Raw genomic sequence first — 72,089 nt, 5'->3', positions numbered from 1 at the left:
AATGAAGAGCATTCACATTGTTTCTTCTTGTGCAGAAAGGCAGACTCTATTTTATCTTAAACTTTGACCTACATTTATTTCTGTTCCTTGTTCAGTTGTTCTACTAAGTGATCAAAATAAACAGTGTGCTCTCTTTATTGCTGCATTGCACTCTCTGCCAGCTATAGCTTCTTCATTTAGCATAATTGGTTCTACAAGAGGATCTTGACTCAGTGGTCCAAACATTTGGCTGCTTTGTGAACTTTCCTTAGCTATCTCAGTAGCAATAGTTTTTTCCTGTATAATCTTATCTTTTAACATTTACAAGTAGTTTGGAACGACTGAACACTCAATGCTCTCTCCCACAGTCTTTGTAGCAGTCATAGCCTCCATGTTATGGTAATTTGGCATGCCATGGCTTGAACAGCTGCAAAAGTGCCAAGTAGAAAACTTCTCTACTCTCCAGAGTTTGGCAACTACAAGATTTCCTTTGGTGTGTCTCACCAAACAACTGTACATCCAATTACTGTCTATTTCCCTTTGTCTATGTTTGCTGTTATATTACTTCTATATCTGTAGTATTGAAGTCCTTAATAGAGGCAGATATTTTCTAGATGTGGACTCCTTTGTGGGAAGTATTTGTCTAACATATTGGATTTCACTATGTCCCCTCTTTCTGGATTAAATTCTGCTAGATACTGAATTCCCAGGAAAGACTTTAACCCTCTATTTTGAGTGCTTGCAAAGCCTAGACTAACCCATACAATTCCCCTTGATTTTGAGGACAAACTAGCAAAGCTCAACAGGTCAGACCACTCATAGGACGCTATGTCTCTGTGGGAAAGCATTTTCAAGCTGAAAATGTACAATTTCTTGGTACGACTATTTTCTGCAGAAATCTCCTTCACATATCTTTCATCTCTGTTTTCTCTAATTTTGTTATATATGAAGTTACATAGCGAGCCGCAGCAATAGAGTTGTCTGCAACAAACTGTAAATCCATGTTCGCATTCCACATTTTTAGAATGACAGGATTATAATCATTAATAAACTTTGAGGCCTCTGTTCCTCTTAAGTAATATGTGTTTTGGGGTAATTTTCATGTCAGTGTATTTCTGACTGCAGATAAATGATGGGTTTAGGAAATGATGGGTTTAGGAAACCCAAAATTAAATGTTGGGTACATTTTCATTTGCATCTGTATTTTCAACTACAGTACTTGCCACATCTCTGAGTAAAAAACCGCAGAACTTGTTGTCGCAGGCCTTTCTCATCACTGTCCTTTGGGATCGCACATGATATATGCTGTTTTATGAAAGACAGGACAGACTAACCACAGTCTGTTCCAAATTCAGGTACATCTTTTATCCAAAACAGTATGTGAAATGAGCAGCACCTCTTGCTTGGTATTCTTTATGCCAAAATAAATAATTTACTTGACCAAGATGAGGATTAGTTTTGTTGCAGAAGAAATAGATCATGGCTTGAAACTTGTGGTTAAAATATCTGCAAACATATCGAGAATCCAAGGAGCAAAGTTTTCCAGCTGTCTTCAGTTTGATGTCCTTAATGTTTGAGTTTGCTCCTTGCAAAAATTCATACAGGTCACCCCACGCATACTTAGCACAACTGACTGTTAGAAACCATGTAGATGCACCTGGGTTTTTCAACATGAATTTCTGCTCACCTTGACGATGATACTAATGCTTATTCGTGCCATAGATCCTCTTACTCGCCCAGTCACACAGCGACAGAGACACTCATACATGTACTCACATAGTCAGAAACTAGTTATGTACCCAGCAGTATCAGAGGCAGTTGTAGACACACCTATATACCCTTATGCATATGTGTAAACACCCAGACACACACTCATGTACACACTAACAAATCCAGTTACGCACTGACCCACACAATAAGGCACCCAAGAAGATACGGACACATACACTGACACTCTGATTCATGCACTCATGTATACACTAACACACCCAACCACACACTTATGCAAACACATTGTCACAGCCAGACACAGTGATCTATATGCTGATACACCCTATTTATTTTGATTCTAAACAGAATGAGAACACTGGATAAAATAGTGTAGTCTATGAGGAAAAGAAGCCAAAAAAATAGAAGTAACTTTTGGAAATTTTTCAGCGGTAAATGGAAAAATACCTCTAGTACTGAGCCTTTCTTTAATGAAGACAGGTACTTCCAAGAGAGCCCATTAGTGCATGCAGTTGGGAAATCTGGACAATGTTATGAGGTGAAGGACGATGGTCTTATTCCAAAAGAGATGATACCTAGAAATGCAGAGGAAGTGAAAGCTGATGAGGTGCAGGGAAGGTATAGGCAGGCCCCATATACAAATGGAACTGTAGCAGTATTTGTAGTTTTTTGACAGGAATCTGTTGATATATTGAAAGATTTCCTATGGATGTTTCCCTACTGAAATCTGAAAGAACAGAAAATAGGTATGGTGCAAGTATATGCAAAGTAAGAACGTATACTAATTTACAGGGACATGCACTAGCATGTCTATAGAAGAAAGTGTACCAAAGCACCTTTCATCACTTTAGAATGTTATCTGTACACAACACGAAAATGCAAACTTTAATTAGGAATACATTCTATGTCAAAACTCCTACCCTAAGTTTATGAGATATGAGTAGACCTCTTTTGTATGGTGCAGTAGCAGAGGTAGAAAGAGTTTATGAAGATGTTTAATTTAATTTATTTGGTCCTGAACAGGAGTACAGGGAAAATGAGGACTTGGACTTTACAGGTGTAGAGGAACAGGACACAGGTATTAGTGTAGATAACTTTCGAGAAGAGATTGTACATTTTAACACAGTTTCTTTGGAGAAATCAAACTGTGTTTGTATATGTTGTTGATGCACACACTACAAAAGTCAAACTCGTAATGTTGTTATGTATTCAAAAACTGAAAAAAAGGGACAGAGATAAGTGCAAGAATTTTCTGCTTATTTATTTGTAGAGGGACGGTTTGATTGTTCCACAGGGCAAATAATAAGAAGTACTCTCATGATAAGTTGGAGGATAATAAAATGGCAGCTAGAGCAGTACATAACAAGTTAGAACTACTTTCAATTCCACGAGACTTGCAAGATTTAAATGTTTATGAATCAATTCTTATACAATGTATAAATCCTTTTTAAGCTATAATTCTGATGGAACCAAAAACAGGGAAATTACCTCCATCAGATCTACTGAAAGGTCTTAAATACAGCGCTGTATACTTGTCTTTAGATTTCAAGCAGGATTTTGAAACTATAGGGATGCAGAGAGATTTTAAAGAACTACTTATTATTCTAGTCATTGGTGTCCCTACCAAGAACATAAAAGTCATGGCAAGGGTTAGTCGATGTTAGTTAAGCAAAAAAGCAACATTATATCTGGTACAAAATTAAGTTATAGCACATATGGATGATGACACAATACCATCAAGAGGTCAGAATGAAAAGGTGGATCGATCCAGATCAGAAGAAAATTGTGAACACTATAGTTTCCATCTGTCATTCTAAAGAGATTATTGGTGATGCTATTGATTGCTTTCAAATGAAAGAAGCAAAAGGAGCACCGTTGAGTCTATGAGGGAAAAGCTTAGAAGCTTGCTATTTTCCACATCTGTTTTCTAATGGACTATATGGTAGGTATTGTGACTGGCCTCTACTAATACTAGCAGTGGAGTAGAGGTCAACTAGACTATATTCAGAGGACGCTAGACTTTGCCACTTTATTATTTGAGAGTGACTTGTCAGGGCTATCTAATGCAGTAAACCATATTCTAAACACAGGAGTGAATTTGCAAAGTCTCTCTGTGAAGGAAATTTGTTGATAAAGTTCAAGGAAAGCACGAAAAGCTGGAATACAACTTGATTGATCTGATGCCATGAAAATATGTATGTGAGTTGCATTTTTGGTTCTATCCTCTATGTAGTACTCAGCATAGGGGTTTGCAAGTAAATGAGTAACTCAGTGAAATTCAAAAGAACATCTTACCTTTTAAGGACAAATCATTGTGCTTTATGGCATACCTACAGTGTACATCAGAGGTGAGTTATGTGTACTAAAAGGTGAATTGAAGCCTTGCAAAGGGCTTTTTCATACCAAGTGTGGTTGGCAGTTTAACTTCACACACAGCGTCTGCAGTAGTAGGCCTCACCCATGTTTAAAGAACTATTAGTCTAGATAGGTGAATATTTGGTGTCAGTACTTGGTTACATATCTCAATGACTGTCTGATTCCCTCTATAGGAGTGCTGTCAGATGTTTGGGTCTCTAAATGTGCACGTAAGTGTCTGAAAAAATAGCTTAGTGCCTGTGTTGGTAATTACAGGGGTAAGTAAGTGTGTCTGCAAATGCCTCTGATGCTGCTGGATTCATAACTAGTTTCAGAGTGAGTAAGTGAATGTATAAATGCCTCTGTCACTGTCTGACTGGGTGGGTGAGAGGCTGTATGCTTTTGAAAGTATATATGTGACTTGCATTATCGGTACATTCTCTGTTGTTCTGGGCATAGGGGTCTGTAAGTGCATGTGAAGTTAGAAAAACCGAAAAGAACATGCCTTACCTTCTAAGGGCAAAGCATTGTCCTTTATGACATAACTGCAGCCCATTTCAGAGGGGAGTGATGTGTACTAAATGATTACTTTAAACCTTGGCAAAGGGCTTTATTGTACAAGTCGAGCTGGCAATTAGACTGTACAAACAGCACCTGTAGCAGTAGGCCTCACCCATGTTTAAAGGACGACCAGTCTGGATGGGTGAATAAGTTGCGTCAGTACTTAGCTACATATCTGAGTGAGTGAATGAGTCCCTCTATAGGAGTGCTGTCACATGTTTAAGAAATTATGGCAGTATGTGACTGTCTTTTTTAGTAACTCTATGGGCCTCTAAATGTGTATCTAAATGTAAGTGTCTGAATAAATAGCTTATTGCCTGTGTTAGTGAATACAGGTGTATGTAAGTGTGTTGGTAACTGCCTGTGAAACTGATGGATACATAACTAGTTTCAGAGTATGCAAGTGAATGTATAAGTGCCTCTGTCATTCTCTGAGTGAGTCAGTGAGAGGTTCTATGCTTTTCAAAATATGTATGTGAGTTGCATTGTTGGTGATATACTCTAGGTACTACTAGGTATAGGGATCATCAAGAACACATGTAACTCAATAAACTCAAAAGGACATATCTTGCCGATTGTACAAAACACCATCCTTTATGGCATACCTACAGTCTTCCTCAAAGGTGAGTTATGTGCACTGGAAGGTAACTTTAACCCTTGGCAAAGGGCTTTTTCCTGCCAAGTTGAGCTGGTATTTACGCTGCACAGACAAGCTCTGCATTAGTAGGCCTGATTTATTTAAAAAGGACTACTTCTCTGGCTGGATGCCTAGGTTATGTCAATACCTGGCTACATATCTGAGTGCTGCAAATATAAGTGCTGTATAATCATGTCACTGACTATCTACATGGCTTTGTTTCACAGGCTGGGTGAATAACAATGCTTTTCTCCTTATGTATATACCTTGTAGTATGGGTGAAGAACTGTATATTTAACCATGGGTAGGGCTCTCGAAGTACACATGTGACCCAGTATGACTTAAAATGGCATGTCTTACTATAGAGGAACATACAAGCCTGTCCTATGTCTTATATACACTCTACCTAATGTATATATATTATATAGTTGCAAACTTTCACAGTTTAATGCATGATATACTGTTCCAGTCCAGTATTTTTACTATCAATTGTGGGAATTGTAATGTTCTTTTATAATGAAATAAAGAAGACTACAAGTCTTAGCATTCAAACAAAATCCTTGGTTTGGCTCAGTTAATTACGCATGGACATGTTAAAGTTTTCTGAGCTGCTAGTAAATATTTAAATTGAAGTTTACATGTTAGGAACCATTTTTTTAGTAAGTACAACATGCAGTAAAGCAACACATGTAAAGTATAACGTTCAATGACAACACATTGTAAAGCAATTTGTAACACAATTATTCTCATCTTTACATACACAGTCAAATACAAACACACCCAGAAAGAGTCTCAGTCGCCCATTATTAACTATATAACAACATTCACACAACCACTTCGAGATCCCATCATAAAGTTACAAAACATTTGCACATATCAATGTGATTATCGACCTGACATATATATATACTTTATATCACCACAGAGCCTCTCCCTTAGGAAACACCACCACAGCACCTACACAGTGGGCCCATACCTCTGTCCCCAGGACACGTCAATAAGCAGTGTGTCCACCACTACAGGGACCCCAGGACACCCCACAAACACAGGACGATCAGGGACCTGGGGTCAGTGGAAGTGGGCTCATGGTTCAGGAGACAGAGGCACAGGACAACAGGGAAACTGGGAGGACTGCTGTGCGACGGGGGAGGACAGGCCCAGGGAACCAACTCTCCAGGAGGCACTCACCAACATCCTGAGAGCATACCACCATTCCCAGGAGACCATGGGCCAGATACTGGCCAAGTTTCAGGAGACCCAGCGGCTGCAGGAGGGACAGTACCTGGGGATCAGGGAGGACCCGAGGGACATCCACATAACCCTGGTCACCATTGCAGGGGTGCTGGCAGACATGGCCAATGCCATGAGGGAGGCAGTGGCACACCACCAGGTCCCTGACACTAGCCACACTGATGAACCGCTGACACTAGTGGACAGGAGGCCCTGCCACAGGAACAACTGGCCACCAGCACCCCTCCCCATGCAGAAGGAGAACCACCCCGCAAATGGCCCCTGCAATCCAGGCAGAAGCCAGAGAACATTGCAAAGACCTCCACCAGGAAATAGGACTCTCCTGATTGTCACCCTTGTGTCCCACTCTGTCACCCTGTCCACTTTGAACTGCCATTGCCCCCCTTCCTATGCCCCATAGGACAATGCACCTGTGATACAATTAGAATTGGCTCTATCCTGGAATTTCCTCCACCATCACCCAAGCCCATTGCACATCCCAATTTACTTCTCAGCAATTAAACACCCTCTGAAAAAATACAATTATGTAGCATATCAAATGATTTAAGTATATATTTGTTTAGCAATCTGTAGACATTGCAATTAGACTGTACAGTAATGTATACATAGGTATGACCTGTATTGTTCTGCAGCCAATACACCAGTAGCCAGAGTAGGGAAGAGATATCTGTGAATAGACATATCAAAGGGTACAGTAAGTGGCCTTAGTAGTGGGAACAACAGCCTGACAGTGGAAATGTACAACACAAAACTGCAATGGGAGGTGAAGTTACAGCTACACGCCCATCTGCAGCCTCATCTTCCTCCAGAAAAGGCACCTGGCACAATAAGGCAAGGTTGTGCAACATGCAACATACCACGATGATCTGAACACCTTCTTGGTTGAGTAGCACAGGGAACCACCTGTTTGATGGAGGCACCAAAATCTGGCCTTCAGGAGGCCAAAGGTTCGCTCTATAATTCTACTTGTTTGTCCATGTGCCCCATTGTAACGTTCCTCTGCCCTTGTCCTGGGATTCCTCACTGGGGTCAGCAGCCATGAGATGTTGGGGTAACCAGAGTCACCTGCAAATATCGAGGGATACCTGTTAGCCAGACACTAACCCTTAGGGCCAACCCCACACCCACATACCAACATACACTGGGTGGGGACCATAGGGTCACCTATTAGCCACACCCGGTGCCTCTGGAGTTGAGCCATCACATATGGGATGCTGCTACTCCTCGGGATAAAGGCATCATGCACAGACCAAGCATTCACATGGGAGATGTACTGGTCTGCCAGGCACACCATCTGCACATTCATAGAGTGAAAGCTCTTTAAATTACTTTAACACCTGTTCATTTCTCCAGAGGGGGGCAAAGGCAATATGAGTACCATCAATAGCCCCAACAATGTTGGGGATATGTCCCATTGCAAAGAAGTCAGCTTTCACTGTGGCCAAATCCTCCACCTGGGGGAATACAATGTAGCTGCACATGTGTTTCATCAGGGCAGATAACACTCTGGTCAGCACGTTTGAGAACATTGGTTGTGACATTCCTGCTGCCAAGGCCACTGTCACTTGGTAAGAGCCAGTTGCCAAGAAATGGAGCACAGATGGGGCTTGCACAAGAGGGGGGATGCCAGTGGGCTGACGGATAGCTGAGATCAGGTCTGTCTCCAATTGGGCACACAGCTCTTGGATTGTGGCCCTTTTAAGCCTGTGGGTGAGGATAATGTGCCTGTCCTCCATTGTTGCCAAGTCCTGTGTGCATGGACAGGTGGAAATGAGGTAATGTACGCCATTCTGGGAGGCAGTCGAGTACCGCCATGCAACTCCTCATTGGTTATCATTGGGCCCTATGGGTTACAGTAGCCAATGGTGATGTACGCCGGCGGTGCCCGCCATTTTCTATCTGTTCACTCTCTTACTACCTGACCTTCAACAGTAGAGGACCTACACTGCAAGTGCTGCTGTTACCTGTGTCTGGAAACGACCATGGCTCGAGTCACTGGGGAAAGGGCCCCTGCCTTCACCGCTGCAGAGTTGGAGATACTGGTGGATGGGGTCCTATCCCAGTACCGAATGTACAATGTAAGCATGATGCATGGGTCATGGATGCATGGAGTGATGTGTGTGAAGGTCTCGTGTAAGAGGGGGTGGTTGAGGGGTCCTGCACAGCGTACTGCATGTATGGTGGGCAATGTATGTGCGTAAGGAGATGGGAGGGATATGGTGGGCCATGAGTGTAACAGGCCATACGGTATGACAGATACCATTTTCTATTTTTATTTTTCTGCAGGTCAGCGTCCCTCAGAAAAAGGGTATGTGTCGTGCCATTGCCAAGGATGTGCAGACCCTGGGGGTCTACGGCAGGCGGAGCACCCAGTGTCGCAAACGTTGGGAGACCTGAGATGCTGGGCAAGGAAGAAGGCGGAGGCCCGGCAGGGGATGGCCTCCCAACGAGGAAGGGGTGCCCGTCGAACCCTGACCCCCTGATGTTCCGAATACTGGCAGTGGCCTATCCGGAGCTGGATGGGTGCTTGAGGGCATCACAGCGCCACAAGGGGGTGAGTACAGTTCCCAATATACTACTTGTGCGTGGAAGGGTAGTCTCTGGGTGGGGGATGTGTGCCTGTTGGTGCCCCTAGGCCAGGCCGGATATTGCAGGGTAGGTTTCATGGTGGGCAGGGGCTGATGAACTCCACCCCCAAACAAGCTAGTGGGCATCCACTACTGGACAGGGCTCTGTGGGTCTCAGGTATGCTGCAACTGCCGTTAGGTATTACTGTCCATGGCCTGGTGACTGGCATTGTGACTGGTAGTGCATTGCCTAGTGCGTAGGGCTGTCCGCCGTGTGTTCCACACGCTAACAGTGGTGTTGTTGCTGGCACTGACCAAGTGTATCCTCTGTCTCTCCCCCCCTTTTTGTTTTGTCACCCTAACCTTCTGTGCATTAGCATCATCTGGCAGAGGAGCAGAGGCACCAGCGACAGAGGGAGCTGCATTCCACAGGGCCCAGGAGGCCGAATCCACCGACGGTGAGGGTACCAGTGGGATGGAGGGCGAGGGGAGCACCACAGTGGAGACAGGAGGGGCAGTTCTGAAAGTGATACCTCCTCCGATGGAAGATCCCTGGTAGTGGCAGACACCTCTGTGGCCACCCCAACTACAGGTACAGCCGCCACCCCACCTTACCAGCACCATGCTCCCAGCAGCCCCTCAGTGTGTTTCCCATGCCCGCTCAACCGGGGAGGGGCATCTCCTTCACCCCAGGCACCTCAGGCCCTGCCCCAGTTAGCCCTGCTGCCCTGAGTGAGGAGGCTATTGACCTCCTGCGATCCATCTCTGTTGGGCAGTCAAACATTGTGAATGCCATTCAGGGCCTGGCAGGGGATTTGCAACATGCATATGGATTCCTGGAGGGCATTCACTCTGGAGTGGCTGCCCAACAGAGAGCATTCCAGGCTCTGGCTTTCTCCTTGATGGCAGTCATTGTCCTGTCGCTAGCCTCCCCCCTCCAACTTCCTCTACCCAGTCCCATTCCTCTGAACCCCAGCCTATCCCAAGCACACATTCAGACCAGCATGTACCCAAGACAACACACAAGAGTGACGCAGGCAAACGCAAGCTCCACACATCATTCCACAGGCACTCATACAAACATCATCCAGATGCTGACATAACAACATCCACTGCCTCCACTGTGTTCCCCTCGTCGTCCACCTCCCCCCCAGTAGCGTCTACACTCACACCCGCATGTACTACATCCACACCTACTGCCTCCATCACCATCACGCATATCAGTACATGGCCCTCATCGGCAGTCACCACCCCCACATCCATGCACACGTCCCCTGTGTCCTCTCCCACTGTGTCTGTGCCCCCTCCTCCCAAAGTCCACTAACGCAAGCACTCAGACATCCAACAGCCATCCACCTCCGCAACAGCATCCAGCCCATGCATCTGCACCCAAACACAGAAGACAGACACCTCCTACAACCACTCCCTCTTCCTCCAGTGCCAAACCTTCACCCTCTTCCTGCCCCAGTGTCCCTAAGAAGCTTTTCCTCTCCACTGTTGAACTCTTCCCTACCCCTCCCCCTGTCCTTCACTTTGAGCCAGGGTGGGCAGAACCCAGGCCAGCACCTCAGCCACCCGGTCCACGGCCACTGTAGTTTCGGCAGCTACTGCAGGTGTGAGAGGCTCCAAGGAGAGACCCATTAGCACTGGCAGTGTGTGTGCACCAGCTGCCAAGGGGAAGGGCAAGTATGTACCACCAGGCAAGGGGACACCACCACACGGCAAGGGCAAGGGTAGGGCGGCACTACCACACGACAAGGTCAAGGGCAAGGAGGCACCACCAGCTGCCAAGGGCAAGGACAAAGGGCCTGCCCCTGCAGGAAGGAGGGACAGGAGGCCTGGTGCTGTGACAGGATCTGAGCCCCCACCACCAACCATGGCACTTCAGCCATCCGAGGCTGTAGGGGAAGGGCTGGAGCCTCCCCCAACCACTGGCAGCACCGCCACGTGCACCGCCATCAGCACCGCTACATGCACTGCCACCAGCACCACTGGCCGCAGCCCAATTGGGCAGCTGTCCGAGGCTGCAGGGGAAGGGCTGGAGCCTCCCCCCACCACTGTGAGCACCGCCATCGGCACCGCCACCAGCACCACTGGCAGCAGCCCCAGTAAGCAGCCGTCTGAGGCTGCAAAGGAAGGGCTGGAGCCTCCCCCCCCACCACCAGCCCCGCCACCGCCATCAGCACCACCACCAACACCACTGTGCAGCAGCCCCAGTGGGCAACCATCCATGGCTGCAGGGGAAGGGCTGGAGCCTCCCCCAACCACTGGCAGCACTGCCACCTGCACCGCCATCAGCACCACCACCAGCACCACTGGCAGCAGCCCCAGTGGGCAGCCGTCGAGGGTGCAGGGAAGGGCTGGAGCCTCCCCCACCACTGGCAGCACTGCCACCTGCACCACCATCAGCACCACCATCAGCACCACCACCAGCACCACCATAAGCACCACTGACAGCAGCAGCAGCCCCATTGGGTAGCAGTCCGAGGCTGCAGGGGAAGGGCTGAAGCCTCCCCCCACCACTGGCAGCACCAACACCAGCACTGGCACTGCCACCACTGTGCAGCCGTCGCTGCCGGCGGATGGTCTCTAGTCCTGCCTCCATGGAGTGTTATTCATCCTGCCCACTGCAAATCTTGTGGGTATGACACACAGGTGAGAGACTGTGACCTTGAACTCCCTAAGTGCTGCATCACAGGACACAAAGCCCCCTCCAGAACCAGTGGAAGAAGGCATTCACTCACCCCCTCCTTGCCAGGATGAAGCACACTGGGCACAAGGCCAGCTCCAGAACCAGTGGAAGAAGGCATCCACTCCCCCCCCTCCTTGCCAGGATGAAGCACACTGGGCACAAGGCCCCCTCCAGAACCAGTGGAAGAAGGCATCCACTCCCCCCCCTCCTTGCCAGGATGAAGCACACTGGGCACAAGGTCCCCTCCAGAACCAGTAGAAGAAGTCATCTACTTGAGAGACTGTGGCTTTGCACTCCCCAGGACCACACAGTGGGCAAACCACCCACTAGAGAGACTGTGGCCTTGCACTCCCCAGGACCAAGCAATGGGCAAACCACCCACTAGAGAGACTGTGGCCTTGCACTCCCCAGGACCAAGCAGTGGGCAAACCACCACTAGAAAGACTGTGGCTTTGCACTCCCCAGGACCATGCAGTGGGCAAACCACCCACTAGAGAGACTGTGGCTTTGCACTCCCCAGGACCAAGCAGTTGGAAAACCACCCACTAGAGAGACTGTGGCCGTGCACTCCCCAGGACCAAGCAGTGGGCAAACCACCCACTAGATAGACTGTGGCCTTGCACTCACCAGGACCAAGCAGTGGGCAAACTACCCACTAGAGAGAGACTGTGGCCTTGCACGCCCCAGGACATCGCACAGGGCATGTAGCCCCCTCCAGGACCAGTGGTGTTGTACCATCTTCCGGCTGAGGTGCCCCCCATTCCCCTTCCCCCTGAGGTGCCTGTGTATTTTCCACCTGTTGCCCCAGCAGTGTTCTTTCTCTGTTGATGCAGGAGTCAAGTGGGGCCTTGGCCTATGAGATGTGGCCCTGTGCAGAATTATGAACTGGGCAGTGTCCCTCCATTTGTATATCTGTAAATACTGTTTTGAATTTTGAGGACGTATTTCTAGTTTATTATCTTATTACATTCACTTCAGTCACTTCCTTTTGTCCTTGCAATATTCCTGAGGGGTATGGGGTGGATGTGTAATGTTGTTGCATCTGTTTGTGTGTATGGTGTTGGGGGTGGGGGTGTTGCGTGTTGCATGTGTGTGTCACTCTCTTTTTCCTCCCACCTCCCCCCTCAGCTGCTAGGTGGCAGTACTCACTGTGGTCGTTGTCACCGGCGTTGGTATTCCCGGTGTAGGAGGAGGCAGATCAGCATGGGGAAGATCTGCAGTTCGGGCTCCATAGCGTTGTGGTTCTTCCTTAAGGCTCCAGATGTGAGTCCTTTGCTTTCTGTGTACTGTTCCTGCAGTGCTTTTGTTGTCGTTGGTACCGCCCCAGAAAAGGTGGCGGATAGGCTGGTCATAATAGAGTGGGCGGTACATTGTCTTCCGCCTGGCTGTTGGCGGTTACCGGCCCCCGGTGCTTGTTGCTACCTCCGTGGCGGTCGGTGTGTTAAAGTGGCTGTCTGTGTAGGCGGTTGGTCATAATTCTATTTTGTTTGTCGCCGGCTTGTTGGCGGTATTACCGCCGCTTTATCTCTGACCGTCAGGGTTGTATTGAAGGCCTATGTGTTGAAATATCTCCAAGGTTAGCATTTCTCTAGAAAGTGATGCTGATGTGTGGGCCTACATTTCCCTTTAAATGTTCACCATACTCCTGTATGTGCTAAGTATTTATGATGATTCATTTAAATCCAAATGTGCCAAATTGTATTCCATGAATAGTCTGCATGTGGCACCACCTGCTCCATCACTTGCATTCATGGCCATCCTTTATTTGGATATAAAAGAGATTGCCTATTCTTTACCTAATTATCCTCTGGACATCATTGTTGTGGAGCCATTTTAGTGATGCCTTTGGGCACATTATTTTAGCAACTAGACCTGCTGCCTGTGCCCTGTAGCCTAGACACAATTCATTTTTTTGCCACATTTGTGGTGATGCTTTATCAGGCTATCCTTTTGCCTAGGAAAGCATTTACATTTCCTAGCATGACATTCTTTCACTCTGTGCTTTCTTCAAGGCTGCAATGAGATAGTATTGCCGGCACAAATTGTACACTGCATCTCTAGCATTTCGCAGAAAAATATGTATTTTTACATGGGGAACACTTTTCTTAAAACACCAGCTGTTTTATTATAAAAACATTTGTCTCGCCCCTGCATGTTAGAGGGAGGTTCCAGCCAGATGACTGCTCCTTCATGCTGTCTGACTGTTACAGCTGCATGATGAGACTACTGATTCCTTGGCCTATATGGGGATGATGTCTTCCCGTTGAAGGGTGGATTAGGGCTTATCCTGCTGTACATAGAACATTAGTAGCTTAGGTAGGAATCACACATCTTGCATGGTGACTGTATGGTGGGACTTTTCTTGTGTTTCACTTTTCTTGTCACCGTTTTGCTTCAAGTAGATTTTGTCATTATAATTATTGCATTTCATGTTATTTTATCTAAGTCTTATTGAACCATTCCCTGATTCTGTTTGTCTTTGCATGTGTTAGACAAATGTAACTGAGAGAAAAGGATGAGATCTGATCCACCATGATTTCCCTAACAAGTCACAATGTCATGGTGTGGGATCAAACTCAGTTCCCCACAATTCAAGTGGTGCTGCTGCCCAAATCCAGCAGCCACATTGGTACAATAAGAGCCAAAGCAAAACATGGTGCTGCCAACGGTTGCTCAGGCACTGATTTTCGGATCCTCCTGAGTATCTCTGTCTCACTACATGCAAAAGGCACCTCACTACTATATACGGAAACATCTGTGGTATTGAGGATTTCCGCCTCAGCTACATAGGTAGCACCTATTCAATGCTGTAGGTTGTTTAAGCTTGAACCTTAAAAGGATCAGTCCCATTTGGTGTCCTTATCTCGGAACAGGTACATTTACCATGGCGAAGCCTCAACGGGTGGTAATTGCAGTAAACATGCAACCTCCCCTAACTGCTCATCTATTAGCTAATGGCCTTGCAGCCCCCCCAGGGGGGTCCTGTTACATTTGTAGTTGAGAATCATCCAGCCTAAAGAACAGAAGTATTTTATTCTTGGGTCAACTTTCCAGGAGCTGATGGGAACACTAATACATTTCATCATTATACAACTGCTAATATACCTGCACAATACAGAGCATACGCATATTTAGAGATACCTCTATGCTTTTAAGACCACAATACCTGGCTTGAAGGCACTCTACCATACACAATACTTCATGTTAGGATATGTCCTCTGAGTAATGATGGTCCTACCTAGCCTCTATTGGCCACACACACCTCGTATCCTGATGCAGGCACCTTGCATGTAGATGAGGTTCACCACTTATACACTGAGCTTAAAGCAGTATATAGACTTTCAGTACAGTTTGTAATGCAAACATTAAATACTAACTCAGTATGTGCTGCTCCAGCGCAACCACATTCACTCACACCAGTCATTAACCCTGCAACTGTACTTTCACTCATGGGTAAGGTACCTGGCAAATGGAAAGATTTGTTTACCTCAAAAAAATAGTTGCGCTGGAGGCATTATTTCCCCATATAGGTCCTCAAGATAAACATAGAATTCACACTATGTGCTTGCCATTTGGGATGGTCCCTGCAGTAGATAACTGCACTACTTGGGCATAGTATTTGCCACACTCTATACTACTGTACACCGTGCACCAACACTTGCCAGTCTTCTGGAAGTGTTAAAACAAATTCAAGATGACTACGGGGCTCCCGGCCCTAGATTGGGGGATGCAATTTTCAGTAATATTAAGTAATCTTAAAGGGGAAGCAGTAGCGCTAGCAGTGTGCATGCGGCTCCAGAATATTTCTGTACAGGCTCAAGAAAACAAGCTGCCAAAGATTATCACTGAGACCTACTCTAGTATTGGTCGAAATAATCTGGGAGTCAGACCTAGTACACCACAATTACAGGGTAAATCCAATAAGGATTCTACCAGGCAAGCACCTGAGGGTTCTAAAAGTTGCTGGGATAAACAGAAAGAAACACCTAAAAAAGAAAGGGGAGAATCTCCATGTTGGGGGATTCCTTAAAACTGCTATAATCGTACAAATAGACACATTATAAAAACTCCTGATAGATATCAATACAATGATGCATGCTAATCACGTTCCTTTCTCACCGGATATATGAAGTGAGAGAGCTGGGCAGTCAGGGCAGTGAATTGAGTACTTGAAACCGAAAAAGGAGTCACAAACCTTATCAGATTTTTCTGCTGAGAAAGAAGAGAAACTTCCCCAATAAAAACCTGATTTCAAAAAGAAGAAGGAAGCAGCGATTTCTAAATGAAATGCCACTCAGGATGAGAGCTTTACTGAAGAACAGGAAGTGGTCACTGGCCCTGCTAGACAGAGCAGCAGAGGTCACAATAGTTGCCTGGAATCTTCAAGAGCATCTTGAGGTGAAAGCAACTAAGGACTTTTTACAAGCCGAGACTGAGGACATTTCGTCTCGACGCCTGATACTGTGTATAAATGGAAAATACAATTAGAAGGAGACATTGAACGCCCAATTAATGCTATCTTTTGGGATTGAGTAACAACCATTTTTGATATTTTATTGGCCAACAGAATTTGTCCGTAATCTCCCACATGGGGAAGAGGTAATTGAACCCTCTTTCTCACCGCTTGTTCCATGAGAGCTCAGGGAGGCTTGCGCTTTTAATTTGGCATTTGTGCAGGCACCCGCGATGTATCGCAACCATGTGGGATGGGATAAAGATTCTCCCTACTATCTAATACCAATTAGGGCCCAACCACAACCTCAACCACAATATCCAATAAGGCATGAAGCTAAAGCACCTGTGAGGGAAATGATCACGCAGTTAGAGTACTAGGGCGTATTTGAACCCTGTGTCTCACCAATGAACAGCCCGTTGTTCCCAGCAGCTAAACCGGACAATTCATATAGAATAGTCTTAGATTGCAGTCATTTAAATAGTCATACAGCACATTTGCCACTCAAAATGAGCACAGCACTGCACTTATTAACAAAATAGCGCACAAGAAATACAACATCCTTGGACATTTCCAACATTATTTCTGCCAAAATATAGGGCCTGAAAGTAGGGATTTAACAGGTTTTACCTCTTTAGGCTCACAAAAAAAGTTTTGCAGTCTCCCACAGGGGTATAAAAACAGTCCAGGATTGTTTTCAGCTCGTGTTACTTCAATTTTACATGACATTGACCCTGAGGCATTGTCCTACGTAGATGATATCTACCTTACGGATGATGATCTTGCTCATCATATAAGATGAGTAGGCCGCATAGATTTTGTCCCATTGTGGGATTTGATGAAATAAGCTACAAATTAATTAAAAAAAAGAAAAAAACTTGCAGTCCTTAGTGTCCTATTTTTGTGATCCGAATTATCAGCAAAGGCAAGAGCCTAGCGCCCCAATTTCTGAAAAAGTGTGCATATTTACAACCACCAAACACCATGAAAAAGCTCCAGCCTTTGTTGGGCTTTTTCAACTTTGGCAGAACTTACATTTCACAGTATGCACAATGCATTAAACCATTATATGACTTAATATGTCCTGACTTTTCAAGCAAATATTGAACAGTCAAACACACATGCATACTCAGAGCATTGCAACAAAACATGTTTGCAGCTGAACACTTACAAGAGACAACAAAACACATTTTGTCATCAGAATAATAGCTTGTGATATTGGTTTCACCTATGTAACATTCAATTAAGGTGATACCATCCCTATAGCATAAAATCACGTCTGTATTCTACAGCTGAAAAACACTTTGCTCCCACTGAAAATATTGTGACTTCTGTTCAGATGGTTGTCATTAAAGAGAGACTGCTAGCTCAGGGGAAGGGCATTATTGTCATATCTCCAATCCCAGCCCTCGAGCTATCACAAAAGCCAGTGTTCCTAACGCCAAGGCACTACATCCATTTTGGGATCAATGGGCAACATCCTCGACAGCAACTGATGTTGATTATGTTTTTGACCCTAAATTACAAACTGAAGAATTTGTCCATACCCAGTTCCAGCAAACACTGCCTATTGAAGAATACCATATATTCATTTACACTAATGGTTCAGCCCAAGTAGCAGTAGGCACTAAACATCAATACTCCGCCGCGTGTGTGGTTACTTACATGCAGATCTAAGGGGACAGCACTGCACAATTAGCAGAGCTCAAGTCTTTGTTGATGGCACTGGGACACACGGATCCAGGATAATTAACACTAATCATCTGTGTTTTGTATTATTGTGTCCAGTCCTTCAATGAATACCTGCAATTCTGGTGCCAGAATTGGTTAGGAGATTCCAAAGGCAACACCATCAAACACAGACTACTGTGGAGGAAAGTAGCAAATCCGAAAGGAACACCACCCAATGTCCATGTAGTTCATACAATGGAACATATACGTGTTTGATTACATGTTACAGGCAATGCATACAGCTTCTGTTGCTGATATAACTTGCTCACGGATGCGGTTGGATGATGATACAATGTCTGCTGCAAAAGCTTCGGCTGAAATCAAGCCCATGCCAAAGACACATCCTGCCAAATATTTAATAGTATTTAATATGAGAAATCATTAATTATCCCTTGTTATTTTGTTTCAGGGTCCTTCAACATGCCATCTTCATTTGGGCATTTCAAAGTTTGTGACATTTGCAGTGATATGTCGCTGTTGGAAAGTACAAAGTAAACAAGTGTTGATCCTGAGACAGACACCCACTTGGTATGGACAGATCATGTACATAGACAATTTGCGCTCTGATAGAATGGAAGCTCAGGAGTTTGTATCAGACCTGCTCTTTAGGTAAAACGCTTCCGACTTGTTGTCTTTCTGTTTGGCATTTAACTACGCCCGTGTCACATCCATCACTTTTATTTATTAGTGGGCTTGCCTTTTAAAATTCCCATGAATTCATTTATGAAAGGCATGCATACGTCATGTCTTTTCTGGTGTTTAGCCCTCCTCGAGAGCACCAGGCAATCGTTGAAAACATACACAGCTCTATGTTTTCCGCATGGGTTCTGTACCACTTTTTCTTTTTATTTCCTACACAGAACGATCTTGCTCTGCAGTAATCGAGTGCTTTGCATGACTACCAGTTTAGTTCTATTGTGTATCCAAGTGCTCCTTGGTGAATTCAATGTTTTACATGGTGCAATCATGCTTTTTTTTTTCCTTTTTCTTTTCGCTTCTTTGCTTCCCGCCCTGTGGCGGTGTGTTGTTTCAGGCATGTCACTGTTTGTTGCTACTGTTTCGTTGCTGTGTCTGCACCCATTCAACAAAGGTATTGGAGCACTTTACATGTGTACCAGTTACATTAGAGCAGGAGACATTTATTTTTTTGTAGGCATAGAGAGATTAGGTGATTTGCCCAGAATCACATGATGTTGAGCCCCCACCGAAACTCAAACCTGGTTCCCCAGCTCCAAAGTTGGCAGCTCTGACCATTACACTACATCGCATCCCCCTAAGCACTGCTGCACAACTAGTTGCAGTGTTTAGGGGAGACTCCTTTAGTCCCTGGAAAGTAGCACATTAAGGGCCATATTTATACTCTGTTGCGCCGGATTTGCGTCGTTTTTTTTAACGCAAAATGAACTCCATATTTATACTCTGGCGTTAGACACGTCTAGCTCCAAAGTTCATGGAGTTTGCGTCATTTTTTAGCGTGGACACCTACTTTGCGTTAATGATATGCAAGGTAGGCGTTCCCGTCTAAAAAATGACTCAGAGGCATGTGCATCGTATTTACACTCCCGGGCAAAAATGACGCCCGGGAGTGGGCGGGTCAAAAAAAAATACGTCCAGCCGCTTTTCGTCGTTTTTTAGCGCCTGGTCAGGGCAGGCGTTAAGGGGCCTGTGGGCTCGGAAGGAGCCCAGAGGTGCCCTCCCATGCCCCCAGGGACACCCCCTGCCACCCTTGCCCACCCCAGGAGGACGCCCAAGGATGGAGGGACCCATCCCAGGGAACTTAAGGTAAGTTCAGGTAAGTATTTTTTTTTTTTTTTGTGGCTTAGGGGGGCCTGATTTGTGCCCCCCTACATGCCACTATGCCCAATGACCATGCCCAGGGGACATAAGTCCCCTGGGCATGGCTATTGGGCAAGGGGGCATGACTCCTGTCTTTGCTAAGACAGGAGTCATTTCAATGGGGGTTGGGAGTCAAAAAAAATTGCGCAAATCGGGTTGAGGCGAAAATTTTGCCTCAGCCTGACTTGCCCCATTTTTTGACGCCCAAGCTCCATATTCCCCTACGCCGGCGCTGCCTGGTGTAAGTCATTTTTTTTTACGCACACCAGGCAGCTCCGCCGGCTAACGCCGGCTAACTTCATTGAATAAATACGGCGCCCGCATGGCGCTTCAGAATGGCGTTAGCCGGCGTTAGATTTTTTGACGCACAACTGCGTTGGCGCAGTTGTGCGTCGAAAAGTATAAATATGGCCCTAAGTTCCAGCTTTAAGCCCCCACGCCGGCTTATGTGTGCTCTTTGGCACAGACCCATAAATGTCACTCAGACTCACTGTGAAAATAGTGAGTGAATGAAGACAGTTGCCTTTTGACACTGTATGAAATAACATGATGCACTAATCGTTCTGCCCAGAAAAGTGGTTGACAGATGTTTCTTGAATTCTTTATTTAAGGCGAACGGGCCTGAAATGAAGTGAAAGCGGAACGTGCCTCACCTAACTTCTATAAAGTAATGCTTTTAAAATGGTTTATAGGATTGCACATGTACCAGAATAGTGGAGGCTTGTCCACTGGCTGAGGAATGGGCGTGAAACTATGGCCGATGCGAAGTGATACACTTTCCTCCAATTCCTTTATTATGCGCTCCTCGTTCTTCTTGTGAACTTACTACTCCAGTTTTTTTTATAGAATTCGATTTGTAGAACTTTTCACTGTAGTTCAGATTTTACGTGGGATATTGAGTTCTAAATGCCTGTGGATTGTATATATTTACATAATTTAACTTTGTTTATGTTTCACGCTGAAATCTTAAGGCTGGCCAGCAGTAGGTTAATCAAGTGGAAGATACTGTGGGCCATATTTATACTTTTTGACACACAACTGCGTCAACGCAGTTGTGTGTCAAAAATGTTAACGCCGGCTAATGCCATTCCAAAGCGCCATGCGGGTGCCTTATTTATGGAATGACGTTAGCCGGCGGAGCTGACTGGTGTGCGTCAAAAAAAATGACCCACACCAGGCAGCGCCGGCGTAGGGGAAAATGGAGCTTGGGCGTCAAAAAATGGGGCAAGTCGGTCTGAGGCAAAAAATCTGCCTCAACCCGATTAGCGCCATTTTTTTTTACTCCCACCCTCCATTGACATGACTCCTGTCTTAGCAAAGACACGAGTCATGCCCCCTTGCCCAATGGCCATGCCCAGGGGACTTATGTCCCCTGGGCATAGTGGCATGTAGGGGGGCACAAATCAGGCCCCCCTATGCCACAATTTTTTTTTTTTTTAATCCTTACCTGAACTTACCTTAAGTTCCCTGGGATGGGTCCCTCCATCCTTGGGTGTCCTCCTGGGGTGGGCAAGGGTGGCAGGGGGTGTCCCTGGGGGCATGGGAGGGCACCTCTGGGCTCCTTCCGAGCCCACAGGTCCCTTAACGCTTGCCCTGACCAGGCGCTAAAAAATGACGCAAAAGCGGCTGGACGTCATTTTTTTTGACCCGCCCACTCCCGTGCGCAATTTTTGCACGGGAGTTTAAATAAGGCGCACATTCCTCTGAGTCATTTTTTAGACGGGAACGCCTACCTTGCATTTCATTAACGCAAGGTAGGTGTCCACGCAAAAAAATTACGCAAACTACAAGATCTTTGGCGCTAGACGGGTCTAACGCCAAAGTATAAATATGGAGTTAGCTTTGCGTCGGATTTGCGTAAAAAAAAACGACGCAATTCCGGTGCAAACAGAGCATAAATATGCCCCTCAGTCTTGATTAGAAGATTGTGCTTACTACAAAAAACAATATAAATCTTTACAACAAAAAATATGTCTAGCTGTCCACTCCTGTAGGGCGTCAAACATGCAACACCTTAGTCTCGGCAACAGGTGCATTAACCACCAGTGCAGTCTCAATATGCTAAGCATACATTGTGACTAGTTTAATGCACTATGTATTACTCATGGAACCTTGGTTAGCAGCAAATGGCGCAGAAGAAAAATACAGGAGTTTCCTCTTTTGCACTGCTCAAACTACTCCATTCCAGATTTATAAGCCACTGGGTCAGCTGTTTGGAGACATATTTTTCACACAGCCCTTAAATCCAGCAGTTTCACGCATTGTTTTTACCCAGGACAGTTTAACCTGCAGACAAAGCCCTGGCTTCCAGATTAGAATATATTTAAGAAAAGATTGCTAAAGGATTCTGCAGTGGCCGTTTTTTCCTTTAATCTAGTGTTGTCTATCAAAGCTCACTGAAGGGCAAAGGCTGCAGATATTGTAGGTAAATTTTGGTGGAGTAAAATCCCATTGAACTAGCTTGCAAGGCCTCCATCTTTCAGTCAGAGGGCTGCTTCTGAAGATTTTTATTTGTGTTCGAAGTAGAAATAACACCAGAGACCAGCTCCCGCCATCCTTCCAGAGTGCTTTTGCCATGCTTACTCATGCTTTTGGCCATAGATCTTTAGGTTTGCGACGCTCCCTTACATTGGGTTTGGCTGAAGAAACTGTTACTCTAGCATTTATCGTATAAAGCCAAAATAGCTTTTCTTTTAAGAGTTTTATTTGATAATGGGTCATTTGCACGGATGCATAGCGGAATATTAGGCGCTCCACTGCATGCTCTGTCCAGGAAAACGTGGCTCTTTTCACCTCCAACATTTTCTTCGCTCTCCATGAGTATTTTCTTCTTGGCCTATACTGGCCGGACAACCTTCCAGTTTTGTTTCCAGGCAACAAGCTTTCGTTTCAATATTTGTATCGGTGGGCTAGGGATGTCAGCTAAATGATTTCATGTATGAGTGATGCATGTGGAAGGATTGTGCTTTCTATTATAATAATCTAATAACCGTACTGACCAAAGTCATACCGTGGTTTGGGTAATTATAGTCCAGCATTGGACAACGGTGGGTCATTACAAATGTTCTGATTCTAATGTGCAATTGCCATTGAGTGTGGAGTAGTCCTTGGCTTGGTAATGAGTGGCATATTACTCCTGGTGTACCTGCATGGGCATTAGCACCTTCTGAATTTCTTTATATTTACTTAATCTGTTATTATTGTCAATTTGTTAATCCTGCCCTAATTGCTGTTTATTTCAGTTTCTTTTATTGTCTCCAGCATCAAGATGGTACAAGGGGTGAATGTTTGCGCCCACTGAATGTTACTTTACTTTGCATGTGTGATTTACGCAGTGATTCTGTCCAGATGTGAAAAATATATATTTATTCAAAACCATAGATCAGTGCAAAGTATGTACGGTGACGTTCATCTCAATAAATAGGCTAATATTTTGTTGCAAAAACATTGAAAGTTCAGTCTGTGGCACACTGGCACAGGAGGTTCTCATCTTTCCCTGTAATTTGGTTCATAGCACTCTTTCAGCTTTGTACTGTAGTGATAAATGCATGAATTTGTTTAATAGTGCCCATGAAAGACAGAATATGTTTTCCTGAGCCACATTTTCACCACCTTCATATATGCCTATTTTAAGATGTAAAGTGTAATATGTTATTAGTATTGTGTGGCTAGTGGCTATTACTCATGAGAGACAATTGCGAATCATGAAAGCACACCGGGCTGTAATAACCTTAGGTTCACAGTATTGACCAATTGATCTTGCAAGAAAAGACCACTTATGCATTTCCAAAGCCAATATCTCAAACTCAATCAAATGCAAGATCTATTGCATTACAAATGCCTGTTGTGTGATGGTGCCATCAAGGCAATGCATGCCACTTATCTTGTTCAAACCACATATGTCAGGCCATGGCATACTGTTCGTCCTTCACATTGGCTAAATCTTCTAATGGTGGTTGTGTCATTGCACCAGATGCTGCCACAGTGTACTGTAATGGTCATGTGGCCTCAAATTCTGTTAATGCCATGATGTAGACTATTGGTGTTATTGATGTAGGATTCCTATTGTGAGAGCAGGATGTATGGCTCCAACAGATGTCATGCATCAATGATAGTTTGCCTATTTAATATAATCCCAAGTAATATCCCTTTCTTCCATGGTGTCAAGGTTGTGGAGTGTCCACCCCTGAATGGCACAGACTATTGGAAGACTATTGGAGGAAATTAGGATCTGCTTCTCTTTAAGGTGGTGGTGGTGGTCTTGCCATCCTCTCCTGACAGTCCAGATGACCATCCCCGGCGGGGACGAGGGCACAGGTACAGGGACTGGGGTTGGAAGAGCAGCCTCCTCATGTGGCAGGAGTGTGGCTGGCAGTGTTATGCAGTGGTATACTTGTGCCAGATGTAGAGGGAACACAGATAGGGGCAGATGGACTGGGAAAAACCCTCCTCACATGGTGGTAGATGCCATAAAGAACACCAGTCAGTGAGCTCATATTATCATTATGGTTGCGTATTTCCAACATGAGCTCTTCTGCATCTCCTTGATTTCCCAGAGCTCAGTTATAACTTGGCCCTTCACATATAGGGACTCTTGTACTGCTCCTAAGACTCGGTTGGTGGTGGTCTAGCTGACAAAGAACCCAGTGGCCTCATTTGGCTTTCCCACAGATTCTTCTCATGACCCCTAACTCCACTATCCTGTGCCTTTGAAGCAGTGTGCCTCATCTCACTGGGCCCTGGCATAACTGGAGGCGATGTTGGATCAACAGCAGCCACAACTGGTGGCCACAGAATTGGTGTGTATCTCCTCGAGATACAGGAAGTGGAGGTGTCCTCCTGCTGAGATAGTGTTGCAGCTGGAGTGGGAGGTGTAGGTGTGGGCTGAGTTTCACTCACTGGAGCTGTCTGGCCAGACAGACCAGATGGACCATCTGGCTCCCGATCATCTGGACTTGCAGCAGTGGAGTCCTCACTGAAAGCTTGCTTCTGGTCTGGAGTGAAGGTGTCTTGGGTGGCAAACAGATGTCCACTATCGCAGGGAGTTGGACCTGAGAAGAATGTAGAGAATATGTAATTCATATATAGTTTTTGCATTTTATGTGTCTGTATCTAGAAATGGGGCAACCTAAAAAAAGTAGAAATAGAGTAATAGACTGAGTAGGCTTTTGTGTGATTTTCATTGTTTTACATGACGACAACTCCAGTGCTGATGTTGTAGAGAAGTGTTATTTCTGAATTGCACATTACATTTAGCAGACATTCAACCTAAGACAGTGGTGAGTAGATTAGAGTACTGGGAAATTCCATGGCCTAACAGGCTACAAGGCATTAGAATCAGTGGGGTTCAACTTAAAATTTAAACTGTAATGGTCATCATATGGGCAGTGCAAAGTAAATTGTGTGCACCTTCAGCTTGCCACATCACATTGTTGGAAACCTTGGATTCAAAAGACTATGAATTATGTGAGCATTTACATCAATTCACTGTAGCTATGAGAAGGTGTCAATGTGCTTGAGCTACACAAGTGACATTTTAATCCACAGCATGACATGGTGACTGTCAAATGCATACATTTCTTAAATGTATGCACCTATGGAAGTAAATGAAGGTGGAGCAACATTACATTGCACTATTCTTTTGCAGATCTAAAAACAGGGCACCATGATAGTTGTAGTCTTCTGTTGACACCATAGACAATATTTGTCTGAAAATGAGTTGCACATATGTTTCAATGACTATAGATGAGATGAACACACATGTTCAACATGTACACGCATATGGGAATGATGTGAATAGGTGTAAATACCACTTACAAACACTATACCTTCCTGTGCAAATGGATGGAGTTTTGAACCTGTTTTGGGAGAACAACAACATACATTGATAGAGATCAAGGGACTGAGCAAATGTAAGGCATGATCCATGGGGGACAACACACAATCTCACTTCATATATTGCACATTGTGAAAGAGAGAGATACAATTATGATGCTAATAACTGGTATGAAACAAGATATTTTGTGTAGTTAAGTTTATTTATGTCTGTTTTGCTAGGGCTGTTGAACCATTCTAAACATCTAACTTAAAACTTGGACTCCATTTGTAATTGCTGGGACATTGCAAAGTGCAATTTACCAGACTCAACTCCACAAGGGATTCCAGTCAAGCCTTCAGGATGTAGGATCTGCAAGACTTCCTCCCAGGGAAAGAGTTGTAATGGGGCGGGGAGGCTGGAAGAAGCACCACCAGGTAACACTTGGAGGCCAGTGTATGGATTCTCCCTTCCAGGTCATTCTACCTCTTCCTAATCTTCTCCTGTGTGTGCAGATTGTTAGATACAGCATTCACTCTGTCAATTACTCTGGACCACATTTGCCTTTTCTGAGATATGGATGTATTTTGTACTTGTGCTCCAAACAATTATGGCTCTACTCTAATGATTTTGATCCACCATGACAGACAACTCTCCCTCTGTAAAACGTAGATTTCTCCTCCCTGCCATAGTGAATAACTATGAAAAAACTGGTGCCCAAAAAGATGAAGGATAAACCACAAACATAATATTTACAAAAAACAAAGTGAGAAACACAGAGAAAAAAAACATGGCTCCTGTGTGGCATTTCTTGCATCCAAATTGTTTGCTGCAGTGTGATGGAAAAGGAACATGGTCTGAAATGGAATGTGTTTTATAGTGTGTTTTGCAGGTGTTCACAACTGTCTAATATATAAAAGGTGTGGGATACTAGCATCTAACCAATGGCCACAGTTATGATACTATGTTAAATGGGTCCTGCAACAAACTCCCACCATCATGGGCCTGCTGCTGAGACACTGCCAGCACGACTGCGTGATCTAAATAGGCTCTGTGGGATTCAGCCATCAAGAAGGCGATGGAGGGTCTACTTGTCAGCATTGGAGTCCACCGCATCAGCTGAAAAGTGGACTCCGTCTAGGTGGTCTTCGGCTCAGCCACAATACATCTAAATGCGATGGGTGGAAGAGCAAAGACTTGACTGTCTTTTCGTGGTTCGCGGCTGACCTGGCTTGGTGGTACGACCACCAAGATCTAAATCAGGCCCTAAATCAGAACAACGAATCCTTACTCACAACTGCGTCCAGTAGCTCCATGATGGTGTTAGCACCCCGGGCACCATCAGCTGTCTTGTCCTGCTGCCCACCAAGAACTAAACCAGGCCCTAAGTCACAACACAGAAACCTTACTTGCAACTTCGTCCAGTGGCTGCATGATGACGAAAGCTCCTTGGGCACCATCAACTGCCTTGCTCTGCTGAACCTTAGCTTCTCAGACATTTTTCTTTGAAATTTCTTTAAAGTCCAAAGGCAAGACGTGACGGGGCCAAGTCCACTTCTTGTATCCGAACAGCTCTCCATCGTGGCTGTATATTGTGACTTTCTCCCTATTTAGCATGTCTACATGATTGCAATTGATGCTTTGTGCTTTTATGTGCTATTTTCTCAAAAAACCTAACATTGAATATCTCCAGTTCTCCTGACTATGGTTCTACTGTTCTGGTATCATTTTATTTAAATTGCCCCCATGTTTCTAAATTTAGTTGGGATTTTTCTGGTGTTGTGTTTTCACTTTATTACTGTTTGTGGGCTATATAGAGGCTAATTAAGTGACTTTTTTGGTTCACTATAACAAGGATCATGGTTATTAGTTGAGAAGGGGTTTCACCACTCCAAATCAAAAACTCAAATTCTGACGTGTTTTTTTAATAACTTTGGCGTTGTTTAACAAATCTTCACAAAACTTTGGGGGGTCAGTGCATATTGGTATACCTAATATGCAAGGGGCATGCAGCCCTCCTTTCTTAGCCATTTAATGGTCCCAGGGACCCTATTCCCCAGCCCAGGACATCGTACATTAATTCAGGGGGGGCAAGGGGCTCCCTCTGGAATCCATGTTATGGCCATGGGACCCCATCCTACAGGGCCCAGTTGCATGACAGTGTCCTAGGGACCCCATCCAATAGGACAGTTTGTTGTTCCCTGCTCGAGAGAGTGCAGGAAGGAAACTCTTCATTATTCCAGCTGCAGCTTGGAGTAGAAAGGCTCCGAACAGCTAAATGCTTCCTTCCTGCCCACGCTCTAACGAGCAGGGGCCACAAGATTCATCCTGCCATAAGCCCTCCTCTCTTCACTTCCAATGTTTTAAAAAGTTGTGGGTGCCCTGGTTGGGGCAGGGGCACCCAATAAAAAATAAAATAAATGTGTGGCTGGTCCCTCAGAGCCTTAGTAAATTGCAGGAGCTGGTGGGGCTGCAGAGGCCGTGGGGCTCTCTTATTGTTCTAAAACAAAACCAATGCAGCTGTGGATGACCCAGGTAGAACTGGGCACCCAAAAAAATTGCAAAAGTCATAGTATATCAGTGGCCAGAGCTGCTCATTTATTATTCACTGCTATTGGCCAGGCGCATCCTTTAATACCTTCCAAGGGTTAATTTGCATATTTTACCCTGCTTTGTGGTGCCCCCAATTGGGGCAGAGGCATTACCAACATGTTTCCAAAGTGTTTTGGTGACTGCAGGGAACAGCCGCATAACCCTTTGAAATCAATTATTAACAATAACCTTATGTTTTCTGGGGCCTATAGAACATGACACCAGAAAGCTTATCACTGTTTTTAAACTTTGCTTGGGTTGGAGGTTTTGCTCATCAGCTGAAGGTTTCAGGGATCCCTTTTTGATCGATCGTATGGCTCCATTAAGTGCCCTGAGAAGGACTGACAAACATTGAAATACTTATCATTAACAATGAATGGCTATAGTTATGGTTTTGGATTCTAATTGTTTTAACGTTTATTCATAACATGAGTGCTGTTTAAGGTAGCGAGCTATTGACAAAGCCAATAGGCTTGCCTTCCTATATTGAGGTGGTGAGTCCTCAATGACAAAATCAATAAGCTTGCCTTGTATATTGATGTTACAACTCTTTGACAAGCCAATAGGCTTGTCTTCATTTAATGGAGTGGTAGCTCCTTCACATAGCCAATAGGTCTGCCTTTTATACATTGATTTGGTTACCCCTTGACAGAGCCAATACACCTGCCTTATTTAAAATGACACCCTTTTATGTTGTGATGAGCACTCTTATTGACTGGGCATAGACAGGCGCGTTGCCTGCCTCTGGTGAATTGGGGTGCAGTGTGTGTCTGCCACAGGCCAGTGTGGTTACAGTTAGGTGTAGTATTATGGTCATACTGTGCTTTAAAAAACTCTAGAAACTCACTGAAAAAAACAAGTTAAAATGCGGTTATAGTTAGATAAAACTGTCATTTAAAGCATAACATTTAAACTAAAAAAACATTGCAATTCACCTGTGATTGTGAACTGAGCTAACTATAACTTGCACCCCACCATGCACTGCTTATAATCTGACATATTACTTCACTTATGACTTTTTCAATGATATCACTGATCACATCACTGATCACATCTCAAAGGGCATCATTGATGATATCATTGACAACATCATCTGCCATACTGTTGTTCAATTTACTCAAAATGTTACAGTGTTTAAAACAAGTCCTAAATGGCCCAGAATCATGTAAAGCAAAAATATATCAACATATGTATTTATATAAAATTATTATAGTGTAGTTCACTCCCAGACGCAAAAGACCCATCAAGTGACAAAACTCCTGTAATGTTCATCTTTCACCACCTACTACAAACAGCCTTCACCATATGAGAAACTCTTCGTGAAGATCCCACTCTTTTAAAACACATGAGATCCATTTAGTAGTCAAACACCTTGTATGTAAAAGCTTTAATCCTATGCATAGCTCTTCATGGAGAGCCCATTCCTTCCACACACCTAGGCCCAATTAGGTGGGCAAGCCCCTACTTTTGCCCTGAGCCCAGCTCTTGACAGAAAGCTTACTGCCTCCAGGCATCCAAGCCCTATTAGGTGGGCAAGCCTCTAATACGTTCAGCCTCCATCATGGGCACAACTCTCCATACAAGGGGTACTCATTCCAGACACCAAAGCCACATTACGTTGCGAAAGACCCAATTATGCACAGTGTCACCCAGTGCACAAATTATGACTGAGAGCTCATTGCGTTCATACTCTCAAACCAGTTGGATGGTTGAGCTCTTTGTACACATAGGCCCTCATTTCAACCCTGGCAGTCGGTGTTAAAGCGGCGGTATGACCGCCAACAGGCTGGCGGTAAAAAAAATGGAATTATGACCGTGGCGGAAACCGCCAACATAGACAGCCACTTTAACACTCCGACCGCCACGGCGGTAGAAACAAACAGCATGGCGGTCACCGCCAATAGACAGACAGAAGACAATGTACTGCCCACACCATTATGAGAGGCCAATCCGCCATCTTTTCCGGGGTGGATTCAACGCAAACAAAAACACAGCGGAAACAGAACTTGGAAGGGAAAACGCTCACCTCTACACACCCCACGAGGAACCTGGACGCCATGGAGCCGGAACTCCAAATTATACCTGCCATTCTCTTCCTGCTCCTCTACCAGGAGCACGACCGATGGCGGCGACCACCACGGTGAGTACTGCACCTACAACACAGGGGGGGGGGGGGGGAAAGAGAGAGACACACACACACAACACCAAACACCTCCACCCCCACCCTCACACACAACAACATACACACAAATACATGTTGAAACATTACATTTACAACCCCCAACCCCCCCTGGAAGAAGGCAAGGACAAAAGGAAATGATTTGAATGATTTTAATGAGTAAAAATCCATTAGTCAAAAATATATATATATACACTATCAACAAATATGTACACCAAGATTTCAAGTCCATGTACTGCACCTTCATAGTCCGTGGACCACTGGGCCCAAAATGCATGGGCGATCCAAACGGAGAGAACACTGCTGGGGCATCACATCGAAATAAAACAGGCACCTCAGGGGGAAGGGAAGGGGAGCACCTCAGCCGGATGAGTGCACGACGCCAGCTCTACGAGGGGGCTTCATGCCCATTGAGGTATCATGGGGAGTGCAAAGCCACAGTCTCACAAGTCTCTCCAGTGGGTGGATTGCCCACTGCTGCATCCTGGGGAGTGCAAAGCCACAGTCTCACAAGTCTCTCCAGGGGGTGGGTTGCCCACTGCTTTATCCTGGGGAGTGCAAAGCCACAGTCTCTCAAGTCTCTCCAGTAGGTGGTTTGCCCACTGCTTTATCATGGCGAGTGCAAAGCCACAGTCTCTCAAGTCTCTCCAGTGGGTGGCTTGCCCACTGCTTTATCCTGGGGAGTGCAAAGCCACAGTGTCTCAAGTCTCTCCAGTGGATGGTTTGCCCACTGCTTTATCCTGGGGAGTGCAAAGCCACAGTCTCTCAAGTTCCTCCAGTGGGTGGCTTGCCCACTGCTTTATCCTGGGGAGTGCAAAGCCACAGTGTCTCAAGTCTCTCCAGTGGGTGGTTTGCCCACTGCTTTATCCTGGGGAGTGCAAAGCCACAGTCTCTCAAGTCCCTCCAGTGGGTGGCTTGCTCACTGCTTTATCCTGGGGAGTGCAAAGTCACAGTCCCTCAAGTGTCTCAAGTGGGTGGTTTGCCCACTGCTTCATCCTGGGGAGTGCAAAGCCACAGTCTCTCAAGTGTATGTCATTCTCCACTGGTTCTGGAGGGGGCTTTGTGCCCAGAGTGCTTCATCCTGCCAGGGACAGAGGTAGTGGATGTCTTTCTCCATTGGTTCTGGAGGGGCTTTGTGCCCAGAGTGCTTCATCCTGCCAAGGACAGAGGTAGTGGATGTCATTCTCCACTGGTTCTGGAGGGGGCTTTGTGCCCAGAGTGCTTCATCCTGCCAAGGACAGAGGTAATGGATGTCATTCTCCACTGGTTCTGGAGGTGGCTTTGTGCCCAGAGTGCTTCATCCTACCAGGGACTGAGGTAGTGGAGTTCATTCTCCATTGGTTCTGGAGGGGGCTTTGTGCCCAGAGTGCTTCATCCTGCCAAGGATAGAGGTAGTGGATGCAGTACTCCACTGGTTCTGGAGGGGGCTTTGTGCCCAGAGTGCTTCATTCTGCCAAGGACAGAGGTAGTGGATGCCTTTCTACACTGGTTCTGGAGGGGGCTTTGTGCCCAGAGTGCTTCATCCTGCCAAGGATAGAGGTAGTGGATGCAGTACTCCACTGGTTCTGGAGGGGGCTTTGTGCCCAGAGTGCTTCATCCTGCCAAGGACAGAGGTAGTGGATGCCTTTCTACACTGGTTCTGGAGGGGGCTTTGTGCCCAGAGTGCTTCATCCTGCCAAGGACTGAGGTAGTGGATGTCATTCTCCACTGGTTCTGGAGTGGGCTTTGTGCCCAGAGTGCTTCATCCTGCCAAGGAGTGAGGTAGTGGATGTAATTCTCCACTGACGGTGTGCCAACATGGAAGCTGTCCAGGCCCCTGGAACTGACCACTAGCCACGTACGACTGACCACTGGGGATGGCAGCCATGTCTGCGGTGGTGCCACTGGCACAGGATGTGGCGTGGCCGCTGGCGGTGCTGGCGGTGCTGGCGGTGCTGGCGGCGGCCTCAGTGGCAGCGGTGTTTGCGGCGCTCATTGGGCAGCGGTGCTGGTGGGTGGCTCAGTGACCGTGCTGCTGGTGGCGGTGTCCTGGGCGGCAGTGCTGGTGGCTGGCTCTGTGAGCGTGCTGCTGGCGGCGGTGTCCTGGGTGGCGGTGCTGGTGGCTGGCTCTGTTAGTGTGCTGCTGGCGGCGGTGTCCTGAGCGGTGGTGCCCGTGGTGGCTGTACATGTGGCGGTGCCGGTGGTGGTCTTGTCCGCCGTGCAGGTTGGCGGCTACTTCCCTTTCTTCCTCTGGCCCTTCTCCACCTTGGATGGTGGCGCAGCTGTCTTTCAACTCACAACTGTAGTCCTGGGAGAGCCCTTGGTGGCAGGTGTTTTGGCCTTCTCCCTCCGGGCTGTGGCCAACTTTTTTACTTTTTGAGGTGGGGGAATGTCCTTGTGCTGGCTTCTTGGCACACTGGCTGCCCTGCTGCTTGGTGTACCCCAGAAGCTGGTTACTGCTGGCACCACTGATCCCGGTGATGTGGTGGCTGAGGTGCTGGGTTGGGACCTGGACAGGCGGGCCCTAGGGGACGGAAGGGGTGGAGAAGGTGTAGGGAAGAGGTCAAGGTTTGACAGGAAAAGATTTTCAGACACACTGGGATGGGTAGATGGAGGGGGTTTGGGAGTGGAGGAAGAGGTAGTGGTTGTAGAAGGTGTACGTTTGCTGACTTTGGGTGAAGGTGCATGGGCTGGAGGCTGTCGTGAGGTGGATGGCTGTTGGGTGAGTGCGTGACTGCATTTGTGTAGTCTGGGAGGAGGGCTCACAGACACACTGGGAGAGGACACAGGGGATGTGTGAATGGTAGTGGGGTGGTGAGTGTACGTGAGCGGTGTGTGGTGATGGATGTGCTGGTGATGGACGTAGTAGCTGAAGATGTAGGGCATGCAGGTGTGAGTAGAGACGTAACAGGGAGGGAGGAGGGAGACATGGAGGAGGGGACACAGTGGAGGCAGTGGATGTGGCATGTCTGCATGAGTATGATGCTTGTGTGAGTGCCTGTGGGATGTGTGGTGCTTATGTTTGGCAGAGCTACCCTTGTGTGTTGAGGTGTGTGCATGCTGGTCTGATGGTGTGCTTGGGATAGGCTGAGGTACTGGGGATTGGGTCTTGGTGGAGGAAGTTGGAGGGGGGAGGCTGGACACAGGGACAATGGCTGCCATCAGTGCTGAGGCCAGAGTCTGAAAAGCTCGCTGTTGGGCTGCCTGACCAGAATGAATGCCCTCCAGGTATGCATTGGTCTGTTGCAACTGCCTTTCTACACCCTGGATGGCATTCAGAATGGTAGACTACCCAACAGTGAGGGATCTGAGGAGGTCAATGGCCTCCTCACTGGGGGCAGCAGGGCTTACTGGGGCAGGGGCTGAGGTGCCTGGGGCGAAGGAGATGCCCACCCTTCTGGGTGAGTGGCCACAGGATACATGCTGAGGGGCTGCTGGGAGGGCGGTTCTGATGGAGGAGTGGCAGCTGTACCTGTAGATGCGGTGGGCACAGAGGGGCCCGCCACCGCAAGGGAGCTCCCATCAGAGGAGAGTCGGTGTCACTGGTCTCAGCTCCTGTCCCCGCCGTGGAGCTCCCCTCGCCCTCCGTCCCACTGGTGAATTCGGAGTCCGTAGTCTCGCCCTCCAGGGCCATGTGGGATGCAGCTCCCACATGGCGACGGTGTGTTGGCGGTCTTCTGCACGGAGGTAAACGGCATTTACCGCCAATGTTGTAATGAGGGCCATAGCCTTTTTCCCGAGGACTTGTATTCATGGACAGCACACACCCTTCACACATGCAAGTCCTATTAGGATGCCAGCCATGTTGCATCCAAATAGACATAGAGAAAATGTGGATATGTTGCTGATCAGGTTTATTACTGTAGCGTGGCATAGTTATAGGTACCAATAGAATTGACTGCGATGCAGTTCTTTTTGCATCTCTTGAAACGATTTCCATACTGTGCCCTGCATCACATCACCTAGGGTGGAGATCCCAATGGTGACCCATGCCCAAAATACCTCTAGCTGGGCCACCGAATGCAGCACGCTGCCCTGCAATAGTGGCGTCTGCTCCTTCAGTCTCCACCACCATTCAAACTGCCTCAAGGATCATTTCTATATCTCAGAACCGCATGTGTCGCTGGTGGAAGAGATCCTTCCCTCTCCCATCATGTAGATAGTCAAATAAAGGGGTGTTACCTACCGCCCACTTTTCAACCATTTAAGCAGGGTCGCCCAACGAACCGTAATGCCAGTTGTTAATGATTAGGACGTGGGATGCCGAGTAGTAGGAAGAAATGTCGACTACGGCGATACCCCTACAATACGTAGACTGAAAACAGGCTCTGAGGGCAATGAGAATAGCCCTCCTAGAGGAACCCTCTGAGAACAGTGTTAATCTGCAGAAACCATGACTGGGGAATGGCATATGAGTAGTTCTATAACTGATAGAACAAGCAGGCAGGGAGACCAAATTGAAAATTGCTGATCTGTTCGTCAAAGACAGTGTCAGCAGTGACCAGACCTTCACCTCTTCTTTTACCCGGGTTAATGCTGACACCAGATTCTGGGCCCATGGCAAAGCTGTGTCTAGGGACACAGATACTCCTAAATATTTAAAGGCCCCTTCAGCTAGTGTCAGGCCTAGCACCTATCTTATGGCCCCATTCTAGCCAATTACAGGAAGAAACCTTGGATTTTGCAGCATTCACATAGAGGCCAGAGGCTTCTCCAAAAGTATGCATTATCCGTATGATTTGTGACCCTGAATTTTCTGGTTCATGGAGAAAAAAAAATAAAGGGCGCATAAAGGGCGATTCTGTTGGATAATCCCACGCTCCACTCAAAACGCCTCACCTTGGCATCCATCCTGACCCATACGGCCAAAGGTTCCATGGTTAGTGCAAATATCAATGGGGATAGAGGAGACCCCTGTCTCATCTCCCTATGATTTGGAAGGGTATCTGATGAGGCACCCGCTACCCTAACTGTCACTGATAGGTCAGTATACAATAACTGACCGTAGAAGAAGAATTCTGCTTACAAAGAAGAACAAATAAGTAAACCCAGATGACAAAATCGAATGACCTATCTATATCTGCTAGGAGCATGACTGCTGGCATCTCCAGGTGCTCAAAAGAGCTAAGGCATTGTAGACACGTCTAATGTTATGATGCATGGTGCGAGTAGGCATAAAGCCCGACTGGTCCTGATGGACCAGATCTGGATTGTACTTCACCAGCCTACTGGGCAGTGTTTTGGCAGGATTTCACCTCCATATTCAGGAGGAAAATCGGGCTATAGGTCAGGCGTTTTTCTGGTGGATGGCATGGCTTGGGGAAGACCACGAAGTCTGCATGCCACCAGTCTGGTGGAAGCAGCTTACCATTGAGTGCCGAAGGGATCACCCCCAGGATCAGGAGAGGAATGTTTTAAAAAATTTGCATGGGAATCCAACGGGGCCCGGAGCCCACCCCCTGTGCATTGTTGATAAGGGTGAATCGAGCTCTTCCCCTGTAATGAACTCATCTGGTGAGGCCCAAGCAATGTCTGAGAGGGTCTGGAGGGGCAAGGGTTTTACAATTTCTACTATCTGTTCCAGAGCCAATGCCTCCCTACAAACATGTGCCTCCCTGTTATACATGCCAAAGCTTTGGGCCACATCTCGAGAATTCACCAACACTTGGCCCTGTTAATCATGAACTGTATGGATTGTATTAGGGTAGCAAGCAGTTTGGCATATCTTGTGTAGCAACTTTCTCGATTTATCCCCCTGTTGATAAAGTCAGCTCTGTGCTGCCCACCAGGCCTGCTTGGTCTCCTCCAGGAGCAGCTGGTGATGTTGCTGTTGTGCCCATCCCAACTGCTGCAGCACCGCTTGTTCATCGGTCATTCAACCATTCTCCTCTAGTGACCGTATCTGCTGTTCAAGGTCAACAAGGTCCTGGTCTTTATGCCGGCGTTCCCTAGCACATTTCTCTACACTGCGTAAGGTTATTTAAAGGCCTCTCACAGTATTGCTGCAGAAGCCACAGTACCTACGTCGAGGGTAAAGTATTCTTCTATGGATCACATGATTTGCAATCGGTATGATTGATCCTGGAGGTGCCATGGCGAGAGACACCAACCGAATGCTGGCTTCTCTGGTGCTACAAGGAGCCTGAGAACAATTGGAGACTGATCAGACAATCCCCTTGCCAGTATGTCTACTTTCGATAATCTATGCACGTCTGTGCTGGGCATAAAGAAGTAATCAAGTCAAGAGAATGAGCCCTGGGCTAAGGAAAAACCGGTATATCCATTTCTGGAGGGATTGTGTACACTCCAGACATCTGCAAGGGCCAACGTGACTGCCAAAAAGCTAAGCCTGACCCACTCATCTCCATGTTGTTTTCCTGATTGCAGGACCTATCTATGTGTGGATCCATCACATCATTCCAGTCCCCCAATACCTGACAAACCTCCTAGTAGGGCTCCCCACATGCGCACCAGTAAATTCACAAATGTCTGCCCTAGGGGAGAGGGGCATATGTACAGTCAATGGTGAGTAGCTCATCATAAAGGGACCCAAAAACAATTGTGTACCTTCCATGGCTATCTGACAATATCTTGCTTGTTGAAAAGAGGACTTCTCACTAGATCAGTATACAAGTGCCTCTGGAACCTTTAGCAACCCAGAGTGAAATATCTGAATATAACCATATCTGGCAACGCAGGGGACTTTAGTGTCCAGGAAATGCGTCTTCTGTAGCAATAGTATATCAGCTTCCAACCTTTTAGCATACTTTAAGACCATCTGCACTTGATCTTGTTTAAGACCCCTCTTGAGCGTTCCATTAAATCATGAGGAGGAGACCAGTGGGACCATTAATTCCCGTATTACTCATGAGGGGGTTCGGGAGGATGTATCTGAATTGCTGTGTGTTGTCCCTGGAAGGGATGTGTAGTGGGTCTGTGCAACTTCCCCCAAAACCTCCCCCCATATTTCGGCAAACAAGAAGTATCTATTGCAGGATGCGTCAACCCTGGGTCCTGAAGTGGGGCACTGAGGGGTCACTCCCAACGGATCCCCATTCCCAACAGTACAAGCCACTGCAGTTTATTAAACAACTATCTCGGTGATTAGCAGTCATACATACTGTGATCCACACTGCTGAGTTTGCAAGTAGTACCAGCCATTGATATGTTACAAGAGTCCAGGAACAGTTCAATCATTCATAGGAAAGTGATGGCCTCAGGGGGCCAACCGGGTGGCTCTAAGATTCTTCATCTCTGCTGGAGCGCTGCCAGGAAGATCTGGATCTGTTGCGTCTCTTTGCCAGAGTCTTTACTGGCCAGTCTTCCCTGTCGCCCTGCAACACATCTGAGTCCATGCATGGTGGGGTGTGGGATTTAAGCAACACCTTCTCGTCCGTCCAATGGAAAACCTCCTCAGAAGAATCAAAGAAGTACATTTGCGAATTGAATAGCACTCACAATCATGCTGGCATAAAGAAGCATATATTGTAGCTTTCATTCTCGTAGACAATGCTTGGCCGCTGTAAATGACTAATGCTGCAGTAGAACCGTTCTTGTATAATAGGGAAAGATCATCATATGTTGGAATTAGTAGAAGATCTTACCATGATTTCTTGCATATTTGAGGATTGCGTCTCTGTCTATGTAATTTAGGATCATGGCTAACACCAGTCTAAGCCATGCCCCAGGAGGGGGCTTCCTTGCCAGTGCTCTTTGGGCTTGTTCAACAACAAAGCAAGATGAAAGGTTCTCTGCACGAACCATAGATCGGATTCATTGTGTCAAGAACATGTCCATGGTGGATCTTTCACATCATTCCAGAAAGCCTACTAAACTCAGGTTGTTGCAGGAAGCTCTTCCATCGGCGTCGCCAGTTCTTTTGTTACTGCCATCAGCATATTGGTCTTTTGCTCAGGGCTGTGAGTGAGTCCTCAACTCCATAGACCCTCGTCTCGGTCTCCGTTACCTGCTCCACAGTTAGTCTGAGATCTTGATAAGGCAAGATAGCATCTGAGTCCACTGCTTCTAACTTGGCATCAAGCATATAGTGGGAGTGGGCTTATAGCTGCTAGGAGTGCTGCATTAGCCTGCACATCCCTCAACTGACTCACCAGCCCTGAGCTCCCAAGATGGGCATATTTATCCATAGTACTTTGTTTGGTGTTGGGGATGCCTTGTCCTTTGTCATGGTGACCGGTGCCCCCACGTGCCTCCAATGTCTCTAGTCCATCCTCAGCTGTGTACACGACCAGACCCCTTGAAGGTGAGTATAATGTGTGACACAAGCAGTTGGCCACCAGATGGATCAATGGCAGGCACCCCTAAGGTAAGGGAAGTTGGGGCCAACAGAGCGCAGGATCAATCACTTCAGAGTTTAAGTAGGCATCTAGCCACAAGCTAAACCAGGATGTAGCCTGCCAACCTCCGTGACAAGACATCCACTCTAGGCGACGCTCCTTAAAGGAGTCCTATACCGACAAGGTCAGGCAATGAGGCTGTATGCCAGGGCCCAGCAAAGCACAGGGGGCAAACTCTGTGTCGGTAGGGCCCCAGTAGATGAGTGTTTAGCAGTTCAATCAAGCGCTATCTGGCTGAGGTGCAAGGACTGGCTCCATCATGTGGTGTAATTACGTGTTACCACATGCCACGTGGCCTGTACCCACCACATTCAGGCCCGTATTCATACTTTTTTAGCACCGAATTAGCGCCGTTTTTTTACGCAAAAGCTGCACAAACTTAGAAAATACAATTGTATTTTGTAAGTTTGCGCCGCTTTTGCATCAAAAAATGACCCAAACGCGGCGCTAAAAAAGTATAAATATGGGCCTTAATGTCTACACATTGCATGCTGGTCTTCTTGATCAGCTGTGGAGCCTTTTGGGGGAGACTCGGAATCTACATGTGTCTTGCTAATCAGGCCGGTACCCTACATTACCCTTCATGGCCCATGCAGGTGTTATTTAAGGCACATCATTTCCACTTCCCAAATGAGGGCACCATTCCCTGCGCCCTAATAAAGCAGAGAGGCAGTGTAATTTATGTGATATAGCTAGGGTGACAGGGCCTGTGGATCTTAGCCACTCCGTGCGATGGCACCCCTGCTGTCGGCAGATCCCCAGGTTCTCACCTCAGTGTGCAGGACCGGTGCAGTGCCAGAATCCTCCATCATCCCAGGCCCTAGCCAACGCTACAAGGCCTGCAGCCATTCTCCGCAGCCTGTCGCAAAAGCTCCCTGCTGTTCTGGGGGTAGCACTTTACAGCTGCAGTCTACCAGGGCACTTTTGGCCCCACCGGATCCAAACGCCTTAACTACAGTGTAGCCCAGACAGGGCCAACAGCTCCCAGGCCCAAGGGGCACCCTCCACTGTGGTGGCTCGACCCAGCTCTGCCTCCAATGTGGGTGAGTTTGGAGCTGCCACGGCTGCAAGTGCAGGATGAGGGGTAGGCACATCGGGAGCTCCAACTGAGCCCCCCCACCAGCAGGTTGCAGGCCATGACTGACTCCGCAGGCTACAAGCTCTCTCTGTCACCTTGTGGCCACCCAGTGCAGCCTCCGGCAGTCCCAATATGCTGCCCATGTGAACCGTCACACCTAGCCACAGTCCGCAGCTGCTGGTTACTCCGCTCGCTAATTTGGTGCAGTTGGGAGCAGGATTTTGCTCGATTAATGAGCGACCACCATGACTTCCGTTACAAACACAGCCGCCATGTTCTCCAGTCAGGCCAGCCCCCTCTACCCCCACTCATGAGTTTTTAGTTAAGAGTCTGTAAACTTATTTTTCGAAAGGATGCAGTTGGTGTCATGTGAAGATTGATGTAATAGTAAGTACTTTTCATTGCCTCTTTTACTTAAATTATTAAAAGCTCATACAATACAATTTAATAAATATTAAAATGTATAACATATAAATACAATACTTTATCATTGAAACTGATACAAGGGCAGCAGGTGGGGTGGATGATGCCAGTCTATTATCCCGTCTCACTGTATTGCTTCTTGTCACTGAACTTTCCATCTCTTAGTTACCTGAGCTAAGAATTTGTTACTATGCTCAACATATTTTGGAGTATATACCAAAGCATTACGAAATTGCCTCTGCAGTGGTTGTTGTGCACTCCTCCTTAAATATTGACTTAGCATGCCTCCTATAAAGGTCGAGCAGTTCAGGACATAGGCAGAAGATATGTTCCTATGCCTTACAGAGCAGACTCACATTGTTAAGTCTCTGTGGCGTTTCCATGTTCTGTCAAAATTACTAAAGAGCAGAAACTTAGGGCTACATGTAGTAAAGTTTGGTTTTGCGACTCTCAAATTGCGAGTCAGGGAGACTTGCAATTTGCGAGTCGCAAAACCTTATGTTGCACAGTGTCAATGACACTATTTGCGATTCGCAAAGGGGTCACAAACGTCCTACCTCATGAATATTCATGAGGTAGGTCGCAATTTGCGACCCCCTTGGGAATGGCTGCCCTCACAGGGATGGTGGCCTGCTGGAGACAGCAGACCACCATGTCTGTGACTGCTTTTAAATGAAGCAGTTTTTTTTTTTTTTTTTAATGCAGCCCGTTTTCCTTAAAGGAAAACAAGATGCATTTCAAAAACAAAAAATGAAACGTTTTCGTTTCATTTTTTAAGAGCAGGGAGTGGTCTGTAGGACTACTACCTGCTCTGAAAAAATGTTTTTACTGCCATTCACAAAGGGGAAGGGGTCCATGGAGGAAGGGAAAGGGGAACATTCCCATTTGCGAATGGGTTAGCACCAGTGTGACACTGGTGCTAACTGTGATTTGCCTAACTGTGATTGTTCTGCAACCGCATCTGCAGTCACAAAACAATCATACATGGGACTGCGAGTTGTAATTAGGAAGGGATCACCCCTTCCTAATTGCGACTCGCTATCCCTTTTTGGGATTCGGTTAATAGTTTACCGAATCGCATAAATGGGTTGGAACATGCCAAAGTGCATTTTGCACATCGCAAACGGCCCGATTCGCTGTTTGCGATGTGCAAAATGCTGCGTACATGTAGCTCTTACTGAAGAGTAAAAGTCTAAAATGAAAACAGTGTTTTATCCTTTGGAATTCATGTTAAATCTATGTATAATTGATTTCCTGAGGTATTAGTTCCAAAGATATACACTGAATGTTTGTAGTTGGACAGCTTCTCCAAACCTATTAGACAGGATATTCTATTTTCATATTTTAACAAGACCTTTCTTGCAGTCCTATACATTTTATATATGTTGTTTAAAGTTGAGAGTTTGTGGTTTACTAGTTCGTTCTTTGTTAGATGGTCTGACAGTGGCACTTCAGCAAGTGGATTTAGGAGCTCTCTCTTGATGGGCAGTTTTAGAATGTTTTTATCCGCTGGGTAGCAGTCGATAAAGTACTTAACATGATTAATTGTTGTTGAGGCTTGCAGCGACATAAGTCCAAATGTAAGTCTTAGTAGACAGTGTGGTGTAGAGTTCTGTAGAGAGAAACGCTTCTTATTGCCATTCAGGTAAACTGTATCTAGTTTGCTTAGTACGTTTGCAGACAAGCACATGGAGCAGTATGTAAGAACTGGAACTATTTTGGTATTTGCAACCATGAGATCTGGACTAATTGCTACCACGCCCATATTTCAGCACAAACATTTTTACTAATCCCACCGTCACTGATGCTCTCTAGCGCAGGTGCAGAAGGTAAATATTTCACTTTTTTATTGTCAATTGCAAGCCAAGGTATGTGTAATCTCAACCTTGTTGTGGCCTATAAACTATGAATATTTGAAGTTCGTTCTTGCTTCTGAATGACATAACATTTGTTTTGCTGATGTTAGTCAGAAAATTGTTGTCCACATAAAAGGTGTGCGCTCTGGACAATTGCACTTGTTTTTGTTGAAATGATCACTAGGTCATCGGTGTAGGCAAGATATTGAATTTTAGTGTTTGCCAGTTCGGAGTGTCTCCTCTTTTCTGCTGTAAAACTGCTGTTAGGTCTGTGATGTATAAGCTAAATAGCAGTGGAGCTAAGACACATCCTCATTTTAATATGTTAAAGGTTTCCTTTTTTTGGTGTTAGTCCTATAGCTTCACCCATGTGTTGCTATAGAGTTTGATTAGGATCTTCAGCAAATCTTTGCCTATTCCCCATGCATCTAATGTGGCCCTGTTCACTTTATCAAAGGGAGTGAAATAATCAGTAAAGCAAGCAAAGAGAAGGATACACTTATTACAACCAGCTTTTGGGCCAAGGTGGACAGTGTCATTATCTGCAATGGAGCATTTTAGGCAGAAACCTGTCTGATGGACGGTTATATTTTTTTTAACTCCTCTGCCATTTTTGAAGATGAGATTGCACATGCTTTACAAACCTTTCCCCATCTGCACCCAATAACACAATCACCTGATAGCTTTGTGAATAAGCTCTCTGGCCTCTTTTATAATTTGGCTCTATGATGGATCCTTTCCATCATGGTTATCCGCAGCCTGAAACGATCATTGTGTTGATTATTATTGTCACTATAAAACCCCATCCTTTTGGGACTTGCTTCATGGCTGTGACTGGTAGGTTCTTTGTTCCCACTGCACGTGAGTTGTCAGAGGTCTTAATCTAGTTTTCTTTTTTGTGTTTTGATATAGAATATCCGTGCCACCCACTTTCCTTTTCTGAAGACGATAGTTTGGTTTGTGGCCCTCCATGCAAGTAGTTGGAGATGTTTTTTCCAGGACCTTTAAGGGTGATGGTCGCCCCTTCTGCCCCTACAGTATATAAGAGTTGGTCCCTGTGCCTAACAAGAGGCCGAACTTTTGATTGTTCTTCATGATGATTGCATCTTGGAGTTCCAGCCAAATCTGTTGTTGATAGCTTCTTTTGACATTGGTGATATTTTTCTGGGGCTATTTCCCAGGTGTTTTGCAGTCCTAACATTAACCGAGGGGCCCCAGGAAATTTCTTCACTTGTCCCTACTTTTTTTTACATTTTGTGTATTTGTAGGTGCAGCACACTTTGTGGTTTAACATCTCTTAGTTTCTGTTGGCTTGCTGTGGCCACAAAGTCAAATTTGTCAGACAGAAGCTTATCTGATGTGCATTTCCCTGCTTTTAACATGCCCATAAGAAGAGGTTGTGTCCTTAACAGTTATAGCTGGTTATTCAAGTTGCCATACCATACAGTTCTTTTGTTTCCATTTCCCTCTTTTTCAAGTGAGTTTTTTTTTTTTTACTTAGAGGGATATTCTGTGGGTTATGGTCACTTTATAGTCTATCGGTGATCTGAAAGTCCTTCACTATATTGATTTCTACTGTCTACATGAATGTAAAATTGATAATTGATATTTGCCCCCGGCCCTGAAGGTTGATTGAACAGGTTGATCTTTTGAAAACCTCCCCCTCAGGTGTCGCAGACCCAGGTCATGTAGTACTGTGCTGATTAGCCTACCTCGTTACTTTGGTTTTTATTTATAAAATATGGCTTCTGCAACCTCAGACATCTGATCTGCTATGACCTCCTCCTCCTCATCGTCTATAGAATGTAGTAAAACATTGTTGAAATCACCAGTAATTAGCACTATCTCAATTTTGTTTAGTATTGCTATATTTTTTTGTGTGTTTCTGGCCATGTTGGCCGGAATACAAATATTAATTAAATGTATACAGAAGTGATGTTGGAAGCTGCAACTAGGTTGTTAGATTTAAATGTGGTGCCATAGCTCCTTATCCCTAGTTTATAGTTTAGTAAAATCAAGAGGCCACCACTCGGTCTCCCTTTTTGTCCTTTTGTCCCTGGGACATCCAATATAATTTTGGAGCCCAACGGGCCTGATTTATATTTTTTTAGCACCGCATTTGCGTCATTTTTTGTCACAAAAGTGGTGCAAGCTTACAAAATATGATGGAATTTTGTACGTTTTCGTCACTTATTTGCGGTGCTAAAAAAGTATGAATCAGGCTCAATGTTTAATGCTTTCCATGTCCTCTGTAAGCAGATTTTGTGATATCAGTGAAAAAAAGAGTTTAGGTTCCCTTCATTCTCTTTTAGCTGTCGATCTAAGCCTGCAACCTTCCAGAAGCACACATTCAGGAAAACTGTCTTGCCATTTGACTGCTCCTTGGCACCATCAGGAGTGTGGGGTCAGTGTGGATGTTGTTTCCCACCTTTCCGAAGGCAATACTTGTCTTACATTGTTTGTGCCATTTGAGAATGCAATGCTTCTGATTACATTTTTAACTTCATTGGTCCTAATGACTTCAAGGCTCTTAAATGTTTACATGTGAATTAAGGCGCCTAACCTGCTCTGCCCATGTTCAGTCCCACAGTCTTTTAGGTCTCGCCTAGGTAGCGCATTCGCTGTTTCTAAAAGACATGCTGTATTTTTTCTGTGGGCATTCAGCAAGCCCACCTCTTTTGATTTGTTCATTTGTGTGCCTTTCGACATTCCTTCAATTTCTGTGATTAATTGTCCACATTTGTCCCTCTTTTCAGTGTATTATTCCCGCCCATGGCAACTGGCCCTGTTACATGTATTACTTCGCTTCTTTCTATTTTACTTACTGCTCAGAAACTATTTTTTTAAATCCTGAAAAGCTGTTCAAACATGCGATTCTGTTTTGAGTAGCTGCAAGCTTTCATCTTGATGGCTGAGATCAAATGTAAGAGGCTGCTTCTTCGAGTGCCTGTGTTTACTATGAAGAACCTTAGGCTAATTTTGTTTAAGATAAGGTTGCTTTTTGCATCTTTTTTTAAAACTATTAGATTTGATGGTATTACTCTTCTGTATATTCCATGCTTTACCATTGTATAGACTGTTTTCTTTGTGTGTGTTTTTGTTTAAATATAATATTTGATGGAATTACTACTTTGTCTATTCTATCAGTTATCGTTTTATGTATTGTTTCCTTAAATCGCTTTGTTTTGCTCTGTTTTTTTACTTAAGAATGCTTGTTAAGAAAGCTGCTGAGCTGGTCGTCCTGTCCTGCTCGCATTCAGAGCCATGGTATCCCAAGAACGCCTCAGCCATGACCATATACAAAGAAGGATTGAGTGGGCGCTAATTCCCCTCCCCTGCATTACTGTGGGGACTAAGGATAGCCAGGGTCTGGCAGGCTTCCCCATGACATCTTTTAGTCAAGCTCTTTTTATTGACTTTTCAAAAAATTGCCATTGCAAATAACGCACTTTCAATGCATGACATCTGCAGATATAAGTCATAGCTAATGGTTTTATATTTTCAAACACAAGCTGTGACAGCAATCAAGTGAATAACACTTGCACGGCAGGAACGAAAAAAGAAAGGAAAAAAAAAACATCTTTCACAACTTTCATCATGAGTGATTATCAGTCTGTATCCTTAATTTGATACATGAGTGAGTTTATACTAAATTAACTGCCCTTTTACCCTCGGAGTGCAAGGCCCCTTCCTCTGCGAGGAGTCAAATATGAAAAAGGTGGAGTGCTCGTGTCCATGGAGAGCACACTGTTAGGGGAAGTCCCCGTGACAGGAATGGTACTAGGGAGCTCCATTTGTACTCAAAGGTTTGAAAACTGTCTTTAACGATCTCAACGAGGCGTTCCATGTTTAGTATCTGCCAGGGTCCAGCATGCAATTGAGTCATTGTGGGGGCCATTGGTTCCTTCACTGCTGCTGCCAAAGCCATTTTAGTGGCTCCCAGACATAGCCATGGGATCGCTCTATCACTTGATGCCTGGTATCTAAGGGCTTTGTTTCTGCGGTCCGAAAGAACAAATCATAGGGAAGCTGGTATGGAATATCCCAGTATCTCTTTGTTTTGAGCTAATACTTCTGACCACTATGGACGGACCACTGCTTAGTCGCACCAAATATGCTTGAAATCACCCAGCAATCCACATCCCCTCCAACAGTTTTCAAATAATAGTTTGCAATGAGCTTCCCTTAAACTCATGGAGAGGTTGTACCGTGGGATGTTCTGCCACAATTTACCCCATTGATCTTCGGTAATTGCTGCCCCCAACTGATGGGACCAAACTTCGATATGGCAGGGTGGACTGTGGGGTATGGCCTCCAAAAGAGGCTTATAAATGTAGGCAATCACACCTTTGGAGTCTGTCTGCTGTCTCACAAACTTTTCAATAGGGGAAAGATCCTTTATGGCCGCCACCCTAATCTCCAGTTGTAAAACCCAGTGGCGTAACTGTGTATAGTGGTAACTCTCTGATGGAGGCAACCCAAAGTTTCCTTGACAATTTTTGAAAGTCAGCATGTCCCCCCCATGAAACAAATCAGATATCATGAGGCATCCTCCTATTCTCCAGCGCACAAACGGTCCCTAGGAAAGTACTAGAGGGAAGGCAGGAATAAAATCTATGGGCAGAAATGGGGATGGAAAATTAGCCCAGTTTCCCAATTTATTGACATTGTCCCAAATATCAAGGGTCATTTTTATCGGGGTGTTCAAGTACACATTAAGTGGTCTATCACTTTTGAGTTTCCAGATCAGGTCCCAGATTTAGCAGCCTTTGACTGAGCGATCCATATGGAGCCAGTGTTTGTCTGATTCTCGAAGGGACCACTCCAAGAGTATCCTCATTTGTGCTGCCTTGTAATACAGGGAAACGTCAGTAAGGGCCAGACCACCAGCTTGTGTAGGAAGTCTGAGCACCCTACATAGGAGTCGGGCTCTCTCCTTTTGCCAAATGAATTTGAGTAGGAGGGATCCTAGTATGGTGAAGAAACTGCCTTCTATTGGGATAGGTAGTCCCTGAAAGAGATAGAGAAATCCAGGCCGGACCGTCATCTTAATTGTGTGAATGCGCCCTAACCAAGTCAAGTAAAGTAGAGCCCATCTTTTTAGATCTGTCTTAAGCTGTTGGAGCAATGGGGAATAGTTGGATTTAAATAAGTCATAAATTTGTGGAATAAGTTTAATGCCTAGGAATGTTAGTTCTCTCTTTGCCCATTGAAATTGGGAGCTGAGCACCAGGTTCTCCATCTCATTAGAGGACAGAGTCAGATTGAGGATATATGACTTGGTCAGATTAACCCGATATCCCACCGAACTAGTATCAAAATAAGGGGGTCATTACAACCCTGGCCTGTTTCGACGGAAGCACCGCCAACAGGCTGGCGGTGCTTCCTGGCATATTAAGACCGCGCCGGTAGCACCGCAGTCGCACCGCTGGGGCCGGCGGTTTTCCGCCACAATGGCCCCAGCGGTTGTAATCCGCCAGGGCAGCGCTGCTAGCAGCGCTGCCCAGGGAATTACGAGTCCCGGACCACCAGCCTTTTTCTGGCGGTCTGAACCGCCAGGAAAAGGCTGTTGGTACGGGGAGTCGTGGGGCCCCTGGGGGCCCCTGTACTGCCCATGCCCCTGGGGGCAGTGCAGGGGCCCCCTGACAGGGCCCCATGCGGCTTTTCACTGTCTGCTATGCAGACAGTGAAAAGCGCGACGGGTGCAACTGCACCCGTCGCACGGCCGCAACACCGCCGGCTCCATTTGGAGCCGGCTCCCATGTTGTGGCCCACATCCCCGCAGGCCCAGCAGGGATGTCCAAATGGGGACCGCGGGAGTGCGTCCACGTTGGCGGCCGCACAGCGGTTATAGCCTGGCGGGCGGCGGTAGCCGCCCGCCAATGTTGTAATGACCCCCTAAATGTTTTATAGAATTGGGCTGTTATACCATCTGGCCTGGGCAACTTTTGAAGCGTAACGGAGGCTATTGCACTCCGCACCTCATCTTCATCAATAGGTTCACTTAAAGTCTCATTTTGTTCTTGGGTCACCCACGGGAGGCTAATCCCCTCCAAGAATTGTGGCTGTTCGGACTCCTGCTGTTTATCTGCTGTGTACAGCTAGAAATCTTGAAACACATTCACCTTTTCATGTTCAGTCTGTGCTATCGCCCCATTTCCTAAATTAATATGTCAGATATAGCTTTTTTCCTGCTTAACCCTTAGTTCCCTTGCCAGCCGTGCTCCAACCTTATTACCCTGCGTATATGTCCCATGTTTAAGGTGTAGCAGAGTGAGTTTGGTTCTATTAGTGTATATTGCATGTAACTTCCCCATAATAGCCATGACTTTTCTCTGGATCTGGAAAGAGGGGGATTCCTTGTGCATCTGTTGTGCTCATTTTAGCTCCTTTTCTAGTGTTAGGCATTCCCATGTCTTCTCCTCAGAGAGGTCAGACGCCTGAGAAATACATTTCCCCCTAATAACAGCCTTAAATGCATCTCAATTATTTGAGCGATTAGTATATCAGGGATCATTCAAGGCAAAAAAATCCCTAATTCCTTTATGTATGTCATCCGGAGCAACCTGTCTCATGTAAGGTCAGCCTGGAAGAACTGTCTACGTTGCTTAGAAGCCACCAGACTACAATCCAAATTAAGGACTACTTGGGCATGATCAGAAATGACTATAAAGTAGTAGTCTGAAACCAAAATAGTAGGAATGAGGGATTGACTGATAAATATATAGTCTAGGTGGGAGTAAGTACGGTGAGAGTGAGAGAAATAGGTATAATTCCTTTCCTCGGATGTATGCAAATCGAGGTATCAATCAACCCTGTTTCTTGAAATAAGGTTTTCAAGGGTCTTGGGAAGCTCAAGATATGTGTACATGTTGAAGGGCAGCTATCAACAGTCGGGTCCCAGGTTAAATTGAAACCCCCAAGAGGATGATCTCTACCTCGGCAAATTACCCCAGCTGGTGAAGGTACGACCGCACAAAGGCTGCTTGAGCTATATTAGGGGCACAAATTGTAGCAAATCTGCATGTGCTGCCAGCTATCACACCCTTTACCATAAAAAATCTTGTGCGTAAGCCTGTGGCATTGACTGCATTCAAGGTGGGCTTCTTGTAAAGCTACTACATCGAATCTCGCATTCAAGAGGTATTTCCACACCTTCTGTCTTTTAGCCAGGAAATTAAGACCTCTTACATTCCATGTCAGTGTGACTAAAAACATGTCTAGTCCTCGCCTTTGGTTGTACATCATAATCTCTCCTCTCTACCCCCCAGAACCTCTCCCCTCTCTCTCTTCCCACTCGGAACTTCTGATAGGAAATCCTGTAGTTTTGTTACAGAAATACCCCCAAGAGAATACTCATGGTGAGCAAGAAAAATGTAAAAACTAAAACATTCAGGACCTAAATCCCGTAAGTTATCGTACTATATCATAACAATATAACATCATAGGCGGTCTGGTCAATTTTTGCCTTCACCTTGTTAACGCGTTATCAGGTATGTAAGGCGTAGGAGTAACAATAAGGTGAGCCATTGCAACTAGGTCTAGACCCCTTACAAAATTGCGCAATGCTCCCACGTGTTACAGATTTTACTGCCTCCCCACTATCCAGAAATACTCCCCATCTCCCATGTCATGTGGGACCTCAAAAGAAAAGGGGGGGATAGCACCTGGAAGCCCCAACAGCTTGATTGCCATTAGTTCACCCGGGGATGTCTGAAGCCTCATGGTTTCCTCTTCTGCCCTGTTTTTTATTACATCGTGGGGTCTGCCATGTACTTCTGTCTCCGTTGGTAGTGGATTTCGTAAGTTTAGTTCTACTGGATCCCCATTGATGGACATCCTCTGGTAGCAAGAGGCCCAGAAGAGTCGCTGCCTCTCCCACCCCAGTAAAATGATGTGGTTTGTTCAGGTAGGAGAAAGCTAGCCAAACGGAAAGGTCCATCCATATTTCACCTTGATCTTGCGTAGTTCTTCTGTTACCGATCAGTAATGCTAATGTTGTGGGAGCTATATCCTGGTAAAGTGAACAGGTCACCCTCTGGAAAAAGATTGTCTTTGTTTCCTGGGCTGCTTGGAGTATTGCCTCTTTCACTTCAAATGAATGTAGTTTCACGAGGGCGTCTCTAGGTCAACATCCCTCCCCCAGCAATGCAGGTCCCACCCAGTGCACTCCCTCTATTTTGCTTTTTGCTTGAGGGTCTCCTAAGAGTTCTGTTAGAAGCCACGGGATGAAAGCCTCTAAATCTGGCCCTTCCGCTCTCTCCTCTAAATTCCGGAGGCGGATGTTGTCCCTCCTCGAGCAGTTTTCAAGAGCTTCACATTTCAAATGGGCAATTTGTAGATGATCTTGAAGCTGATTAGAAGATTCTTTGATATTCTCTGTGCTGCTCCATTGCCTGGCATTTTGTTTCCAAGTCCATTGTGTGCTCTCCTACTGAAAATACTTCTTGCCTCACTGTTGCGAGTCTGGTAGTGAGGTCAGAGCGAAGGATCTCCAGAATACTAGGCATGTCTACTTTTAACTCCTCTCTCAGTTCTTTCTTCAACTCTTGTAATGAGGCCAAGAGATGTTCCTTCGTCAATGTCATGGTATCCCTTTCTGGTGGCAGTGGACATGACTCCCTGGCTTGCGCAGTTTTGAAGTAGCTAGATACTCTATTGTGCTGTTGTTTTTTGGATGGCATATAGAACCGCAGCTGATCACAGTTTATGGCTGGGTTTGAGCATCAAACCTTGTACAGACTTTACCCTTGTCCTGCTAAATGTTTAAGTATAGTGCTATGCCAGGGATTGAATTCAACAGTGCTTTCATAGATCACAGTAGCGCTTTGTCAAGGGGGCACAGCCTCATCTGGGGGTTGATGTACTCTGGATGTTCCAGATCTCTCATCTCTCCCCAAGGCTCCTCAGAGACCCCCTTCAGCAAACGTGCATTGATCAGTTCCTCTCCTGTGGTCAAGTGATCCATCAGTCCCCGGTGTGATTAGAGCTCTCCCTCCATTGGTAGCTGCTCAGAAACACTTTCCCCTGGGTTAGGCAAGAGCCACCACAAGTAGATGGGGCACCAGACCCCCGAGTGCTGAGCTGGAGGAGATATGAGAGAGTCGTGGGGGCTGTCGATGTGTTCCGCTGGTACTTTCAAGGTGGTAATTCGCCTCTGGCACTTCTAACCATCACGATCCCCTCTCGAGTGTCCCAGCGGCCACCATGTTAGAGTCTGGCATCCTATTCTGCCCTTTCGACGCTGCCCCTCTGAATTTCTCTATTGTGGGGTATTCTTCCTTGCCTGTTAAAGAGTCTCTTCTTCTCATGCCTGCAGGTGAGACGGTCCCTCAGTTCCAGCCGCCCAACTGCACTTGCGCTCACCATTCCTCCACCTAGGTGTAGAAAATATCGGCTAGGCCTACTATGAGAAAGGCCCCTTGCTGTTCCAGTCCATGTGTAGTGAAATAGGACCCTCACATGCTTAAACGCTGAGTCCCAGGATTGCTTGAGCTGTTCCAACCACAATTACCTGCACTTTATACGTGCATAAACCCCTACAGCCTGCATTTTTCTGATGTAGGTGGCGGAACTCGGGTGGATTAGGTCAACAAGGCCATCATGGCTGGCCACGCCCTTCCGATGTAGTGATTTTTTTTATCCTTGGTGTACTTTTAGCATTCCTGGTTCAGTACTGGGCCACGGGAGACCTCCGTATCAGCCCTTGCTTTGTGTGACCAGCGGTGAGGCCAGGGGCTTCTTGCCTGCGCTGACACATGCCAGTCACAGGTGGCACTGACCCTAAACTCCCGTCTGCCATCCCCAACCCCAGGTCCGGTCCCATAAATCACTTGTGGAGATTGGGAACCAGATCTCAAACAAGAAACGTTAAAGGGCCAACACTGCTGGGCCACTGGAATTATTGTTAAAGTGGGGGCTTAGGAATAACTCGCCAGGTCCGTAAATGGTGTATGAAGAGAAAGTTTTATCCTGTACAGAAGACCCACCACCGGCCTGTGGAGTGAGCAGAAACAACTGTCCCAGCTCCACGTTAACATTCCAGAACCCCAAATCCCCATGACAACACCCCACATTCCAAACTTGTCATAGGACCAATACAACACTGGAATTTTTCAATTGTGTGGCTGGCCCCAAGAGCTGCCTTCTCTTTGAGCTTTATCATCTACCTCCCCTCTCAAGCTGCAACCCTGCCCATCCCTTCCACAAGTCATATTCAAGCCTGAAGCATGGAAGGCCTGAAAAGATTCTGTCAATCAATTTGGTTTTGATATAAAAATGAAAGATAATAAGCTCCCTATATTAGTCTTTTGCCTTTGTGTCACACGCTGACATTTCTTTTCTTATTTTTACAGTGCTTTTTCCACTCTTTCTTGCTCTTGTTACCCGAGTGTCTAGTCTTTGGTATTAGGATTGGTTAATTGTGTTAGTGTTATTACCAGCTCCCATCAACCACATTCCTTTGTGCCGTTACATGTATTAAGCTGAAAAATAATAATCTTGCTCGCCTAATGCCAAAGTGTTTTCAATATCCCTTTTCTTTAAATTGCTTTTGCTTTCACTATTTGTTTGCCAGTATAAACTCTTGCAACGGTAATGCACAATAAATGGAAGTCAATCCAGACTTTTGTCTCAACGATTTCACAATCCTTTGATGTACAAGCTGCAACTTCATGCCTGTGCAAAGGTGTGAAGTGCTCCTCCAGTTAATGGTTCTCCATGCCGATGGGCTCCTTTGAGCCTGCAAGGTTACACTTTGGAACTTTGACCCTACAGTTCCCAGACATTCCACAAAAGTCACATATTTGCTGCTAAAGTCTATGGCTGTGCAAAAATGTGCATGTGTTAGAGGCAATGCAATATTTCATGAAAGCAACTTTATCTGAATATATCAATTACAGTTTTTAGGGTTCCCCACATATTGTTATATTAACCCTGTTTTAGCCTTAGGCAGTCATTATGAACATGGCAGAAAAGACCACCGACCGCCATGTCTGCGGTGAACAGAATCCCGCCGTTGGCGGTGAATGGGAACCCGCCATATAATGATTGAAAATCCCAACCCCGCCTAAAATTCCCACACCACCACTCCCCGGCAGGAAACTGTTAGCGGGAATCCCGGCCCACCCCACTGCGCCACCGCCAAGCACATCCACATCCCACCCTCCAAATAATGATGCACAAATCACCTCAGCAGACAGTAGAGGCCGGGCGACCATTGGTGGCTGCGATCGCCATGGGCGGCAAGTGGACTCAATAGCAACAAGTGCACACATTGGATAGGCGTATCACCCACACACCTGACACACATCTAGAACCCCCTAATATACCCCCAGACACACCCCACAATCCCTTGCAACTAAACCAGAACAAGAAGAAGGAGAGCACCCGAGCCAGACAGTGAACTGCAGCATACAGGAGACGCACATCGACCCACAGAGGAACACCCTTACCCCGTCCTGACACCATCCACCACACTCACCATGTCCCCCCCCAAAAATCCATGCTTCACCGAAAGGGAGCTAAGGACCATTGTGGATGAGATCCTGAAGGTGGAGCCACAAATATTCGGGGCCGAGGTGCAGCACACACCCATCGCCCGGAAATTAGAGCTGTGGCAGACCATTGTCAACAGGTTGAATGCAGTGGGACACCATCCACGCACCAGGGACGACATCCCGAGGAGATGGAACTACCTGCGGGGGAAGGTCAGGGCCATGGAATCTAGGCACCACATCACAGTGCAGATGACTGGGGGAGGGCCACCACCAACACCACCCGACTACAACGACTGGGAGGAGAAGGTCCTCGCCATCCTGCACCCAGAGGGACTCACTGGAGGAATGGACTCGGGTAAGTCATCTACAATTACCCCATATACACCACAACTGCAATGCATTAACCACCCCACCCTATCCACACACACCTGGACCTACACCCCACCCAGCCATTACCCACCACATCCACCACCCTGCATTACCCACAACCCACTAACAGGCCCACATCACTCCCGATGTGCACAGCCACCCACCCCTGCACGTACCCACAATGGAACAATACCCCTCACCACAATGCAACCCCACCACTGGTGCGAAATGCTATGTTAACCTCACAAAGGCACCCTGGAAGGCCACTGAAATTGACACCAGCACAAAATAGCACAGTCCTATACACCTCAAACCTACATTCATATGTAACAGACATGTCTATGTCCCCCAACAGGCACTATCACCCATGCAACCCTAACGGATGGGACAAGGAGTGCCACTGCCCTCCAGGGAGACAGAGCCACCTCACAAGACCTTGGCGGAGAATCCCTGGACACTGATGAGCATGCAGGCCCCTCACACAGTCCTGGATTCTCATCATGCAGCAGCCCCACCCAGGAAACCACTGTCACCCCTAACACCCAGTAAAGACCAGCCAGCCAGGGGAGGCGTACCCACACCAGTGTACCCAGGGCACAGACTGATGTAACACAGCTACAGAGGCCACAGTCTCCTACTCCCAACATGCAGGAAGGTGAGGGCCCCAGTACAAGTGGGACGTCAAGACCTGTGCATGCGACACAGGCACAGGGGGCTAGGGCAAGTTCAAGTGTCCCAGTGGGCCAGGGGGGAGGCCACAGGATGATGCAGCAGCCCTGGACGTTATTGCATAGGTTTCGGGGGTCTACCAAGATACCCAAGAAAGGTTGGCACAGATTGTGTCCACCCTGGAGAAAAGTCAGAGGATGCAGCAGCAACAATACCAACAGGCCACGGAGCAGTAGAAAGAGCACAATGCCACAATGGCCACCATTGCTGGAGCACTGCTGCAGTTGGTAAAAAACCAGTCTGACACCCACACCGGACAAGAGGCCCCCACAACAGCCCTGGACAACCAGCATCTGATGACCCAAGCAGCAGAAACATCACAGGAAATACCCTTCCAGGAAACACAAGGGCCAACCATGCCACACCAAGAAGCTCCACAGCAGGCGCCCAAACGCACTCTTAGACCAAGATATGGCACTGGAAACCCAGCTAAGAACAAGGCCCCCTCCAACAATTGACTCTGCTACTAATGCAAAGCAACCATCACACACACTCACCAACAACACTAAGCTGAGGGCAATTTGAAGTACTGTTCGACAAAATGGACCCATCCAAAATATCCAACAGGGCTGCCACCAAGTTGGTTTTGAGGAGACCCAACCCTTACGACTCCCATCACTGTATATAGCACAATTCACTCAATTCTACCAATAAACACATTTCACACTTGTAACACTGTCCCCTGTTTTAAATTGTGAACAAAGTGGAGTATGGCTGTAACTAGCAGAAAACAACTTTATTGTCAATTTGTGCTTGATGGTGGTACTGTGCGCCCAAATGGTGGCAAGGAGGGAATGCATATATTTTCTGTCAGTACCATGCAGAAGTGGTCCATGTATCGCCTATCATGACCACCACCCCCATATGACAGAGCACACTGACAGTATTAGTCACTAACCCCAATGACAGGCTTAAGTCCCACACAGGTATTGAAAGTACAGTTGGTTCCTGGAATGGACATCTTCCCCTTCCTCATCCTCACCATCACTCTCCTCACCTCTCTGAGGTAGCTGATCAGGACCTATAGCACCCTACACCTCCAAGAGGGGGATAGAATGTCTCACTGTAACATTGTGCAGCATGCAGCAGGCCACCACTATTCTACACACCTTATCAGGCCCATGGGCCAGGGAACCCCCAGATATATATAGACACCGGAATCTAGCCTTCAGGAGACCTATAGTAAGCTCTATTACCCTCCAAGTACATCCTTGGGCCTCACTGTATTTTCTCTCTGCATCCGTCCTGGAATTCCTGACTGGTGTCAGGAGCCAATGCAAGTTTGGATAGCCAGTATCACCTACACAATGGTTCAATACAGACTCGTAATTGTTATGACCCTTAGTCAGACAGGCTGGTTTTTAGCAATGTGTCAGCTATTGACAGGCAAACTTACCTATGATTCACCCTCTGTCCTCTTGTAGTTGTTCCATCTTCTGTGACACACTACTGTTCCTCAACACAAATGAATCATGGACTGAACCTGGAAACATGGCATTCACATGGGAAATGTACTGGTCTGCAGTACACACCAATTGGATGTTCATGGAGTGAAAGTTCTTTCTGTTTCTGTACACCTGTTCACTCACTCTTGGGGGGATGATGGGTATCTGGGTGCCATCAATGGCACCTATGACATGGGAATGTTTTCAAAGGCATAGAAGTCAGACTTGATGGCAGGGAGGTTAGTACTTTGGGGAAACCGAACATAGGATTGCAGTTGTTGTACAAATGGATTCAGAAATCTTGTCAGTACCTGGCTGAACATTGGCTATGAGAAACCAGCACCCATACCCACTTTCACTTGAAATGAGCCTTTGGCCAGGAAATGGAGTGCGGAGAGCACCTGCACCTCAGTTGGAATGGCATGCTGATTACGATTTCCAGGAGTTAGTGTAGGATCCAATAATGCACAAAGTTCCTGAATAGTTGCACGTGTGAGTCTGTAAGTGATTATGATCTGACGCTCCACCATGGTCCCCATATCCACAAGTGGTCTGTACACCGATGGTGCCCTTCCTTGCCACAAGGGTCGGTACCTACGAGGGGTTACAAAAAGGAGTGATGTAAACACATACATGGGCACACTTCTTAACATTTCTGCACTGCATTGTTCTTTGTAGTGTCTCTACAATAACTGCTACCTGACAGACATATATGTACATCCCTGGGAGGAAACAGAGTAATTTATGTGTGCAACTATACGGAATGGATAGAGGCCTAGATGCTTCATGTGGCTAGTAGGCCCTGCATTGTGAGTAGTAGGAAATTCAAGATGCGTGGGTGATGGCAAAATGTCTGCCCACTGTAGATCTGCCCGTTCATTTTGGAAGTGACCTCATATCGCTAGCCGTTGACTTCACAGCGTAAGGCGGTGTTGACCGCTATTCGCACTCTCATTGGCTAACATGGATGCCAATGGGGAACCCTGGCGTATCATGACTTCCGCCGGCAGTGACGGTGCATGCCACCGCGGACCGTACGTGCGTTCGGCATCGTTTGATCACTTGACTCCCTGATCTCGTGCGGAGAGGTACTCTACTCTGTGTATTGCTGTGGCCTGCCTCTGGCGATGGATGTGCCACGTGATGCAGGTGAAAGGGCCCGGCCTTCACCCAGTAAGAACCGGAGAAGCTAGTGGATGGGGTCCTGCCCCTGTACAGCAAACTCTACGGACGTCCAGAGGTACAGGTGAGTCTAGGTTTGGAGGGCACTGTGTGTGTAATGGATGGTGTGGATTGGACATATATGTGCTCCTCTGAGCCTGCATGGGCCATGGTGCATGGAATGCTGTGTGCAACTGTCCTGTATGACTGAGAGTACTGTCCGTCACATGTTGGACAATTTGCCAGATGTTCCTATCGTGCATGTGCCTGACCTCTGTTTTCCATTTCTGTGTTGCCCTTCTAGGTCAGCGCCCACCAGAAGAGGGCACATTGGCATGCCGTCGCCAAGGAGGTGCGGACCCTGCGAGTCTACAACCGGCAGAACACCCACTGTCGAAAGAGGTGGGAGGACCTGCGGCGTGGAAGATCAGTGAGGCCCAGCTGGGGAAGTCCTCCCAACGTGGAAGGGGTGCCTGTCGGGCACTGACCCCCCTCATGTGAAGGATCCTGGTGGTGGCTTACCCAGATCTGGATGGGCACAGCAGTCACAAGGAGGTGAGTACTCATTGATCATACTTCAGTCTGGAAGGATGTCCGGGTGTGCAATAGGGCACATGCTGCTCAGAGCAGGGAACTTGACTGGTGTCCATCTACCGTATGTTCCCCAAAGGGCGTAGAGGTGTCCCTGTCAGGTTTCACCTACCTCAGCTCCAAAAGTAATTCAGGGGATGGGTGTAGAGCAGTATTCTGGTCAGTAGTCAGGGGCATGGCCATGGGCATAGTGTGCAGTGCTGCCTGTTGGGTGTGTTTGCTGGGTGGGTGTATGTCTGGCCATTCTGTATCTGCATTCAGCTATTTACAAGTGTCTCTCCTGTTTTGTCTCCCCATCCCTGTTTTCTTATGTTGGTTTGGTAGAGCATCAACATCAGGTGAGGGAGCTGAGGCACTGCCAAGTCAGTGGCCTACGGATCCTCCGAGGCAGAGACCACAGATGCCCAGGGGACCAGTGGGTGGGAGGGTGAGGAGACTTCCACGGGGAAGGCTACTACCACAGGAGGTAGTGACTCTGAGACCTTCTCCGATGGGGGTCCCACACTGGTGGCGGACCTCAGTGCACACACCCCTACCGTGAGATCTTCTGCCACCCCATACCATTACCCCCCCTCCCTTCAGCTCCCCACCGAGTTGCCTGTGCCCGCCCACCCAGGAAGGTGGGTGTCTCCTTCGCCCCAGGCACCTCCTCCCCTGCCCCAGTCAGCCCTGCTGCCCTCACAGAGGAGGCTATTGACCTCCTGAGAACCATCTCTGTAGGGCAGACAACCATCGTCAATGCCATCCAGGGGCTAGCATCAGAGGTGCAGCAGACCAATGCCTATCTGGATCGCATTCACAGTGCCGTGTCTGCCCTACAGAGATCTTTTCAGGCTCTGGCCTCCTCTCGGATGGCAGCTGGTTTCCCTGGCCATTCCGTCCCCCCTCCAACCTCCTCTACCCCTTCGAGCACCCCACTCCCTTCACCCGTCCAAAGCACACAATCAGACCCACTGACAGGCACATCAACACACAAGAAGCACACTTCAAAACACAAGCACCACACCTCCCACCCCAAGCATTCACACAGCCAACAGACACCTGCTGTAGGAAGTTGGCTCTGTATGCACTATTTCAAAGTAAGTAATAGTATGCACAGAGTCCAAGGGTTACCCTTAGAGGTAAGATAGTGGCAAAAAGAGATAATACCAATGCTCTATTTTGTGGTAGTGTGGTCGAGCAGTAGGTTTATCAAAGGAGTAGTGTTAAGCATTTGTTCTACACACACAGGCAATAAATGAGGAACACACACTCAGAGACAATTCCAGGCCAATAGGTTTTTGTATAGAAAAATATCTTTTCTTAGTTTATTTTAAGAACCACATGTTCAAATTTCACATGTAATACTTCAATTGAAAAGTATTGCAGATAGGTACTTTAGGAACTTTGAATAATCAAAATAGCATATACAGTCTTCACATAAATCACATATAGCTATTTTCAAACTAGACACTGCAATTTTCAACAGTTCCTGGGGAGAGTAAGAGTTTGTTAGTTTTTGCAGGTAAGTAAACCACCTACGGGGTTCAAGTTTGGGTCCAAGGTAGCCCACCGTTGGGGGTTCAGAGCAACCCCAAAGTTACCACACCAGCTGCTCAGGGCCGGTCAGGTGCAGAGTTCAAAGTGGTGCCCAAAACGCATAGGCTTCAATGGAGAAGGGGGTGCCCCGGTTCCAGTCTGCCAGCAGGTAAGTACCCGCGTCTTCGGAGGGCAGACCAGGGGGGTTTTGTCGGGCACTGGGGGGGACACAAGTTAGCACAGAAAGTACACCCTCAGCAGCACGGGAGCGGCCGGGTGCAGTGTGCAAGCACACGTCGGGTTTCCAATGGAAATCAATGGGAGACCAAGGGGTCTCTTCAGCGATGCAGTCAGGCAAGGGGGGGGCTCCTCGAGGTAGCCACCACCTGGGCAAGGGAGCGGGCCTCCTGGGGGTCACTCCTGCACTGGAGTTCCGATCTTTCAGGTCCTGGGGGCTGCGGGTGCAGAGTCTTTACCAGGTGTCGGGATCTGGGAAGCACGCAGTCGCGGTCAGGGGGAGACTCGGGATTCCCTCTTCAGGCGTCGCTGTGGGGGCTCAGTGGGGGCAACTCTGGTTACTCACAGTCTCGTAGTAGCCGGGGAGTCCTCCCTGAAGTGTTGTTTCTCCACAAGTCGAGCCGGGGGCGTCGGGTGCAGAGTAGCAAGTCTCACGCTTCCGGCGGGAAACGCAGTTGTTTTAAAGTTGCTCCTTTGGAAACAAAGTTGCAGTCTTGGATGAACAGAGCCGCTGTCCTCGGGAGTTCTTGGTCCTTCTTGAGCAGGGCAGTCCTCTGAGGCTTCAGGGGTCGCTGGTCCCTGGGGAAAGCGTCGCTGGAGCAGTGTCTTTAGAAGTGGGGAGACAGGCCGGTAGAGCTGGGGCCAAAGCAGTTGGTGTCTCTGTCTTCTATGCAGGGTTTTTCAGCTTAGCAGTCCTCTTCTTCTTAAGTTGCAGGAATCTGGGTTCCTAGGTTCTGGGGAGCCCTTAAATACAAACTTTAAGGGCGTGTTTAGGTCTGGGGGGTTAGTAGCGAATGGCTACTAGCCCTCAGGGTGGCTACACCCTCTTTGTGCCTCCTCCCAAGGGGAGGGGGTCACATTCCTATCCCTATTGGGGGAATCCTCCATCTGCAAGATGGAGGATTTCTAAAAGTTAGAGTCACCTCAGCTCAGGACACCTTAGGGGCTGTCCTGACTGGCCAGTGACTCCTCCTTGTTATTCTCATTATTTCCTCTGGTCTTGCCGCCAAAAGTGGGGCCGTGGCCGGAGGGGGTGGGCAACTCCACTAGCTGGAGTGCCCTGTGGTGCTGTAACAAAGGGGGTGAGCCTTTGAGGCTCACCGCCAGGTGTTACAGTTCCTGCAGGGGGAGGTGTGAAGCACTTCCACCCAGTACAGGCTTTGTTACTAGCCACAGAGTGACAAAATCACTCTCCCCATGTGGCCAGCAACATGTCTCGAGTGTGTCAGGCTGCTAAAACCAGTCAGCCTACACGGGTAGTTGGTTAAGGTTTCAGGGGGCACCTCTAAGGTGCCCTCTGGGGTGTATGTTACAATAAAATGTACACTGGAATCAGTGTGCATTTATTGTGCTGAGAAGTTTGATACCAAACTTCCCAGTTTTCAGTGTAGCCATTATGGTGCTGTGGAGTTTGTGTTTGACAGACTCCCAGACCATATACTCTTATGGCTACCCTGCACTTACAATGTCTAAGGTTTTGCTTAGACACTGTAGGGGCACAGTGCTCATGCACTGGTGCCCTCACCTATGGTATAGTGCACCCTGCCTTAGGGCTGTAAGGCCTGCTAGAGGGGTGACTTATCTATACTGCATAGGCAGTGTGAGGTTGGCATGGCACCCTGAGGGGAGTGCCATGTCGACTTACTTGTTTTGTCCTCACCAGCACACACAAGCTGGCAAGCAGTGTGTCTGTGCTGAGTGAGGGGTCCCCAGGGTGGCATACGACATGCTGCAGCCCTTAGAGACCTTCCTTGGCATCAGGGCCCTTGATACCAGAGGTACCAGTTACAAGGGACTTACCTGGATGCCAGGGTGTGCCAATTGTGAAAACAAAAGTACAGGTTAGGGAAAGAACACTGGTGCTGGGGCCTGGTTAGCAGGCCTCAGCACACTTTCAAATCAAAACTTAGCATCAGCAAAGGCAAAAAGTCAGGGGGTAACCATGCCAAGGAGGCATTTCCTTACACAACCCCCCCCTCCCCAAACGAAAGGGGATGAGACTAACCTTTCCCAAGAGATTCTTCATTTTCTAAGTGGAAGAACCTGGAAAGGCCATCTGCATTGGCATGGGCAGTCCCAGGTCTGTGTTCCACTATAAAGTTCATTCCCTGAAGGGAGATGGACCACCTCAACAGTTTTGGATTTTCACCTTTCATTTGCATCAGCCATCTGAGAGGTCTGTGGTCAGTTTGAACTACAAAGTGAGTACCAAAGAGGTATGGTCTCAGCTTCTTCAGGGACCAAACTACAGCAAAGGCCTCCCTCTCAATGGCACTCCAATGCTGCTCCCTGGGGAGTAACCTCCTGCTAATGAAAGCAACAGGCTGGTCAATGCCATCAACATTTGTTTGGGACAAAACTGACCCTATCCCATGTTCAGAGGCATCTGTCTGCACAATGAACTGCTTGGAGTAATCTGGAGCTTTTAGAACTGGTGCTGTGCACATTGCTTGTTTCAGGGTGTCAAAGGCCTGTTGGCATTCTACAGTCCAGTTTACTTTCTTGGGCATTTTCTTGGAGGTAAGTTCTGTGAGGGCTGTCACTATGGATCCATATACCTTCACAAACCTCCTGTAGTACCCAGTCAAGCCAAGGAATGCCCTGACTTGAGTCTGGGTTTTTGGAGCTGCACAGTCCAGAATAGTCTGGACCTTAGGCTGGAGTGGCTGAACTTGGCCTCCACCTACAAGGTGTCCCAAGTAAACCACAGTTCCCTACCCTATCTGGCATTTGGATGCCTTGATAGAGAGGCCTGCTGATTGCAGAGCCTTCAAAACCTTCTTCAGGTGGACCAGGTGATCCTGCCAGCTGGAGCTAAAGACAGCAATATCGTCAAGATAAGCTGCACTAAAGGACTCCAAGCCAGCAAGGACTTGATTCACCAACCTTTGAAAGGTGGCAGGGGCATTCTTTAAACCAAAGGGCATAACAGTAAACTGATAATGCCCATCAGGTGTGGAGAATGCTGTCTTTTCTTTTGCTCCTGGTGCCATTTTGATTTGCCAGTACCCTGCTGTTAAGTCAAAGGTACTTAAGAATTTGGCAGCACCTAATTTATCAATCAGTTCATCAGCCCTTGGAATGGGATGGGCATCTGTCTTGGTGACAGAATTAAGTCCTCTGTAGTCCACACAAAACCCCATCTCTCTCTTTCCATCTTTGGTGTGAGGTTTGGGGACTAAGACCACTGGGCTAGCCCAGGGGCTGTCAGAGTGCTCAATGACTCCCAATTCCAGCATCTTGTGGACTTCCACTTTGATGCTTTCCTTAACTTGGTCAGACTGTCTGAATATTTTGTTTTTGACAGGCATGCTGTCTCCTGTGTCCACATCATGGGTACACAGGTGTGTCTGACCAGGAGTTAGGGAAAAGAGCTCAGCAAACTGTTGCAGGACCTTCCTGCAGTCAGATTGCTGTTGGCCAGAGAGGGTGTCTGAATAGATCACTCCATCTACTGAACCATCTTTAGGGTTTGATGAGAGGAGATCAGGGAGAGGTTCACTCTCAGCTTCCTGGTCCTCATCTGTTACCATCAACAGATTCACATCAGCCCTTTCATGGAAGAGCTTAAGGCGGTTCACATGGATCACCCTCTTGGGGCTCCTGCTAGTGCCTAGGTCCACCAGGTAGGTGACCTGACTCTTCTTCTCTAGCACTGGGTAAGGGCCACTCCATTTGTCCTGAAGTGCCCTGGGAGCCACAGGCTCCAGAACCTAGACTTTCTGCCCTGGTTGAAATTCAACCATTACAGCTTTTTGGTCATACCAAAACTTCTGGAGCTGTTGGCTGGCCTCAAGGTTTTTACTTGCCTTTTCGATGTACTCTGCCATCCTTGAACGTAGGCCAAGTACATAGTCCACTATGTCTTGTTTAGGCTCATGAAGAGGTCTCTCCCAGCCTTCTTTCACAAGAGCTAGTGGTCCCCTTACAGGGTGGCCAAACAGAAGTTCAAAGGGTGAGAACCCTACTCCCTTCTGAGGCACCTCTCTGTAAGCGAAAAGCAGACATGGCAAGAGGACATCCCATCTCCTTTTGAGTTTTTCAGGGAGCCCCATGATCATGCCTTTTAATGTCTTGTTGAATCTCTCAACAAGGCCATTAGATTGTGGATGGTATGGTGTAGTGAATTTATAAGTCATTCCACACTCATTCCACATGTGTTTCAGGTATGCTGACATGAAGTTGGTACCTCTGTCAGACACCACCTCCTTAGGAAAATCACTCTGGTAAAAATACCAATGAGTGCTTTGGCTACTGCAGGAGCAGTAGTCGACCTAAGAGGAATAGCTTCAGGGTATATAGTAGCATGATCCACTACTACTAGTATGTACATGTTCCCTAAGGCTGTGGGTGGTTCAAGTGGACCCACTATGTCCACACCCACTCTTTCAAAGGGGACCCCCACCACTGGAAGTGGAATGAGGGGGGCCTTTGGGTGTCCACCTGTCTTACCACTGGCTTGACAGGCACAAAACTCCTTGACTTTCTGGGACATGTTGGGCCAATAGAAGTGGTTGACTAGTCTCTCCCACGTCTTGGTTTGTCCCAAATGCCCAGCAAGAGGAATATCATGGGCTAAGGTCAGTATGAACTTCCTAAACTCCTGAGGCACTACCACTCTCCTAGTGGCACCAGGTTTGGGATCTCTTGCCTCAGTGTAAAGGAGTCCATCTTCCCAATAGACCCTATGTGTTCCAGTTTGCTTGCCATTGGACTCTTCAGCAGCTTGCTGCCTAAGGCCTTCAAGAGAGGGACAGGTTTCTTGCCCCTTACACAACTGTTCCCTTGAGGGTCCCCCTGGGCCTAAGAGCTCAACCTGATAAGGTTCTAACTCCATAGGCTCAGTTCCCTCAGAGGGCAGAACTTCTTCCTGAGAAGAGAGGTTCTCTTTTTGTTGTTGTGTTGCAGCTGGTTTCCCAGTTGTCTTTCCTTTTCTCTTGGTAGGCTGGGCCCTTTTTCCAGGCTCCAGCTCTACTTTTTCACCCTGAGCCTTGCACTGTGCCCTTGTCTTGACACACACCAGTTCAGGGATACCCAGCATGGCTGCATGGGTTTTCAGTTCTACCTCAGCCCATGCTGAGGACTCCAGGTCATTTCCAAGCAAACAGTCTACTGGGATATTTGAGGAGACCACCACCTGTTTCAGGCCATTGACCCCTCCCCACTCTAAAGTTACCATAGCCATGGGATGTACTTTAGTCTGATTGTCAGCGTTGGTGACTGGATAAGTTTGTCCAGCCAGGTATTGACCAGGGGAAACCAGTTTCTCTGTCACCATGGTGACACTGGCACCTGTATCCCTCAGGCCTTCTACACTTGTCCCATTAATTAAGAGCTGCTGCCTGTATTTTTGCATGTTAGGAGGCCAGGCAGCCAGTGTGGCTAAATCCACCCCACCCTCAGAGACTAATGTAGCTTCAGTGTGACACCTGATTTGCTCTGGGCACACTGTTGATCCCACTTGGAGACTAGCTATTCCAGTGTTAGCTGGAGTGGAGTTAGAAGTGGTACTTTTCTTGGGACAGGCCTTGTCTCCAGTTTAGTGTGCAGGCTGATTACAGCTACGACACCAGGCCTTTTTGGGATCAAAGTTTTTACCCTTGTACCCAAAATTGTTTTGTGAAGAGGCTCTGGGCCCACCCTCCTGTGCAGGTTTTTGGGGGCTTGTAGAAGACTCTTTACTATTTTTGTTTTTGGATGTCTCAATACTCTTCCCCTGGGGAGGCTTTGTGACCCCTTTTTTTTGGTCACCGCCTGTGGAAGTCTTGGTCACCCTAGTCTTGACCCAATGGTCTGCCTTCTTTCCCAATTCTTGGGGAGAAATTGGTCCTAGGTCTACCAGATGCTGATGCAGTTTATCATTTGCACAATTACTTAATAGGTGTTCTTTCACAAATAAATTGTACAGCCCATCATAATCATTTACACCACTGCCTTGAATCCAACCATCCAGTGTTTTCACTGAGTAGTCCACAAAATCAACCCAGGTCTGGCTCGAGGTTTTTTGAGCCCCCCTGAATCTAATTCTATACTCCTCAGTGGAGAATCCAAAGCCCTCAATCAGGGTACCCTTCATGAGGTCATAAGATTCTGCATCTTTTCCAGAGAGTGTGAGGAGTCTATCCCTACACTTTCCAGTGAACATTTCCCAAAGGAGAGCACCCCAGTGGGATCTGTTTACTTTTCTGGTTGCACAAGCCCTCTCAAAAGCTGTGAACCATTTGGTGATGTCATCACCATCTTCATATTTAGTTACAATCCCTTTTGGGATTTTTAACATGTCAGGAGAATCTCTGACCCTATTTATGTTGCTGCCACCATGGATGGGACCAAAACCCATCTCTTGTCTTTCCCTTTCTATGGCTAGGAGCTGTCTCTCCAAAGCCAATCTTTTGGCCATCCTGGCTAACAGGAGGTCATCTTCACTGTGGCTCTCCTCAGTGATAACAGAGGTGCTGTGCCCTCCTGTGAGGGAAGCAGCATCTCTGACTATTATGGTTGGAGTCAGGGATTGAGGGTCCCTGATCTCCCTAATTAGGAATGGAAGGGGGGAATTCTCCTCCAAGTCACTATCTTCCCCCTCTGTGAGGTCATCCTCAGAAGGGTTGGCTTTTTCAAACTCTGCCAGCAGCTCCTGGAGCTGTTGTTTGGAGGGTCTTAAGCCAACTGGGATTTTCTTTATATTGCAGAGAGACCTTAGCTCCCTCATCTTAAGATGGAGGTAAAGTGTGAGGTCGAGTTCCATCACATTCTCTTCTGCACCAGACATTGGGGGTCATTCCACGCGGCCAAAATATCGCTTCCGGCATTCCAACCTTCCCGCTGGGCCGGAGGGCGATAACCATGTTAGCGCCCGCTGGCCCAGCGGGAAGGAGGCCTGCAACACAGAATCCGACTCCGAATGGAGCCGGCGGTGTTGCGGGTGTGCGACGGGTGCAGTTGCACCCGTCGCGCTTTTCACTGTCTGCTAGGCAGACAGTGAAAAGCTTCATGGGGCCCTGTTAGGGGGCCCCTGCACTACCCATGCCAGTGGCATGGGCAGTGTAGGGGCCCCCAGGGGCCCCAGGACACCCGTTACCGCCAGCCTGTTCCTGGCGGTAAAAACCGCCAGAAACAGGCTGGCGGTAAGGGGGTCAGAATCCCCATGGCAGCGCTGCTTGCAGCGCTGCCATGGCGGATTCACCCAGCCGGGGCAAAAACGGCGGGAAACCGCCAGCCCCGGTTTTCTGAAAGACGCCGTCAGAATGGGCTTGGAAGCACCGCCAGCCTGTTGGCGGTGCTTCCGTCATTCGCGACCCTGCCGGTCTTGGACCGCCAGGGTCAGAATGACCCCCATTATGTTTCTAAAAGTTGGAATACTTTTTAAGAATCTAAAACTATTTCTAGAACCTAATTCAAACTTTCACAAAACTTTTAAACCCTAAAAGAAATGCTAACAGGGACTAACACAAGGCCCTAGCAGGACTTTTACAAATTTAGAAAAATAGTTCAAATTGCAAAAATCAATTTCTAATGACAATTTTTGGAATTTGTCGTGTGATCAGGTATTGGCTGAGTAGTCCAGCAAATGCAAAGCCTTGTACCCCACCGCTGATCCACCAATGTAGGAAGTTGGCTCTGTATGCACTATTTCAAAGTAAGGAATAGTATGTACAGAGTCCAAGGGTTCCCCTTAGAGGTAAGATAGTGGCAAAAAGAGATAATACCAATGCTCAATTTTGTGGTAGTGTGGTCGAGCAGTAGGTTTATCAAAGGAGTAGTGTTAAGCATTTGTTGTACACACACAGGCAATAAATGAGGAACACACACTCAGAGACAATTCCAGGCCAATAGGTTTTTGTATAGAAAAATATCTTTTCTTAGTTTATTTTAAGAACCACATGTTCAAATTTCACATGTAATACTTCAAATGAAAAGTATTGCAGATAGGTACTTTAGGAACTTTGAATAATCAAAATATCATATGCAGTCTTCACATAAATCACATATAGCTATTTTAAAACTAGACAGTGCAATTTTCAACAGTTCCTGGGGGGAGTAAGAGTTTGTTAGTTTTTGCAGGTAAGTAAACCACCTACCGGGTTCAAGTTTGGGTCCAAGGTAGCCCACCGTTGGGGGTTCAGAGCAACCCCAAAGTTACCACACCAGCAGCTCAGGGCCGGTCAGGTGCAGAGTTCAAAGTAGTGCCCAAAACGCATAGGCTTCAATGGAAAAGGGGGTGCCCCGGTTCCAGTCTGCCAGCAGGTAAGTACCCGCGTCTTCGGAGGGCAGACCAGGGGGGTTTTGTAGGGCACCGGGGGGGACACAAGTTAGCACAGAAAGTACACCCTCAGCAGCACGGGGCGGCCGGGTGCAGTGTTCAAACACACGTCCGGTTTCCAATGGAAATCAACGGGAGACCAAGGGGTCTCTTCAGCGATGCAGGCAGGCAAGGGGGGGGGCTCCTCGGGATAGCCACCACCTGGGCAAGGGAGAGGGCCTCCTGGGGGTCACTCCTGCACTGGAGTTCCGACCTTTCAGGTCCTGGGGGCTGCGGGTGCAGAGTCTTTACCAGGTGTCGGGATCTGGGAAGCAGGCAGTCACGGTCAGGGGGAGCCTCGGGATTCCCTCTGCAGGCGTCGCTGTGGGGGTTCCGGGGGGGCAACTCTGGTTACTCACAGTCTCGTAGTTGCCGGGGAGTCCTCCCTGAAGTGTTGTTTCTCCACAAGTCGAGCCGGGGGCGTCGGGTGCAGAGTAGCAAGTCTCACGCTTCCGGTGGGAAACGCAGTTGTTTTAAAGTTGCTCCTTTGGAAACAAAGTTGCAGTCTTGGATGAACAGAGCAGCTGTCCTCGGGAGTTCTTGGTCCTTCTAGAGCAGGGTAGTCCTCTGAGGCTTCAGAGGTCGCTGGTCCCTGGGGAAAGCGTCACTGGAGCAGTGTCTTTAGAAGTGGGGAGATAGGCCAGTAGAGCTGGGGCCAAAGCAGTTGGTGTCTCCGTCTTCTCTGCAGGGTTTTTCAGCTTAGCAGTCCTCTTCTTCTTAGGTTGCAGGAATCTGGGTTCCTAGGTTCTGGGGAACCCTTAAATACTAAATTTAAGGGTGTGTTTAGGTCTGGGGGGTTAGTAGCCAATGGCTACTAGCCGTGAGGGTGGGTACACCCTCTTTGTGCCTCCTCCCAAGGGGAGGGGGTCACATTCCTATCACTATTGGGGGAATCCTCCATCTGCAAGATGGAGGATTTCTAAAAGTTAGAGTCACCTCAGCTCAGGACACCTTAGGGGCTGTCCTGACTGGCCAGTGACTCCTCCTTGTTATTCTCATTATTTCCTCCGGCCTTGCCGCCAAAAGTGGGGCCGTGGCCGGAGGGGGCGGGCAACTCCACTAGCTGGAGTGCCCTGTGGTGCTGTAACAAAGGGGGTGAGCCTTTGAGGCTCACCGCCAGGTGTTACAGTTCCTGCAGGGGGAGGTGTGAAGCACCTCCACCCAGTACAGGCTTTGTTACTAGCCACAGAGTGACAAAGGCACTCTCCCCATGTGGCCAGCAACATGTCTCGAGTGTGGCAGGCTGCTAAAACCATTCAGCCTACACGGGTAGTTGGTTAAGGTTTCAGGGGGCAGCTTTAAGGTGCCCTCTGGGGTGTATGTTACAATAAAATGTACACTGGAATCAGTGTGCATTTATTGTGCTGAGAAGTTTGATACCAAACTTCCCAGTTTTCAGTGTAGCCATTATGGTGCTGTGGAGTTCGTGGTTGACAGACTCCCAGACCATATACTCTTATGGCTACCCTGCACTTACAATGTCTAAGGTTTTGCTTAGACACTGTAGGGGCACAGTGCTCATGCACTGGTGCCCTCACCTATGGTATAGTGCACCCTGCCTTAGGGCTGTAAGGCCTGCTAGAGGGGTGACTTATCTATACTGCATAGGCAGTGTGAGGTTGGCATGGCACCCTGAGGGGAGTGCCATGTCGACTTACTCGTTTTGTCCTCACCAGCACACACAAGCTGGCAAGCAGTGTGTCTGTGCTGAGTGAGGGGTCCCCAGGATGGCATGAGACCTGCTGCAGCCCTTAGAGACCTTCCCTGGCATCAGAGCCCTTGGTACCAGGGGTACCAGTTACAAGGGACTTACCTGGATGCCAGGGTGTGCCAATTGTGAAAACAAAAGTACAGGTTAGGGAAAGAACACTGATGCTGGGGCCTGGTTAGCAGGCCTCAGCACACTTTCAAATCAAAACTTAGCATCAGCAAAGGCAAAAAGTCAGGGGGTAACCATGCCAAGGAGGCATTTCCTTACACCTGCACACACAACAACATCCACTTCTCCCTATGTGCCCACCTCTTCTGCCTCCCTGTCTGTCCCCTCTACATCCACACCCTCATGCACTGCACCTTCACTCACTGTTACTGCTCCTCTTCCTGCACTCACCACAATCGCAGACAGCCATACATGCACCCCATACACCACACCTGCACTCACCATCTCTACTGTAGTTGACACATGCTGCACACTCACCAGACTTGCAAACACCCACACAACATACATCCACACTAGCTGTCTGTCTTCTCCCACTGTGTCCACCCCCACCTCCCAAGACACACAAACGCACCAAGACACCCACCCAACAGACATCCACCACACAACAGCATACTGAGCAGTCAACTGCACCCACTACAAGCACCCCTACACCCCATACATCCACTCCCTCTGCAACCACTCCCACGCCCTCATCCGCGCCCACTCCAATTGCGCCCAAGAAACTTTTCCTCTCCTGTGCTGACCTCTTCCAACCCACTGGCCCACCCTGTCTTATCCCCAAATGTGCCCACCTCCTTGCCCTTTCTGCTCCTTCCACATCACAGCCCACCCCGGTCCACCCTTCACATTCCTGTGCCCATTCCCCATAGAAGAAGAAGGGCCTCCTTCCGTGACGTGCCTGGATCCCTATATGGTGCCCCGTTCTGTGGAGTACCCAGCACTTGTGGGAGTCAGGTGTGGGCCTTTGTGGCCCATAACAATTGGGAATTTACGGACTGGCCATTGGCCCTGTTTGCACTGTTTGGCTCAGTGAGCTTCTTATTAAAGTTTCTGTGTGGCCTGTGTTTGGGCTGCACGCAGTTACACCCTGGTGTTTGTTTATTTTTTTATGGGTGTGATGCTTTTGTATGTACTTGGGTCAAGTTGCATTTGCCTTTGGTCGGGTAAGTGCCTCTTGCTGTGGGGTGTATGACTTGTGCTGCTGGGAAGGGTTCGGGGGGCGTTGTCTGATGGGTGGAGTGGGTGGGTATGTAACTGTGGCCTTTCCTCCCTTGTTTTGACGGTTGCGGTACTTACCGTCGTCGTCTTCGTCAGCGGTCTCGCTCGTGTAGGTAAATGGCAAGGAGCAGGGCTGGCATGATCTGCAGCTCTCAATCCATGGCTGCCACTGCACGTTCTGTGGGACTCCGGTACGTGGTTCCTTATATTTGGTTAATTTCTGCCTGGCTTTGTGTGGTGGTGGTTCCCACCCCGGAACTGGCGGCGGAATGGTGGTTCATAATTTGATGGGTGAGTTAGGCCTTTCCGACAGCCTGTGGGCGGACTCTGCCATCGTCGGCGGGACTCCTCTCCTGGCGGTGGGTGGTCCGCGGGATGCGTGTGTTTCGTTTGGATCATTATTTGGAGGTCCGGACCGCTCCTCTGTTGGCAGTTTCTACTGCCACCGCCGGCGTAGCGGAACAGACCGCCATGTTCATAATGAGGGTCTTAGTCTGTGCTCCCAGCCATCTAATGTCTAAACTCTGCACATCATTTCTTTATATTACATTCTCGCTTTCTGTTTGTACTCAGGATCTAGTTTGCTCCAGCTCTCCCTTAATATTGATTACATTGTATTCCTTTAGAAAGGTTGTGTTCTCCGTCCTGCCATGAAAAATACAATTTTATTGGCCTTTCATCCCTGCCTCATAATAAATTGTATCAAATATTTTATTAGGTTTTTAAGAATACAACTGTGATCACATTCTAAAGCGTTCATAGACCAGGCACATGTCTTTGCAATATCAAGTCTTTGCTTGAACTATATATGCTTTCAGTGCTTTCAACGTAATTGGGGGTGGTCGGGACAAGTCTCTTATACTGAGCAGGCACGCCTTTCACTGTCTAAAGTCTGAGCAATAGGCTTTGTCTTTGCTATTTTTGTCACCCTGTTTATTTACAACTCCCACTCCTCCACCCTCAACCATGCCACTATTGAATGCTGGTATTAAGAGATGCCAAGAAGAAATTTCTGAAAAGTGGGATAGATGTAGTCTAGTCAAGTCTAATCCGCTCAAAAATTGTAACTTTTATGGTAACTTTTATCTGAAAAGCGTCAGCACTTTCCTGTCTGATAATGCAGGAATGAGAAGTTTAATTCTGTTTAAGTCACCCCTCTGTAAAGGTTGCTGCAGGCGACGTCCCACATCTTTTCTCATGCATGAAAGTGTGATTGGAAGTGTATTTTCTTAATG

This window comes from Pleurodeles waltl, chromosome 4_1, assembly GCF_031143425.1.
Source record: "Pleurodeles waltl isolate 20211129_DDA chromosome 4_1, aPleWal1.hap1.20221129, whole genome shotgun sequence".
In the NCBI taxonomy this organism is placed as follows: domain Eukaryota; kingdom Metazoa; phylum Chordata; class Amphibia; order Caudata; family Salamandridae; genus Pleurodeles; species Pleurodeles waltl.
The sequence above is the reverse complement of the archived record's forward strand: the minus strand, read 5'-3'. Positions refer to the sequence as shown.